Source organism: Rhinoraja longicauda, chromosome 9 (genome assembly GCF_053455715.1).
Source record: "Rhinoraja longicauda isolate Sanriku21f chromosome 9, sRhiLon1.1, whole genome shotgun sequence".
Lineage (NCBI taxonomy): Eukaryota > Metazoa > Chordata > Chondrichthyes > Rajiformes > Arhynchobatidae > Rhinoraja > Rhinoraja longicauda.
Window position 1 is genome coordinate 61,021,661 of NC_135961.1, and position 71,698 is coordinate 61,093,358.

The window sequence follows — 71,698 nt, forward strand, 5'->3', positions numbered from 1 at the left end:
GAATACTTTATCTATCATACATGTCCCACTCCCAATTATCCATTGCTCGCAATTATGTTCAATCATTTAATCTAATTTCAAGTTTTGAGTTTGAGTTTTTTTCTTTTCTTTAGCTCTGTATCTGGTGGCTTCTTCCTTGAGTCAATAAAAGACCTTTGAAACCTTTGAGCCTTTGAGTCAAGATACATTTTGAGTAATCCTTGATTTTTAAAGAGTGCTGAAAGCTATCGATATATATTTTTAATTAAAAGGTTTCTTTCTGAGGTAGGGATTCATAACATAATGGTCTAAGGTTATTGTGTTGCAGAGGTTGGAGGTTCTTGGTCTGGGAGGATACTACATTGAAAGTGCCTTCTATTGAAAATAAGGGTAGCCCAATCTTATTAAAATGAATTTTCATTCCCAGTTTCTGAGTCAAATACCCCGTGCATGCTACAGAACTATACACACAGGGTGTAGGAAGGAACTGCAGATGCTGGTTTACATCAAAGATGGACACAACATGCTGGAGTACCTCAGTGGGACAGGCAACATCTCCGGAGAAAAGGAATGCGTGCGGTTTTGGGTCGAGACCCTTCTTCAGTCTGAAGAAGGGTCTCGACCAGAAACGTCACCCATTCCTTCTCTCCAAAGATGCTGCCTGTCCTGCTGAGGTACTCCAGCATGTTGATTCTATCTTCTATGCAAAGGGTGATGGGAGCAGATGATTAGTGGATAATGGCGCAGAGCAAAGGCGGCAATGAAGGGGTATGATCTGTTCATGGAAGCAACAAAACCCTGCTCATGATCTGTGCTAGCACCTCAGTATTTCAGCCAGTCTGCCGCACCAGAGTGGACAGGAATTTAACTTCTGCCAATGTCAGCAATTATTGTTTTATGTTAGCTAAATCTAACTCTCTTGAAAACATCTGATGAATTGGCCTCCACTGCCTTCTGTGACAGGAGATTCCACAGAGTCACAACTCTGGGTGAAAAAGCTTTTCCTCATCTCTGTCCTAAATGGCCTACCTCTGGTTCTGGACTCCCCCAACATGGGGAACATTTTTTCCTGCATCTAGCCTGTCCAATCCCTTATGAATTTTATTTGTTTCTATATGTGTTTCTGTAAGTCACTGTTAATCCCATAAATCTTAATCTGCTGGATCACCTTACCTTTTCATGACCATGGTTTAGGTTGATCAGTGTAACGTGCCAATTAGGTTGATTGTTGTCAGGTACAGTGAAAGCTATGTTTTGCATGCTATCCAAGCAGATCAGATAATACTATCTGATCTGAAGAAGGGTTTCGACCCGAAATGTTACCCATTCCTTCTCTCCAGAGATGCTGCCTGTCCCGCTGAGTTACTCCAGCATCTTGTGTCTATCTTCGGTTTAAACTAGCATCTGCAGTTCCTTCCAATAAATAATACTCTACATAAATACAATCAAGCTAAACTCAAGGACAATAGGCACAACAAAGGGAAAAATACAGGGAAATTTACTTTCCAGAAGGGCTGCAAGGACAAGAGGGATCCATAGGCAAATGAGCCCAACATCAGTGATGGCAAAGCTACTGGAGGGGATTCTGAGGGACAGGATCAACAGGGCAGCACGGTGGCGTAGCGGTAGAGTTGCTGTCTTACAGTGCCCGAGACCCGGGTTCGATCCTGACTACGGGTGCTTGACTGTATGGAGTTTGTACGTTCTCTCCGTGACCTGCATGGGTTTTCCCCGAGTGCTTTGGTTACCTCCCACACTTGTAGGTTCATTTGCTTCTGTAAAGATTATAAATTGTTCCGAGTGTGCAGGATAGTGCTAATGTACAGGGTGACTCAGTTGGCCAACAGGCCTGTTTCTGCGCTGTATCTCTAAACTAAACTAAACCTGCATTCAGAAAGGACAAGTAGTCATGATTTCTGTCTCCATTCGCGCTGCGCAACAGCTAGGATGATAAAGGCCACTGTGGCACTCCGCATTATTGGATAATATCACATAATGGATTAACCTCATTATTAATAAAGACTTTCATCTTGAAAGTTAATCTCTTTATGCAATGCAGCAATGTCAGCAAGACAAAGGAGCTAGTTATCGACTGCAGCAAACACGATGGAGCACATGTCCTGATCAATATTTAATGGTGCTGGTGGATGTGGAGAGGATGTTTCCACCAGTGGGAGTCCAGGACCAGACGTCACAGCCTCAGAATTAAAGGACATTCCTTTAGGAAGGAGATGAGGTGGAATTTGTTTAGTCAGAGGGTGGTGAATCTGCGGAATTCATTGTCGCTGAAGGCTGCGGAGGCTGTCAAAGGATGTTTTGAAGGCAGAGAAGGATAGGTTGTTGATTAGTAAGGGTGTCAGGGGTAATGGGGAGAAGGCAGAAGAATGGGGTTGAGAGGGATAGATCAGCCATGTTTGAATGGCAGAGTAGCTAATGGGCTGAATGGCCTAATTCTACTCCTATCACATGAACATATATTCAAAATCCCAAGAATCCTTAGTCAGCCCAGAGGTCTATTTAATTGGTGAGCAGTTAGTACTCATTGATAAGATGGGAGGGAGGTTGAAGGTGGATCAATACGGGGCTCTTTTATCCTGAGGCTGAAATCAATGTGAACATTTGCTTAGTGGAGCTCTTTCCTTTACCATGGGTAAGCTGTGAGCTCTGCTTTCAAGTGCACAGTCAGATTTCAGGGCGTTTGTCATTGCTGATTGTCCAAAGGTATTAGGTGTACAAGTCGTTAGAATCTCTTCTCAGCTGCACTTCAATATTTCAAGGCTAAATGCTTACATTGATCAAAGTCTCATTTTTCTGTGGGTTTATTATTAAGAGCCTTTCAGGAGTTGTTAGGTAACCCATCTCAGCAAGGCATTGAGCCCTCAATGCCTCTTGCTGTCTATAGCTACTGGGTTCAAAATTAATTGACAGTGGTCGAGAGCACTAACAGGTTGAGATTTTTAATTATTATTATTATTCATGGGAGTACGACATTGTTGCCATTACGGAAACATGGTTGAAGGAAGGGCAGGACTGGCAGCTCAATATTCCAGGATATAGAATCTTCAGGAGAGACAGAGAGCAGGGAAAAAGGGGAGGGGGTGTTGCAGTATTAATCAAAGAATCTATTTCTGCTGTAAGAAGGGATGACATATTAGCGGGTTCCTCAAATGAGGCTATTTGGGTGGAATTGAGAAATAGAAAAGGGGCATGCACCTTACTGGGTGTATACTACAGACCCCCAAACAGTCAGAGGGAAATAGAAGAACATATTTGTAGGCAAATCTCGGGGGGGTGTGAAAACAACAGGGTAGTAATAGTAGGGGATTTCAACTTCCCGAATATTGATTGGGATAGCCAAAGTGTCAAGGGCTCTGAGGGTGCAGAGTTCCTAAGGGAGGGGGCGGTATTGGACTTAATCTTGGGAAATGAGGCCGGACAGGTGGCTGAAGTGTCAGTGGCAGAGCATTTTGGTGACAGTGATCACAATTCAGTGATATTTAAGGTGGTAATGGAAAAGGATAAAGAGGGACCAGAGGAAAGAGGAAAATTTCTAAATTGGGGCAAGGCCGATTTTAATCTGATAAGGCAGAAGTTGGCCCTGGTGGACTGGGATCAGCTTCTCGTGGGGAGGACCGCATCAGAACAGTGGGAGTCATTCAAAGGAATAATTGAAAAAGTACAGAGGAAGCATGTTCCCCTAAAGTTTAAGGGTGGGACAAACAAGTCCAAAGAACCTTGGATGTCGAACGATATAGTAGGATTGATTCGGAAAAAAAAGGGGGGCTTTTGGAAGGCATAAAGAACTTAAGACACAGACATCATTAGAGGAATACAGAAGGTGTAGGGCGGTTCTTAAAAAAGAAATTAGGAGAGCAAAAAGGGGCCATGAGATAGCACTAGCGGGCAAAATAAAAGAAAATCCCAAAGTGTTCTATAAGTATATCAAGGGTAAGAGGATAACGAGGGTAAGAGTGGGGCCCATCAGGGACCATAATTGGAAAGCTGTGTGTGGAGCCAGAGGATGTAGGAGATGTTTTAAATGTTTTTTTGCATCTGTTTTTACGAGGGAGGAGGGCGATGCGGACTTAGAAATGGAGCAGGAGGGTTGTGATGTTCTTGAGCATATTGCTATTGACAGGGAGGCGGTGCTGGAGGCTCTGGCAGGCTTAAAAGTGGATAAGTCTCCGGGCCCTGACGAGATGTATCCCAGGATGCTGAGAGAGGCAAGGGAGGAGATTGCGGGGGCTCTAGCACAAATTTTCAGAGCCTCTCTTGCAACAGGGGATGTACCGGAGAAGGCAGAGAGGGGACATGATCGAGGTGTACAAGATCATGAGGGGCATAGATAAGGTAGATGGCGGGGAACTTCTTCCACTGGTAGAAGGTTCAACAACGAGGGGACATAGATACAGGGTAAGGGGAGGTTTCGGGGGGATGTGAGAAAGAACTTTTTCACCATGAATGGAAGGACCCTAGGGAAGACAGGGGTACAGAGGGACCTTGGAGTACAGGTACACAAGTCCTTGAAGGCAGCAGGACAGGTGGACAGGGTGGTCAAAAAGGCATATGGGTTACTGGCCTTCATTAGCCGGGGCATCGAATATAAAAGTAGGGGGGTAATGATGGAATTGTACAGAACACTGGTGAGGCCACAGCTGGAGTATTGTGTACAGTTCTGGTCACCACATTATAGAAAGGATGTGATAGCTTTGGAGAGGGTGCAGAGGAGATTCACCAGGACGCTGCCAGGGATGAAGGGCCTCGGCTATGAGGAGAGACTGAGCAGACTGGGGTTGTTTTCCCTGGAGCAGAGAAGGCAGAGAGGGGACATGATCGAGGTGTACAAGATCATGAGGGGCATAGATAAGGTAGATGGCGGGGAACTTCTTCCACTGGTAGAAGGTTCAACAACGAGGGGACATAGATACAGGGTAAGGGGAGGGAGGTTTCGGGGGGATGTGAGAAAGAACTTTTTCACCCAGAGAGTGGTTGGAGTCTGGAACTCACTGCCTGGGGTGGTGGTGGAGGCGGGAACACTCACAACGTTTAAGAGGCATTTGGATGGGCACTTGAAATGCTACAACATTCAGGGCTACGGTCCAAATGCGGGAAAATGGGATTAAAATTAGACTGTGTTTGGTAACGGGCGGCACGGACACGATGGGCCGAAGGGCCTCTTTCTGTGCTGTGGGACTCTATGACTCATGCACAAAGTGTGAGCATTACTGGCAAGATCAAGTGAAAGACCCGGATAGAGTGGATGTGGAGAGGATGTTTCCACAAGTGGGAGAGTCTAGCACCAGAGGTCATAGCCACAAAATAAAAGGACTTCCTTCAGGAAGGAGATGAGGCGGAATTTCTTTCGTCAGAGGGTGGTGAATCTGTGGAATTCATTGTCACAGTAGGCTGCGGAGGCCAAGTCAGTGGATATTTTAAAGGCAAAGATAGATTCTCAATTAGCACGGGTGTCAGGGGTTATGGGGTGATGGCAGGAGAATGGGGTTAGGAGGGAGAGATAGATCAGCCATGATTGAATGGTGGAGTGGACCTGAACTGAATAGCTTGTGGGGCCATTTCATAGAGCAGATATGAAGCAGCCTCATGGGATCCAGGGAAGGTTACACAAGTCAAATGGAGTAAGGACAGCAGGATTTCAGCATGCCCAAAGGTTAGTAGTGTAATCTAAGTAGGTTTTTAACAGCAATCCAACAGAATCGGTCACTGATACTGTTTTTTCCTTTCTAAATGTTATTTAAATACTTAAATTTCAATGCCTCCAGCATCTGTCACAGATGTAGCCATGGTCATAGCTTGTCAGGTGTCACAGGAGATCCTTCTTCCCTGTGGCTATCAAACTGTACGACTCCTCCCCCTTCTGTCATGGGGTGGATTGAATTTGCATGGTGCTTTCTCAGTAAAATGGCTTTTCCCCCTCCTCCCTCCTCATGAGCTGGAAAATCAATTTTTTGCTATTTATTTCTGAGATCCTGGAAAGCAATGTAGTTAAATGGAAGATGTGCGAATGGAAAGCCAGACTCTGAAGAAGGGTCTCGACCCGAAACGTCACCCATTCCTTCTCTCCCGAGATGCTGCCTGACCCGCTGAGTTACTCCAGCATTTTGTGCCTACCTTCGTAAAAAAAACATGACATTGTTACTGAAACACTGGACTATCGAAAGATGGTGCCGGAATCAATCAAGGGTGAGGATTAGCTTGTTTATTTTACAGATATTTGATGAGAGGATATATACAAGAAAATAACTGCAGATGCTGGTACAAATCAAAGGTATTTATTCACAAAATGCTGGAGTAACTCAGCAGGTCAGGCAGCATCTCAGGAGAGAAGGAATGGGTGACGTTTCGGGTCGAGACCCTTCTTCAGACTGAAGAAGGGTCTCGACCCGAAACGTCACCCATTCCTTCTCTCCTTTGATGAGAGGATGTTCTGATTTGCACATTACAATGCAGATTTTAGTTTTAGAGATACAGCATGGAAACAGGCTCTTCAACCTACCAAGTCCGCCCGCGCCAACCAGAGATCACCGCACACTAACATTATCCTACACACACTGGGGACAATTTACAATTTTACCAAGCCTATTAACCTACAAACCTGAGATGGACACGGAAAGCTGGAGTACCTCTGCGGGACAGGCAGCATCTCTAGAGAAGGAATGGGTGACATTTCGGGTCAAGACCCTTCTTCAGACTGAACCTACAAACCTGTACGTCTTTGGAGTGTGGGAGGAAACCAGAGCACCTGCAGAAACCCCACGCATGTCACGTGGAGAACGTACAAACTCTGTACAGACAACACCCGTAGTCAGGATTGAACCCGGGTAATCTGGCAACTGTAAGGCAGCAACTCTACCGCTGCGCTACAGTGAAGCACACGTGGGATTGTTGGATATGTGGAATAATTGGTTACACTTCTGCTGATCAATACTAAGAGGGGATTGTGTAAATAATGGTGTCCCAGCATGGGGCTCCATAGTAACACTGTTCAGCGTCAGAATGAACAAATGAGGCTTTGGTAATACTTTCAATCATTTTATTTTTCATTGAGAAATTTAGCTTGTTTCAGGAACAGACCAATTAATTGTTGCTTCTTCTCAGAAGCACCAGTTTTGCAGATGAGACAAAACATCACAAAGACCAGATAGTCCTGATGCACTAGATCCTCAAAACAATTTCTAATACATAAAGTTGATAACATTGCTCATAATGACCTCAGAACATGCTGCATACAAGTAGTTACACTGGGACAACACTTCAGATCACAACACATTGGAACAGGCATACAATCCACACAACTTAATGGCAAAAGCTTGACACCATTAGAGATAATAATGTTGGATAAAATACCTAGTCAATTGACAATAGTCTCTGGACACCTGACAAAAAGGTACAATTTTTAATTTAAAATGGGCGCGGAAAGAGAAAGTTAGAGTACATAAAGTGACCTTATTATACTACAGCCAGCCCCTAGTATATGAAGTGGACTATGTTACTTCCCATTAATTAATCTCCACCTCAGAATGTTATTCCTTCCCTATAGTTCCTAGATCATTACATGGAATAATTAAAGTTGCGCATTGCAGTGTCTTCAACAAACACTCTTTCATTTAGGACAGATTTTGATTTTTGCAGGCGATTGAGATCGCTTTCGGGTAAGTGTTTGCATTGAGCTTTTCTTTCCTTCAGGATCTGCTGATCACTGCACCAGATCGTGGAAAGGAAGGCTGTCATCAACATCGCAAGGCATCTTCGTACATGGGGGCATTTGTATAATGAGACAGAATTGTACGTGGTTTCCTGAAATATGCAAATACTTTTATTTTAGGATTGGGCAGGGCAAGAGAGAATATTCCCATCTATTTCTTGTTTGATTAGTATGGGTGTCAGGGGTTGTGGGGAGAAGGCAGGAGAATGGGGATAAGAGGGGAAAGATAGATCAGCCATGATTGAATGGCAGAGTAGACTTAATAGGTCTAATTCTTCTCCTATCACTTTTGAAGAAGCATTTAGACAGATACATGGATAGGATAGGTTTAGATATGGCCCAAACACAGGCAGGCGGGACTAGTGTGGATGGGGCATGTTGGTCAGCGTGGGCAAGTTGGGCCGAAGGGCCTGTTTCCACACTATGCCTCTTGCACTAACTACACAGATACATCTCAGGAATGCAAAGAGACATGTTTAAATTCATCTTCACAGGTGCACTTGTGTGCACATTTACAATGGGCCAGGTTACAACTCACTTGATTAATGCAACATTGCCATTTGTGAAACTGGATAGAAAACAAACTTTTCCCTCATTTCATTCCCAAAGCAAAAGTACTTTTCTTAATTACTATTGTTCGAGTACAAAAGTTCTGGCATGAATAACTGGGCATTAGAGAACGTCTGTAGTAGTACTTAAGAATCAAATTTATCATTAATGATAGAACAGGCGTTTGACATTATTTCATAAATGTTTGAAGATGTGTTTTATGGGAGAATTTCCCCACTTGGTAATCTATAGTTTGGCAATATTCCAAGTGGATATTTCAGATTATCAATAGATTTAGAAAAACCAGCACCCATAGCTTTAACTTTGATTTCTGTGTTTAGAGCAAAATGTTTTATATTTCCTAAATTCTATTCCTCAAAAAAATAACTAATTTGCTTTTTTTAAATTCTTAGGTTAAACAGCTATTTTCATTACAAAAAGAAAATCAGCTTTCAACGCTTTATCAGTGTAGAACACAAAACAGATCATGAAATGGAACTTAGATAAGCACAAATAACAGAGAGCAAATCAGTCCCAGCTAGCATTAATATCTGGACGAGGCTGCAATTTTTATCTGAAAGTATAGAAAATACAGAAATTCTCAAAACCAAAATTAAATAGCAACAGCTTTATTGTGTTCATTTGCCAGTTTTACATTTGGAAAGTAAAAGCAAACATCTATTCATGCAGGAGGAATCTCAAGTCAACACTTCCACTTTGAAGCCCGTAGCAGGTCTATAGTTTTAAAAAGTTTGCTTAGGACTCAGCCCCGATGACAGTGTCACATCAGCGGAAAAGAAAACGTCCTTTGTCACATCAAATGCAGCCTCTCGCGTATTTAAAATGAATATGCTACGTCCATAGAAAACAGCTAGTCCATTGCAACACTGAGCTTTAGAATGCTAATGAAACTCTCTGACCCGTATTTATTCCTTGGGACACGATATGAAACACAGTAAGACCCAACACAGTCTAATACATAAAGTGTCTGGCTTTTAAAGATCGAACGTGGGATGGAATGTATTTATTCTGTGAAGTATATAATCTGGAAGCAGACACTTTCATGAACCTGTACCATCTTCTGCATCCTGAACCCTAGTTCAGCTCATTAACTCGACATGTCCACTGGTCAACAGTCTAGAACTGGTTCATTTCATTCAGATACAAGGAAATATCTCATCAATGCCTTCATTTTACTCTATTTTGTAGACTCGACCGACATCATTACATTGACTTTCCCAAGTCTGAAGCACTAGCATAGCCAATTGAATTATTATTTACCGGGGACAAGTCCCCAATAATAATAGCTTGCAATTCAGCATCTGCCTGAACTGGCAAACAGTTAGGCTGTTATAAATTTTGATACATACATACACACATACACACATACTCCCAAGACACATACATGGGAAATTAACATTGGCCTTTCACAAAATATTGAATTCCGGATTTACAAAAACAATCTTCTATATAAAATACTTAGCAAATTCATAGAGTTGCAACCCTTTCACACAGTAAATTGGAAAAGGTTCCATCTTATCAATTATGCATTGTAAGCAGAAATAGCTAGTGACTGCCACTATATTACATAATGAGTTCAAAACATGTCTTTTCCATTGTGTCTGTGAATCTCCAGGGTAAGAAATAAATAATTGCCAAATAGAATGACATATATATTTTTTAAACTAAAGAAAATAACTTAAAAAGCCTTGATCAGCAACACATTATCTTCAAGTGAACGGTGGAGAGGTTAAAAGAGTATTTTAACAGATTCTTAAACCATTCTAAATGTTAGAGAGACACACCACCATTTCACAAGCCTTAATGGAATGACTAACTAAATGCTTTTTAAAATATAAACATAGTCACATCGACCTTTTCAAATAGATCTTCACAATCAACTGCAAAGGACAATGACAAATTATGAAAAAAAACAGCAAAGGGATTAAAATCAATGCTTACAATACCTTCTCAGTTAACACAGAAAGAAAGACACAATTAAAGTTTGCATTCCAAACACTATACTTAAAGGATTTAAAAAAAAATTATATTAAATTATATTTGAAATTTTAATTAAAAAAAAATTTGTGTTGAATTTTCACCAAGAATTATTCAGGGTTACATGGATTTCCGACACTGAATTCACGCCCTATTTGCATATGTTTCTTCACAATCCTTTGCTGCAGTATTGAATTACCACCCAATGGACTTGCGTTAACACAAAATAAACTGTTTATACTTCACTGACATTCAGAACAATTTTCAAGCAAAATGTTAAAAGAGTGTTACCATGCCCTTTGTAGTGCTGTGATGTTTATGGCGAGGACTAGTCTCCATGTCGGGCATTAAATCAGTGGATGGCCACAACAATATATATTGTTAAACTTACAATAACTGGCAGGTTACACAAGAAAACAAATCCCACTTATTAACATTGAAACAGGGATAACCAAGTATGTCACAACCCAGTACACATAATAGCAGGTCACAATTTTGCCACGATTTTTGCCAATCTTTCATTTCAGATCTCCCTCTCCGTGGATGGATTTCTTGATCCGCAGTAACATGGTTGTAAGCCACTGGTCCAGTCTTGATATGGAATCAAATTCCTTCACCTACAGGGTCAAATAGAGACAGAGTCATGCAGTGTGGAAACAGGCCCTTCGGCCCAACTCGCCCATGCCGACCATCTACACTAATCACACCTGTCTACGTTTAGCCCATATATGCCTCTAAACCTACCCTATCCAAGCACCTGTCTAAATGTTTCTTGAATGTTGCGATAGTGATTGATGAATTCACAAGAATATGTGACTGTGAGGCAGCACGGTGGCACAATGGTAGAGTTGCTGCCTTCTGATCCTGACTACCGGTGCTGTCTGCACGGAGTTTGTATGCGACCGCATGGGTTTTCTCCGGGTGCTCCAGTTTTCTCCCACATATCAAAGACGCACAGGATTGTAGGTTAATTAGCTTCTGTAAATTGTCCCTGGTGTATGTTAATGTTGTGGTCGCTCATTGGCGTGGGCTCGGTGATCCGAAGGGCATGTTTCCACACTGTATCTCTAATGTCTAAAAATATCTGAAATGCACACTAGTTCAGTTCACAGATACAGCATGGATCTCTAATTCTGAAGAGATCGGGTGATCGAAGGTCAGTGTGAACGCTGTGGGCCGAAGGGCCTGTTTCCATGCTGTTTCTCCAAGTAAAAATCTGCAAACTGTGTGTACTCACTGCTTCAGTGTAAGCTTCACCGTTCTGTTCCTCGTGGGCTTCAAGCAATTTCTACGACAAAAGACAGTTATAAATGCAGATCACAATGTTCATATTCACAAGTTATAGGAGTATATTTAGGCCATTCGGCCCATCAAGTTTACTCCGCCATTCTCTGCCTTCTAATCCCATTTTCCTGCCTTTTCCCCATAACCCTTGACACCCGTTCTAATCTAGAGTTTGTCTATCTCTGCCTTAAAAATATCCACTGACTTGGCCTCGACAGCCCTCCATGGCAATGAGTTCCACAGATTAACTACCCTCTGACTAGTTCCTCACCTCCTTTCTAAAAGAGCGCTTTTTAATTCTGAGGCTATGACCTCTGGTCCTAGACTCTCCCACCTTTCCACATCCACTCTATCTCTGCCGTTCATTATTCAATGTTTCTTCAGTCTATCTGTGACTATAGGAATGACAGTGCAGAGATTGGGGCACAAGCAGGAGAGCAATGGCTGGGACAGTGGTAAATAGGATATACCACACTGAAACACACTGGTGAACACACAGCCCAGACCATCACACAAACTAACCTCCATTCTATTAACTCCATTTACACCTCATGCTGCCTCGGCAAGGCCAGCAGCATAACCAAGGACCAGTCGCATCCTGACCACTCCCTCTTCTCCCCTCTCCCATCAGGCAAAAGGAATAGAAGTGTGAAAAAGCACACCTCCAGATTCGGGGACAGTTTCTTCCCAGCTGTTATCAGGCAACTGAATCATCCTACCACAAATCAAAGAACAGTGCTGAACTACTAGCTACCTCTTTGATGACCTTCGGACTATCCATGGTCGGACTTTGCTGGCTTTACCTTGCACTAAATAGTGTATCTGTAAACTGTAAATGGCTCGATTGTAATCATGTATTGTCTTTCTGCCGACTGGTTAGCATGCAGCAAAAGCTTTTCCCTGTACCTCGGTACACGTGACAATAAACTAAACTGAAACTGGAAATGCTGGCAAGAATTTAAAAAGGGACCACAGAAGTTTAAAATCAGCATTAGGCGAATGAGAATGAACAGACGCCTGTCTGAAGCGAAAGACTCCTGCCGGAGGTGCCGCTGAGAGGCCGAAGCTGGAGCCTCGAGAGTCGGAAGTGGAGCCTCGCGGGTCGATGAAGCCCGTGGCCATCGGCCCCAGCGTTTGCGGAGCCCGCGGCTGGGGCCTGGGTCTGTGGGGCCCGCGGCTGGGGCCTGGGTCTGTGGGGCCCGTGGCTGGGGCCCGCAGCTGGGGCCTGGGTCTGTGGGGCCCGTGTTCTGGGGCTTGGGTCTGCGGCTGGGGCCTGGGTCTGTGGGGCCCGTGGCTGGGGCCTGGAAGTCACTGAAAGGAAGCATGCAGGTACAGCAGGCAGTGAAGAAAGCCAATGGAATGTTGGCCTTCATAACAAGAGGAGTTGAGTATAGGAGCAAAGAGGTCCTTCTGCAGTTGTACAGGGCCCTAGTGAGACCGCACCTGGAGTACTGTGTGCAGTTTTGGTCTCCAAATTTGAGGAAGGATATTCTTGCTATTGAGGGCGTGCAGCGTAGGTTTACGAGGTTAATTCCCGGAATGGCGGGACTGTCATATGTTGAAAGACTGTAGCGACTAGGCTTGTATACACTGGAATTTAGATGGATGAGAGGGGATCTTATCGAAACGTATAAAATTATTAAGGGGTTGGACACGTTAGAGGCAGGAAACATGTTCCCAATGTTGGGGGAGTCCAGAACCAGGGGCCACAGTTTAAGAATAAGGGGTAGGCCATTTAGAACAGAGAAGAGGAAAAACGTTTTTAGTCAGAGAGTTGTGAATCTGTGGAATTCTCTGCCGCAGAGGGCAGTGGAGGCCAATTCTCTGAATGCATTCAAGAGAGAGCTGGATAGAGCTCTTAAGGATAGCGGAGTCACGGGGTATGGGGAGAAGGCAGGAACGGGGTACTGATTGAGAATGATCAGCCATGATCACATTGAATGGCGGTGCTGGCTCGAAGGGCCGAATGGCCTTCTCCTGCACCTATTTTCTATTGTCTATTGTCTGCGGGGCCCGCGGCTGAGGCCTGGGTCGGTGCCACGGAGGCGGCCGGAAAGGACCCGGGGGCGTTAGTGGAGAGGTCGGTGCGGTGGTCGATGATGGCGACGACGGACTGACACGAGGGAATGAGGACGCCGCTGCCGGGGGAAGGAACAAAGGAGGACCCGGCGTTGCGGGGACCGGCGTGAGGGAGGGGGAAGAACAAGGGGGGACCTGCATTCCTGTCACTTACAGAAACATAGAAAATAGGTGCAGGAGGAGGCCATTCGGCCCTTCGAGCCAGCACCGCCATTCATTGTTAACAGCTCGCAGGTACAGAACCCTGATGTGACCAGGGGGACGACCCGTTTGTTTTGCAACACTGTTCTCGCTTTTTAGTCACGCGCCCTCTCCTATCTAAAAGTGCGTCCTTTTATCCTGAAGCTATGGCCTCTGGTCCTCGGCTCTCCCACTAGTGGAAACATCTTCTCTGCATTCACTCTATCCAGGCCTTTCGCCGCTCTGTTGCTGCAAGAACTGAACTGCTTAGCAAAAACATAAAAAATGAATGCCACCCCAACCCTTTCTTTGAAATCCCAGCAGTGCCACTATTTTCCAACAATTACCTTTAGAAGCTTGCATTCCCGCGAGTCCGAAAATGCTGGAAACATTTCTTCATACTTCTCCAAAGCAAGCTGCAAGAAAACAAGAACTTAACTTCATTCGCAGCTCATTGAAAAGACAAGGGCACGGTACATTGATGTCGTGTCGGTTCAAATTCCGCAGTGAAAGAAAGCCTTGTGTCAGAGTGGGCTTTGAGTACAGTTTAGCGATACAACACGGAAACAGGCCCTTCGGCCCACCGAGTCTGCGCCGACCAGCGATCCCCGCACACTAACACTATCCGACACACACACACACACACACACACACGGGACAATTTACAATTTTTACCGAAGCCAATTAACCTACGAACCTGTACGTCTTTGGAGGACGAGAAGAAACACGAGCTCCTGGAGAAAAACCCACGCAGATCACGGGGAGAACGTACAAATTCCGTTCAGACAGCACCTGTAGTCAGGATCGAACTCGGTTCTCTGGTGTTGTGAGGCAGCAAATTTACCATTGCGCCACCCCTTGTCGGTGAGACCAAGCGCCACATTAGCTGTTGTCAGCTACAACAACTAGTTAATGGGGCAAAGATGACACAAAGTGCTGGAGTATCTTTCTCACCCACCCCCCCCCCCCCCCTTACATTTGTTTGTAGTAGAGGGGAGAAAGCTGGAAGAGAGGTGGGGGGGGGAAGTGTTAGGATAAAAGGTCAACTAATCTACGCTTGGTCACAACGATGTAAAAGGAGGCCACATTGGGAGCCTCTGGGTGCACTAGACAAGGGTAGAGGTGGTGCATGTGAACCTCTGTCTCAGCTGGAAGAGCTGATGGGATCCCTGATGGATCTGAGTGGAGAGGTCTAGGGACAGGTCATTCACCAACAACAACCCTTTCCCCCTCCTCCATCCTATTCCATCTATATCCCTTCCTCTGAATGCAAACTTCACACCCCTTCCCTTCTTGTCTCTCACCCATGTCTTCTTCTCACCTCTGGTCTTTGCCCACCCATCTGCCATCAACCCCCCCCCCCCCCCCCCCCACCCCCCAAACCTGTATACACCTATCTCTAGGAAGAAACTGCAGATGCTGGTTTACACCAAAGTTAGACACAAAATGCTGGAGGCGGCATCTCTGGAGAGAAGGAATAGGTGACATTTTGTGTCGAGACCCTTCTTCACAGACTGAAGAAGGATGTCGACCCAAAGCGTTACCTATTCTCTCCAGAGATACTGCCTGACCCGCTGAGTTACTCCAGCATTTTGAGCCCACTGATCACTTGTCGGGCTTTGTCCCATCCCTCCCACCTCTCTTTTAGCTTTCTCCCTGCATCTGCAATCAGTCTGAAGAAAGATCCCGACCCAAAACGTCACCTATCCATGTCCTCCAGAGATGCTGCCTGACTCGCTGAGTTACTCCAGCACTTTGTCTTTTGTTTTTTTTTTGTAAACCAGCATCTGCAGTTGCTTGCGTCTACATTTATCCCTGTCAGGTCGAGTTACGTTTTGAAGCAAGGGTGCACCTAGTCTTTGTTGTTTAACAATGAAGTCGTACCCACCTTAGCATTCAACTCATCAACAATAAAATGGCACAGTGCTGCTTTGAAGAAATATTCCTTCGCACTATATTTCAGCAATGGATTGTCCATAGTGTTGGTCCCAACCTATGAGACACAAAAAGACCTTCAACTCAACACTTCCAGATGCAGCAGAAAGCAATTAAGTAATTTACACACATGGTAATAATATTATCTTTAATTTAATTTCGAGATATAGTGCAGAAACAGGCCCTTCGGCCCACCGAGTCCACGCCAACCAGCACACTAACACTATCCGACACACACTAGGGACAATTCACAATTATACCAAGCCAATTAGTGCAACGCAGGTTTACTAGGTTAATTCCCAAAATGGCGGGACTGTCATATGTTGAAAGACTGGAGCGACTAGGCTTGTATACACTGGAATTTAGAAGGATGAGAGGGGATCTTATCGAAACGTATAAGATTATTGAGAGGTTGGACACGTTAGAGGCAGGAAACATGTTCCCAATGTTGGGGGAGTCCAGAACCAGGGGCCACAGTTTAAGAATAAGGGGTAGGCTATTTAGAACAGAGATGAGGAAAAACTTTTTCAGTCAGAGAGTTGTGAATCTGTGGAATTCTCTGCCTCAGTGGGCAGTGGAGGCCAATTCTCTGAATACATTCAAGAGTGAGCTAGATAGAGCTCTTAAGGATAGCGGAGTCAGGGGGCATGGGGACAAAGCAGGAACGGGGTACTGATTGAGAATGATCAGCCATGATCACATTGAATGGCGGTGCTGGCTCGAAGGGCCGAATGGCCTCCTCCTGCACCTATTGTCTATTGTCATAATTAGCCCACAAACCTGTTACGTCTTTGGAATGTGGGAGGAAACCCGAGCACCCACAGAAAACCCACGCAGGGGAGAATGTACAAACTCCGTACAGACAGCACCCCGAGTCAGGATCGAACCCGGGTCTCTGGCGCTGCAAAGGCAGAAACTCTACCGCTGCGCCACCCTGCCACCCTTGTTGTTGTTAAACTAATGCTCGAATACAAGATATCATTGCACTCTGTATCCAATTGAAACAATGGCGAAGGTCTGGTGGAAGCTGAAAAAATTCCAGCATGAAAAAGCAACATTCAAGTAAACGCTAGACCAAGCCACAAAACTGCAGCAGGATTTCACATCCACGATTACAGACTCAAAATGGATCTAGAGAGCACCGTTCTCCCGGCCGGTGAGTGGTCCCAACATGCCTTACAAGATTAAGATATAAGCAGCTGCACGCCATCCCAATTAGACACGATAAAAACAGACGAGGAGAAAAAAACAAATACATTCACCAGGACAAGTGCAGAACAAGTCAAATCCTTTGTAGACACAAAATGCTGGAGTAACTCAGCGGAACAGGCAGCATCTCTGGATAGAAGGAATGGGTGACGTTTCGGGTCGAGACCCTTGTTCGGTCTGAAGCGACCCGAAACATCACCCATTCCTTCTCTCCAGAGATGCTGCCTGTCCCGCTGTGTTACTCCAGCAGTTTGCGTCTACCTTGTCTCCACTATGAAACCTGCCCCCTTGATCCTGCCCCCACTGCCCTTCTGAAGGATGTCATTGCAATAGCTGGTCCCAGCATCCTCTCTATTATCAACAGTTCTCTGGCCACTGGCACTGTTCCAACCAGTTTCAAGCACGCGGTGGTCCAGCCCCTACTGAAAAAACCTAACCTAGACCCCACCTTGCCTAGCAACTACAGACCCATTTCCAAACTGCCATTCCTGTCAAAAGTCCTTGAAAAGGCAATCCTTAACCAATTAGTGCCCTACCTGCACCAAAACACCATCCTGGAAAGTTTCCAGTCAGGTTTCAGAGCCCACCACAGCACAGAGTCTGCCTTGTTGAAGGTACACAACGACCTGCTTCTCGCCATCGACACCGGCGACTGTGCAATCCTGCTCCTTCTCGACCTCAGCGCAGCATTCGATACAGTGGACCACACCATCCTTATTGACCGTCTCCGGTACGCGGTTGGCATTGATGGCACTGCCCTGAGCTGGTTCGCTTCGTACCTCAAAGATAGGAGTTTCGCCATCAACATAGGCAGTTATTCCTCTGCTCCAGCTAGCCTCTCCTGCGGAGTTCCACAAGGCTCCATCCTAGGCCCCATTCTCTTCTCTCTATACATGCTCCCCCTTGGCCAAATCATTCAAAGGCACGGCATTTCTTTCCACTGCTATGCCGATGACACTCAGCTTTACCTCCCCCTGAAACCCAACAACCAGTCAAATTTAAACAGCCTCTCACACTGCCTTGAGGACATAAAATGTTGGATGGCACAGAACTTCCTCCAATTAAATGAGAGCAAGTCTGAGGTCATCCTATTCGGCCCCCCCGACTCCATCAAATTGATAACAGGCAGTCTTGGAAGCCTATCCTGCCTAGTCAAACCGCATGTCAAAAACCTCGGCATGATATTTGACTCTGCATTAAAATTTGATAAGCAAGTCAACGCTGTGGTAAAAGCTAGCTTCTTCCAACTTCGAACCATAGCTAAAATCAAACCTTTCCTCAAATTCGACGACACAGAAAAAATCATTCACGCTTTCATTTCCTCCCGCCTAGACTACTGCAACTCCCTATACACTGGGATCAGCCAATCTTCCCTGTCCCGCCTGCAACTGGTCCAAAACGCCGCAGCGAGACTCCTGACGGGTACCCGTAAAAGGGACCACATCACCCCGATTCTGGCCTCTCTCCACTGGCTCCCTGTACGGTACAGAATCAACTTCAAGCTCCTCCTATTCACGTATAAAGCCCTAAATGGACACTCCCCCCCCACATCAAAAATCTTCTAACCCCCCTCTCTAACTCCAGGTCCCTCAGATCGGCCGACTTGGGGCTATTCACTATCCCGCGGTCTAGGCTTAAACTCAGGGGTGACCGCGCTTTTGCGGTTGCAGCTCCTAGACTGTGGAACAGCATCCCTCTCCCGATCAGAACTGCCCCCTCCATCGACTCCTTTAAGTCCAGGCTCAAAACATATTTCTACTCCCTAGCGTTTGAGGCTCATTGAGGAGGCGCTGTGAACTGTTTGCGTGCTACTGTATGTTTTCATTTTTTTTTCTATTGGAACCTAATCAAATGTACAGCACTTTGGTCAACGTGGGTTGTTTTTAAATGTGCTATACAAATAAAATTGACTTGACTTGACTTGACTTTGATTTAAACCAGCATCTGCAGTTCTTTCCTACAAATCAAATCCTTTTGTGTGACTGACCTGCTCATAAATTTCTATTGCCTTCGGATACTGCTCTAGTTGTGCTGCGTAGGAAGCCACTTTCAATAGACACTTGTTCGCTGAACTGAAATGAGAAAAGCCAAGTCAGTTGTGCTTTTTAACACAATACCGAGAGAATTCATTTATTCGCCGCTGGTAAAAGTGATGTTAAATACCTGTTTGATTCTTCTCCTTTGTAATAATCTGCAGCTTGTTCATAATGCGCCACAGCCTGGGAAATTCAAACAAACGTGAAACAAAGTTCAAAGTGCCGCAGACCCACTCTTTGGATGGTCTTCGACGGATTCGGAGGACTTCTGTCGACCGACTGTTAACCGACAGACCTGCACGTCTTTGGGGTGTGGGAGGAGACTGGAGCAACCGGAGGAAACCCATGTGGCCAGAGGGAGAACGCGTAAACTCCCTCACAGGCAGCACCCGAGGACAGGATCGAACCAGCCTCTCTGGCGCTGTGAGGCAGCAGCACTACCAACTGTAGCACTGTGCCGCCCTCAGGGGTCTGAAAACCATGGCCTCCAAATAGTTCAGGAACAGCTTCTTCCCAACAAACATCAAGCTCCTGAACACTACAAAACATCAAATAAACTAGAAACTACAAACTGTCTTGGTTGCACGGTGGGGTTTTGTTTTACACTAAAAAAAAATTTTTTTTTTAAATTGTTTTAATATTGTTACTAAACTTTTTGTGCTATCTATATCTACTGCACATAAGGTATTTATTCTCAACCCGAAACGTCACCCATTCCTTCTCTCCTGAGATGCTGCCTGACCTGCTGAGTTACTCCAGCATTTTGTGAATAAATACCTTCGATTTGTACCAGCATCTGCAGTTATTTTCTTATATTATATCTTATCTACTGCAAATAAGAACATTAATCGTTCCATTTTGTTTCGTGTTGGTTTGTGATTGTGTGTGTGTAATTGCTTATTTTTATTGCTCTTATTGTTGGACTGTGGGTGACGAAATCTCGTCCAAAAGACTTGTTTTTTTGGATGACAATAAAGGTTATTCTGATTCTGATTTTCAGTACATATGACAATTAAACCCTTGATTCTTGATGAGGAAAGACACAAAGTGCTGGAGTAGCTCCAGCTAGTCAGGTAGCATCTGTGGAGAATATGGATCGGTGACATTTGGGGTCGGGGCCCTTCTTCAGACCTTGATTCTCGAGCCTCGTCGCTTGAGAGACTCTAGGGGTCCATATTGGGGACCCTCAACATTGATAGCAAAGACGAACATGACGGATATTCTGTAGGAGCCTACTTTCTGTCTCCTCCCACCCCTATCTCCAGTTTATGACAATGTACTGCAACTGTCTGTTCGAACTTCTACCATCGGGCAGACGATACAAGGCCTTCTACGCCCGCACCTCCAGACTCAGGAACAGCTTCATCCCCAGGGCCATAGCTGCTATGAACCCGTCCTGCTGAGCCGGATGGTCACATCGCACAGTGATCCGGCACAGATCTACTTGCACTTTATTCTGTTTAAAACTGTTACAATTTGTTTCATTGGGTTGTTTACATTAATACTGACTAGCTAATTAAATTATTGCATCGTATGGGAGGCGCATTCCCAATCTTGTTGTACCCCTGTACAATGACAATAAAGATATATTGTATTGTATTGTATTGTTAGCTAGGGGAAGGTGACAACGTGACGTACAAAGTCAAATTTAATCAGGACAGTCAAACTAGTTGGAGAATTAGGATGGGGAGGGGATGGAGAAAGAGGGAAGGCAAGGGTTACTTGAAGTTAGAGAAGTCAATATTCATACTACTGGGTTGTAAGCTGCCCAAACAGAATACGAGGTGCTGTTCCTCCAGTTTGCGTTGGGTCTCAATGGAGGAGGCCCAGGATATGGACATGCACCTTGGCACTCTCATCCTTTTCTGATCGTACCAAGTTACTACCAACTTTATACTGTACAGAGAGTTGTAGTGAAGAGCACAGTGCTTATACGGACACAGGCTCGGTCGAACACAATACCTTCTCAATGTCTACCAGCTCAGATTCATAAATTTCCGCGATAGTAATGTGGTGTTTTGCTGCAATTGTAAATCGCCCCTGTAGAATAATAAAAAAGAATTTGCTCATGCATTTGATTTGTGCTTTCAGGTAAACTTTCTATATAAACATACACAATAACAATAGGTGCAGGAGGAGGCCATTCGGCCCTTCGAGCCAGCACCGCCATTCAATGTGATCATGGCTGATCATTCTCAATCAGTACCCCGTTCCTGCCTTGTTCCCATATCCCCTGACTCCGCTATCCTTAAGAGCTCTATCTAGCTCTCTCTTGAATGCATTCAGAGAATTGGCCTCCACTGCCTTCTGAGGCAGAGAATTCCACAGATTCACAACTCTCTGACTGAAAAAGTTTTTCCTCATCTCAGTTCTAAATGGCCTACCCCTTATTCTTAAACTGTGGCCCCTTGTTCTGGACTCCTCAAGATTGGGAACATGTTCCCTGCCTCTAACGTATCCAACCCCTTAATAATCTTATACGTTTCGATAAGATCTCCTCTCATCCTTCTAAATTCCAGTGTATACAAGCCTAGTCGCTCCAGTCTTTCAACATACGACAGTCCCGCCATTCCGGGAATTAACCTAGCAAACCTACGCTGCATGCCCTCAATAGCAATAGCCCACATAGTCTGCTTCCATGCATAGTGCAGTTGTATTAAAATAATTGCAATCACAGAAATAGATTAATGAAGCGTCTTACCATATCTGTGTAGATATCAATAGCAGCATTTAAGCAGTTGATAGCCTCTGTTGGAAAAACAATAAAGCTACGTCAGTAAAGCAATTGCCACCGTTAAACTGTTCAATCCATAGACTTCATCTCAGTCACTTTTACATCCAAAATCCTACAGGCTTGCTGAGGAGTGTTGCATTGGTAGGAATGCATCACAGTATCACTCAAATCAATTGGGCTGCATATAAATATATAATCCCCACAAAAAATATATAATCCACACTTCAGATGAAGTGGACAAATACGAGACCATTTGGCAAAAGAATCAGATTATTAACATTCTGCAATCTGCCCTAAAGTAAAAAAGGGATTCTATGATTTTAAATGTAGACACAAGGAGCTGAAGATGCTGGTTTACAAAAGACAGTACAGTGTTTTAGTTTAGTTTAGTGTAGAGATACAGCGCGGAAACAGGCCCTTCGGCCCATCGAGTCCGTGCCGACCAGCGATCCCCGCACACTAACACTATCCTACACCCCTCTAGGGACAATTTTTACATTTACCAAGCCAATTAACCTACAAACCTGTACATCTTTGGAGTGTGGGAGGAAATCGAAGATCTCGGAGAAAACTCACACAGGTCACGGGGAGAACGTACAAACTCCGTACAGGCAACACCCGTAGTCGGGATCGAACCCGGGTCTGCATTCGCTGCAAGGCAGCAACTCTATCGCTGTGCCACCGTGACAGCCCAGTGCTGGAGTAACTCAGCGGGTCAGGCAGCATCTCTGGAGAAGGATCCCGGCCCGAAGCGTCACCTATCCATGTTCTCCAGAGATGCTGCCTGTGTTCTTTTTACCCCCTACACAATCAAGGTCAGATTTCAGGAGTCTGAAGTAGGGTCCTGACCCAAAATATTCTCTCCACAGATGCCGCCTGACCCGCTGAGCTGTTCCAGCACTTTTTGTTTTGCTTATGATTCCAGCATTTCCAATTCCTAATGTCTCCATAAAATCAGTAATTCTCATTGCAGATCCTGCACCTGAGGCTCCTTGAATTTACTACCATGTTGGTATTGAATTGAATAAACGTTATTAGCCAAGTATGTATACATACAACGAACTTGCCTTGGTGCTTTGCTCGCACGTAGCAGCACGATATACAGTGGACAATTAAAAATGAAACAGAATTTAAACGTGTGAAGAATGAAGTAAAATACCAGAGCAAAAGGAGGCTACAGACTTTTGGTTGTTGAGTGGAGCTACTGCTCATGGAAAAAAAGCTGTTTTTATGTCTGGCTGTGGCTGCTTTGACAGTCTGGAGTCGCCTTCCAGAGGGAAGTGCTTCAAGGAGTTTGTGGCCAGGGTGAGAGGGGTCAGAGATAATCTTACCCACTCGCTTCTTGTTCCTTGCAGTGTACAGTTCGTCGATGGAGGAGGGGGGGGGGGGGGAGGAGATTGCAGCCAACAACCTTCTCGGCTGATCAAACGATCCATTGCAGTCTCTGGATGTCATGCTTGGTAGCCGAGCCAAACCAGACCATGATGGAGAAGGTGCGGACAGACTCTACGATAGCAGTATAAAACTGGACCATCATTGCCTGTGGCAGATTGTGTTTCCTCAGTTGCCGCAGGAAGTGCATCCTCTGTTGGGCCCTTTTCACTGTGGAGTCGATGGTGGCCCCCCATTTAAGGTCCCTGGAGATAATGGTTCCAAGGAACTTAAATGACTACACAGGTGTGACTGTGGTGTTGTTGATGGTGAGTGGGGGGGAGGGGAGGGAGAGCTCTCCTAAAGTCTCCAATTAATTTCACTATCTTAAGAGCATTGAGCTCCGGGTTGTTGCGATGGCACCAGGACGCCAGCTGTGTCACTTCCCGTCTGTAGGCAGATTCCTCCCCCATCCTGGATCGATCCAATCAGGGTTGTGTCGTCCGCAAACTTGAGAAGCTTGACAAGAGGAGTCTGTGGAGGTGCAGTTGTACACAGTGACCCGTGCACGCACGGATGCTCGAGTACCAAATGTGCGCCAAAACAAAATAATACCGCACAGATTTTCTGTGACCATTGTTCCCAACATATCATGCCCGAAGAATCAGAGGAGCTTGCAACGACAATAAAGTGGAGACACCACTTGCTATTGTTCCTCTCTTGCTACCTTTGCATATTTCTCTGCAGTCGTTCATTTCTCTGTGCCAGGGTTCAGAGGAATACGACGGGGGGGGGAAAAGAGGGTTTCGACCCAAAGACGTACAGGTATGTAGGTTAATTGACTGGGTAAATGTAAAAATTGTCCCTAGTGTGAGTAGGATAGTGTTAGTGTGCGGGGATCACTGGGCGGTGCGGACTTGGTGGGCCGAAAAGGCCTGTTTCCGCGCTGTATCTGAAATAATAAAATATAATATGACCCAAAACGGCACCCATGCCTCACCAACAACCACCCTGTCAACCACCCCCCAACTCATCAGGCTCCCATAGGATACCATATATTACCTCCAGATAGACACAAAATGCTGAAATAACTCAGAGGGAAGGATGATTTCAACCCAGATTGCATGACCTGCCGATTTACTCCAGCATTTTGTGCCTATCTTTATTGTAAACCTGCATCTGCAGTTACTTCCAACATAATATTGACTCCAATTGATTCACCGATTTCTCTGCGTTAAAAGGGAACAGTGCTGTCCCACGATACATTTTAAGGATAGACACAGAAAGCTGGAGTAACTCAGCGAGACAGGCAGTATCTCTGGAGAGAAGGAATGGGTGACGTTTCCAGTCGAGGCCCATCTTCAGGCTGGTTAGGGATAAAGGAAATGAGAGACATTGACGATGATGTAGAGAGATAAAGAATGCTGTCCCGCTGAGTTACACCAGCTTTTTCTGTTCCTTCCTACACAATATATTTTAAGGAGTCTTTTGCTGTTGCAATAACTCAAAAGTGACAACAGCTTTAAAAGGACTGAATCTTGCCTCACAGATTTGAACACATGCAGGAGGGCTATGGGCCAAAATGGGACTAAACCCAGTATGCCAACTTGGTGACAAATCCACAGTGTTCAACTTGGTTTGTGTAACGTCCTCTGTAAGACCCTGTTGTGGCTAGCACAATGAATATACGCCCGACATCTTGTAAAAAGATTTTATTACTGATCCTTCACCAGGAAACTTCTAGAAGGTCACCTGACCTCAGTCACAAGGCACAAGCCCATTGGCCCTAGAAGGTCACCTGACCTCAGTCACAAGGCACAAGCCCATTGGCCAGCTTCTGCTCTTGGCCTCAAGGGGGCACTGGCATTTACATTACATATACATCACATCTCCCCCTTTACTTTAATTACATCACATCTCCCCCTTTACTTTACTTACATCACAGTTGGCATGGACAAGGTGGGCCGAAGGGCCTGCTTCCATGCCGTCTAACTCTATGGCACCATATACCATATGACTCCATATACCACACCATACAAACAGGCCTCTTGGCCTACCTTGTCCATGCTGCATGCCTCTATGGCTCCACTGACAAAGTGCCAAGGCCTCAGGCTAAAGGCTTTTCATACAACAGGAGCAGATTCAAACTAATCAAACGTCAAGCTCGGCCGCGGGACGTTTCAGTGCCCGGTGCAGCTCGGCCGCGGGACGTTTCAGTGCCCGGTGCGGCTTGGCCGCTGAACTTAACATCGCCAGCGCGGCTCGGCCGCGGGTCGTTTCAGTGCCCGGTGCGGCTCGGCCGCGGGACGTTTCAGTGCCCGGCGCGGCTCGGCCGCTGGACTTAACATCGCCCGGTGCGGCCGCGGGACGTTTCAGTGCCCGGTGCGGCTCGGCCACTGGACTTAACATCGCCCGGTGCGGCCGCGGGACGTTTCGGTGCCCGGGGCGGCTCGGCCGCAGGGCCTTCCATCCCCTTGCGGGGGCTGTGCGTGTCGTTTGCCTCGGTAGGGGTCGAGCTGCCTGTCCGTGGGTGCGGGGGGAAGAGAGGGGAAGTTTTGTTGCCTCCATCACAGTGAGGGGGTGTTTGGAGCCACTGTGATGGATGTTTGTGTTGGGGTCGGGTGTCCTGTGTTCTTTTCTTTTTTGCTGTGTCTTGTGACTGCTGAAATTTCGTTCGGTATTTATACCGAATGACAATAAAGTGTTGTTATATTGTTATGTTATGTTATAAAGCGAGCTGCAGCCACAGTGGCCGTTCAGCCCACTGTTTACTGGGGCTTCTGTTCTGGGCCAGCCAGCATCATGAGCGAAATTCAAATCTGCTCAAGACCCCTGCTTCATGCAGGATTGCTATTCTGGCGACAACAGGGAGTGGCGGCTTCACTGAATGTCAAAGTGTCCAGATGATGGCTTCCCATGGTATAGGAAGGAACTACAGATGCTGGTCTACACCAAAGATAGACCACAAAAAGCTGGAGTAGCTCAGCGGGTCAGGCTGCATCTCTGGAGGAAAGTAGGTGACGTTTCAGGTCAAAACCTTTCTTCAGACAGTTTGTTTTGCTTCAGTCTGAAGAAGGGTTCCGACCCGAAACGTCACCTATTCCTTTTCTCAAGAGATGTGGCCTGACCTGATTCTTGATTAGTACAGGTATCAGGGGTTTTGGGAAGAAGGCAAGAGAATGGGGTTGAGAGGGGTAGATAGATCAGCCACGATTGAATGGCGGAGTAGGCGTGATGGGCCGAATGGCCTAAATCTGCTCCTATCACTTATCAACTGCTGAGTTATTCCAGCATTTTGTGTCCATCTCTGATAGAGTTGTGAATCTGTGGAATTCTCTGCCTCAGAAGGCAGTGGAGGCCAATTCTCTGAATGCATTCAAGAGAGAGCTGGATAGAGCTCTTACGGATAGCGGAGTCAGGGGGTATGGGGAGAAGGCAGGAACGGGGTACTGATTGAGAATGATCAGCCATGATCACATTGAATGGCAGTGCTGGCTCGAAGGGCCGAATGGCCTTCTCCTGCACCTATTGTCTATTGTCTGATGGTTACTCATTGTCAGCAAGATACCTCTCCTCAGGGCTCAAGTAGGGCACCTCTCCATGGGGTTCAATCAAGCCAGTGTCACTGGCAAGGGGCTGGACTGAACTGAACAGAGATCTAGAAGGCAATTGAAAGCCTGTCCGCTTCTGTGCTGAGTAAAACAGCGACATGGGTGCTTTTTCCACCCCCAAGTAAACCATCGCCAGATCCACCACCAACCCTCCCGACTTAACCAAATTAATTAAAATCAAGCTGGAGTTTTGCATGTTTTTGTTATTGTCTTTTAATGCTGGAAAGGCTGTGGGTTTACATTTATTAATATATAAAGAGATAGAGCTCTAGGGGATAGTGGAATCAAGGGATATGGGGAGAAGGCAGGCACGGGGTATTGATTGGGGACGATCAGCCATGATCACAATGAATGGCGGCGCTGGCTCGAAGGGCCGAATGGCCTCCTCCTGCACCTATTGTCTATTCTAATATCAGAAATGGAGTAATATTCCTCTTGCAACCCAAGCTATGCAAATACTCCAAAGTGTTTCATCAGTTAGACGGGTGAAAATCCCTTACCTTGTGGGTCTGCTTTCTTGTACGCGTTCCCTGCATCCACGAAACTGGTGGCGGCGTCGTGTTTGCTTTGTAGCTGCATGTGCAGCCTGGCCGACTGGCAAAATGCATTCCCCGCAGCTATTCAACAGGAAAGGAAGCAATGAGACCAGCTGTACAACAACAACAACACATGGCACAGGGCAGCGATACTGAAACCCAACCCACACTGTTCCCCTTGCTCAGCACGGCTGACGCAAATCAGTAAATTATAAATTACTTCAGGCAGTTCCAGCCCCAGGCAAGTCGATCGGTCAACGTCACCGATGTACAGTCTGCGCTGATAGAGAAGACGTAGAACCTAGATGTGTTCAGGAAGGAACTGCAGGTGCTGGTTTAAATTCGAAGGTAGACACAAAATGCTGGAGCAACTCAGCGGGACAGGCAGCATCTCTGGAGAGAAGGATCTCCACCCGAAACGTCACCCATTCCTTCTCTCCAGAGATACTGCCTGTCCCTCTGAGTTACTCCAGAGGGACAATGTTTGTGCCAAACATGATGCCAAGTTAAAATGATCTCATCTCATAAGTGATAGGAGCAGACCATTCGGCCCATCAAGCCTACTACGCCATTCAATCATGGCTGATCTATCTCTCTTCCGAACCCCATTCTCCTACCTTCTCCCCATAACCCGTACTAATGAAGAATCTATCTACATCTGCATGTACGTCACCTATATACCTCTATGCCCTGAACATGTGCCTATTAAATAGAAATACATGTTTTGTTATTGCCTTTGGGCAATGCTGGAAAGACGGTGGTTTATATTAAGATCAGAATTTGAGTCATATTTCCCTTGCAACTCAAGCTACATAAATACTGCAAAAGTTTCATAAGCCATTTAGACAGCCGAAGGGTCTGTTCGACTCTGAATGAAGGGGGCATTACAGAAATAAGATCAAGCACCATCACCAATAGACATGCAATGCATTTATTTGACATTCTTAGACAGCGTTTACATCCCAATTAAAACAATAATAGGAGGAACATCACCTGAAAAGTTAAGAGCTCATCTGTTAATATATTAATTAATTTTTTTACAGTAATAATTCTTTGGAGCGTAGAAGGTTGAGGGGGGACTTGATAGAGGTTTTTAAAATTTTGAGAGGGACGGACAGAGTTGACGTGGTTAGGCTTTTCCCTTTGAGAGTGGGGAAGATTCCAACAAGGGGACATAGCTTCAGAATTGAGGGACAAAAGTTTAGGGGTAACATGAGGGGTAACATCTTTACTCAGAGGGTGGTGGCTGTATGGAATGGGCTTCCGGTGGAAGTGGTGGAGGCTGGCTCGATTTTATTATTTAAGAGTAAATTGGATAGGTATATGGATAAGAGGGGATTGGAGGGTTATGGTCTGAGTGCAGGTAGATGAGACTAGGTCAGGGAGAGTGGTCGGCGTGGACTGGAAGGGCCGAACGGGCCTGTTTCCGTGCTGTAGTTGTTATATGGTTATATGGTTATATGGTTAATAACTTTCAGCTTATGTTGCCTAACAAAATGGCTATTCATATTTCTATCCAAATACCATGGAGCTTCCTGCTTCTCTCTAATTATATTGGTTAATAGAACTCTGTCTCAAAGATTAGTATAATTTAGTTAAAGTTAAAATTTTACAAACTGAAATCATTGCATAATTGGATATATGAATAATGTTTTTTTTGCCAAAAATGTTCAGAGGACATCGAACAGAACAGCACAGGAATAGGCTCTTTGGCCCACAATGTCTGTTCCGAACATGATGCCAAGTTTAACCTAATCTTTTCTGCCTGCACATGATCCATATCCCACCATGCCCATCTAAAAGCCTCTTAAACGCCACTATTGTACCTGCCTCCACCACCACCCCTGGCGCAATATTTCAGGCATCAAGCACTCTGCAAAAAAAAAAAAACCAACTTGCCTTTAAACTTTGTCCCACTCATCTTAAACCTTTCCTCTACCTCTTTCCCTTTCCTCTACACAGCTACCAGCCTTGGAGGGCATCTACAACACACGATGCCTCAGAAAAGCCGCCAGCATTCACAAAGACTCCTCACACCCCTGCAACAGTCTGTTCGAACTTCTACCATCTGGCAGACGCTACAAGACCTTCTACGCCCGCACCTCCAGACTCAGGAACAGCTTCATCCCCAGGGCCATAGCTGCCATGAACCGGTCCTGCTGAGCCGGATGGTCACATCGCACAGTGAACCGGCACAATTAATACTGATTAGCTAATTCATTTATTGCATCGTATGGGAGGCGCATTCCCAATCTCGTTGTATCCCTGTACAATAACAATAAAGATATATTGTATTGTAGTCTTTTGCATTTCTACCCTACTCCAAAGACGTACAGGTTTGGTAGATTTAATTGGCTTTTGGTAAAATTGTAAATTGTCCCAAGTGCGTAGGATCGTTGGTCGGGCCTGTTTCCGTACTGTATCTCCAAAGTGAAGTACATTTTATACTTCTATCAGGTCTCCCCTCAGCCTTCAACGCTCCAGAGAATACAATCGCTGTTTGTCCAGTCTCTTCTTATAGCTATTCCCTTTAATCCAGGCAGCTGGTCCTCCCCCTTACCTAACCTAACTCCATTGAGATAATAATCTGATAGGAATACAAATCCGAGGGGTAACTTTTTCATACAAAGGGTGGTGGGTATATGGAACAAGCTGCCAGAGGAGGTAGTTGAGGCTGGGACTATCCCAACATTTTAGAAACTGTTAGACAGGTACATGGATAGGACAAGTTTGGAGGGATGTGGACCAAGAACAGGCAGGTGGGACTAGTGCAGCTGGGATGTGTTGGCCAGTGTGGTAAAGTTGGGCCGAAGGTCCTGAACATTACACATGAACCAGAAATGTGCAGAAGGTACAGGGGAATGGGAAAAGCAGTAGGGATGCAATTAACAATTTGCACAATAACTTTGTCTACTTGGGCAAATAGGAAGAAAAACGGCAGATTACATTTCATTGCTGTAAAAATTTTAAGCAATGCGGCAACAGAACAAATGAGGGAAAGGATGATTACAGGGAGACGAGAGAGTGATGATATCAAGCATGTCATTTTCAATGTGCAGTCAATATCCATAAAAAGGATGGAAAAGTGAAATCTGATCTGTAGAAGTTATTCTGTGTATAAGACTTTTTAAGATAATTATAGCTCTTAGGGCTAATGGAATCAAGGAATATGTGGAAAAGGCAGGAACCGGGTACTGGTTTTGGATGATCAGCCATGATCACATTGAATGGCGATGCTGGCTCGAAGGGCCGAATGGTCTACTCCTGCACCTATTTTCTATGTTTCTATGTTAGATAATGTGTCCACCTACCAACACAAAGGTATCACAAAACGGTGGAGTAACTCAGCAGATCAGGCAGCATCTAGGAGAGAGGGAATGGGTGACGTTTCGGGTCGAGACCCTTCTTCAGACTGAACAAGAAGGGTCTCGACCCGAAACATCACCCATTCCCTCTCTCCTAGATGCTGCCTGAACTGCTGAGTTACTCCAGCATTTTGTGATACCTTCGATTTGTACCAGCATCTGCAGTTATTTTCCTACACCACCTACCAACACGGTATGTGTATGTATATATATATATATATATATATATATATATATATATATATGAAACATTTTGCATTTCTGTACGCAATCTTTCTGTCTTGAAAACATATTTAAAACATTTATGGTATTTGCTTATTATTTGCTTAGTCAGATTTCCCTGAGTCAGATCTTCTGTGACACAGGCTGCCCCTGTATATGTATTTATGTATGTATGTGTGTATATATATATATATATACATACATAAATACATATACAGGGGCAGCCTGTGTCACAGAAGATCTGACTCAGGGAAATCTGACTAAGCAAATAATAAGCAAATACCATAAATGTTTTAAATATTTCTTCAAGACAGAAAGATTACGTACAGAAATGCAAAATGTTTCAGGTGTTATGGAATAGGGGTAAGAGCTGGTTAATTCAAAAGACAACCATCTGCAAAAATAAAGCTCTTTACTTGGAACCGTCCTGCATTAATCTAACAGGTACCAATGTCTGTAAAAAGCACAGGCTACCATTCACATCAGGAGGCCACTTAAGAGATTTGCTTTGGAAACTGACAGGGCAATCTCTTCTATTAAGTCATAAGTCATGCGATAGGCCATTCGGCCCATCATGTCTACTCCACCATTCAATCAGGGCTGGTCTATCCCTCCCTCCTAGCCCCATTCTCCTGCCTTCTCCCCATAACCTCTGACACCTGTACTAATCAAGAAACTATCTATCACTGCCTTAAAAATATCCACTGACTTGGCCTCCACAGCCTTCTATGGCAAAGAATTCCACAGATTCACTACCCTCTGACTAAAGAAATTTCTCCTGACATTGACATTTTCTATTGACATTTGTAAAATACTTTATCAAAAATCTTAATGTCCATTGATACGTTAAGGCCATTGGATGTGGGGGCATTTTGTTTCTGTACCACTGTTATTGAGAGATAACAGGCAATGATGAGTCAGAGCATAGGAGGGAGAGGGATAATCTGGTTGAGTCATGCCAGGACAATATTACTTTCAACATTGGCAAGACCGAAGAACAGATTGTTGACTTAGAGAAGGGAACGCCAAGAGACCATGTACCCGTGTTAAGAGGCAGATTGGTGATGGAGAGAGCTAATAGCTGCAAGTTCCAGGGTGTACACATCTCTGATGATCTATACTGGCCCCGCACATTGACGCGGTTATAAAGAAAGTCCAGCAATGCCTCGGCTACCTCAAGAGGTTTGAGGAGATTCAGGATACCACCAAGTACTCTGTCAAACCTCTACAGGTATATTGCGGAGAGCATACTGGCCGGTTGTGACACAGACTGGTCTGGAAACTGAATTCCCAAGGAGGTTAACCTACGACGAGCATTTGTCGGCACTGGGCCTGTACTCACTGGGGTTTAGAAGAATGCAGGGGGACCTCATTGAAACGTACAAAATAGTGAAACGCTTGGACAGAGTGGATGTGGAGAGGATGTTTCCACGAGTGGGAGAGTCTAGGACGAGGGGGGTCATAGTCTCAGAATTAAGAGGTTAATTTAGGAAGGAGATGAGAAGGAATTTCTTTAGTCAGAGGGTGGTGAATCTGTGGAATTCTTTGCCACAGAAGGCTGTAGAGGTCAAGTCTGTGGATATTTTAAGGCAGAGATAGATTCTTGATTAGTACGGGTGTCAGAGGTTATGGGGAGAAGGCAGGAGAATGGGGTTAGGAGGGAGAGATAGATCAACCATGATTGAATGGCAGAGTAGACTTGATGGGCCAAATGGCCTAATTCTTCTCCTATCACTTATGACCGTATAACATGAGAGGCTGTAAAAAGTGATGGGCATTGCACAAAAGGGACCAACGGGAAATACTGCCTCTGGAAAGCAGCTAATATCATCCCCACACCACCCCTGGCCACGCTCTCTTCTCACTGCGACCATCGGGAAGGTGGTACAGGAACACGAGAATGGTACCTCCAGGTTCAACACCAGCTTCTTCTCATTAACCATCAGACACGTGAACTGCCTTGCACGGCCCCGGCTTCAGCACCACACACACCACTGCCGACTACTATCCTGCTGCAATTTTGACAATCATCTTCACTATCCACAAGACCACCCACCCATTTTTGTGTCACCTGCAAGGTTGCTAAACATGTCATGAACGTACTCATCCAATTAGTGTGCAAGTGCTCCTCAGCTTATGATGGGGTTCCGTTCCGAGAAACCCATCAGAAACCGAAAATATTGTAAGTCGAAATGCATTTAACACACGTGGTCACGTGGCCGGAAGCGAGCGGCGGCTCGCTGGCGTTTGCACCATCGCAACGTCGAACTATCGCAACGTCGAAGCATCGTAAGCCGGGGAGCACCTGTATATAGATGGCAAACAGCAATGGGCCCAGCACCGAACCCTGAGGCACACCACTAGTCACAGGATCCACTGATTGAGACAAATGCAGCTGGTCACGCAGCAGGAATCTCAACAGGCAAGCGCAAACAGATTTTTGGATCTGCATGCTTTTATGAGTGAAATAAAACTACTTTATTACTGGAAAAATAGATTAAATAAAGTAGCAGCCTCTTTCTGCACTCTGCGTCCATCTCTTTTACTTCACCTTTTGTACCTGTGTTAGGCTTGATTGTATTCATATATAGTTTTATCTGATTTAATTGGACAGCACGCAAACAAAAGCTTTTCGCTGTACCTTAGTAGTACACGTGATAATAATAAACCTAAGCTTTATTTTTTATTTTTTTTAATTACCTGAACGTTGGCATATTGATTCAAGATATCTTTATTTGTCATCCAAAAAAACTTGTTTTTTGGATGACAGTTCACATGTTTGATGGTTAATGAGAAGAAGCTGGTGTTGAACCTGAAGGTACCATTCTCGTGTTCCTGTACCACCTTCCCGAAATTTAGTCACCCACAGTCCAACAATAAAAGCGATAAAATAAGCAAATTACATAACCCCAACCAACACACAAAAAAAAAAGAAACTTCCATCACAGTGAGTCTCCTCCAGTCCCCTCCTCACTGTGATGGAAGGCCAGAATGTCTTTTCCCTTCCCCTGCTGTCCTCTCCCGTGGTCAGGCTGGTGTCGTGAACCACCCGTACTACTAAAGATCTGGTCACCAAATGGAATAAACTAAAGCACGAGGCACACAAGCAATCCTTATTGTCATAAGGTCATAATGTCATAGGAGCAGAATTAGACCATTCGGCCCATCTAGTCTACTCCGCCATTCAATCATGGCTGATCTATCTCACCCTCCTAACCCCATTCTCCTGCTTTCTTCCCATAACCCCGTACTAATCAATATTGTGTGCTTATCATCTGGAAGGGATGCCCATCCTGCTCTTTTCCTTGATTACAAGGTGCCTGAACTATTATCTACCTTCCTTTGAACTTTGGACTACCTTTATCTTGCACTAAACTTTATTCCCCTTGTCATGTATCTGTACACTGTGGACAGCACGATTGTAATCACGCGCTGTCTTTCCGCTGACTGGTTAGCACGCAACAAAAGCTCTTCAATGTACCTCGGTACACATGATAATTAACTACACTCAAGGTTGGTGGTAAATATCTTGCAAGAATTTCACACGAAAGTAACTGGGAAGGCCATGTGCCCTGCCCCCCCCCCCCCCCCCCCCGGCCTGTTTTGCTATTCAATATGACCATGGTTGATCGATGCTGACCTGTTGTTCAGAGCCAGTTTCCCATAATCCTTTCGTTCCAGGCTTGTATACACTGGAATTTAGAAGGATGAGAGGAGATCTTATCGAAACGTACAAGATTATTAAAGGGTTGGACACGTTAGAGGCAGGAAACATGTTCCCAATGTTGGGGGAGTCCAGAACAAGGGGCCACAGTTTAAGAATAAGGGGTAGGCCATTTAGAACTGAGATGAGGAAAAACTTTTTCAGTCAGAGTGTTGTGAATCTGTGGAATTCTCTGCCTCAGAAGGCAGTGGAGGCCAATTCTCTGAATGCATTCAAGAGAGCGCTAGATAGAGCTCTTAAGGATAGCGGAGTCAGGGGGTATGGGGAGAAGGCAGGAACGGGGTACTGATTGAGAATGATCAGCCATGATCACATTGAATGGCGGTGCTGGCTCGAACGGCCGAATGGCCTCCTCCTGCACCTATTGTCTATTGTCAAACCCAAACTCAACAGATTTAAGGAACAGTGGATAATGGTTTACAAAAAAAAAGGCAAAGACAAAGAGACACAAAGTGTTGGAGTATCGATAGTGGGTCAGGCAGCATCGCTGGAGAACACAAATAGGTGACTCAAAATGTCGCCTATCCATGTTCTCCAGGGATGCTGCCCGACCCACTGAGTTACTCCAGCATTTTGACTCCCAATAAATTGATCTTGGTGCAGTTCTCAGCAGCCGGAAGGGTTAGACATCATCTTTAGCAGAAGCAACTTAATCATCCCAAATGTGAGGCACATAAAAATAGACATTTGTAGATTGTTTGAGTGGGGTGGTGGGGGAAATGCTATAAACCAGAGGCGATCTCCCAGTTGCTAAACACTTTAATTCTCCTTCCCATTCTCACACAGACCTTTCTGTCCTAGGTCTCCTCCGTGGTCAGTGTGAGGCTAAATGCAAATTGGAGGAACAGCATCTCATATTTCGCTTGGGCAGCTTACAGCCCAGTGGCATGAACCTTGATTTCTCTTACTTCAGGTAGCCCCGGCATTCTTTCTCTCCATCCCTCTCCCAGTGGCACTGGCTTCTCGTTTTCCCGAACAAACAGCTAACAACAAACAGCCTGATTCCTTTACCATCGTAACTTTTTTGCATATCTTTCATTCATTGTTCTTTATCTCTCCACATCACCGTCCATATATCTCATTTCCCTTGCTCTGAACCAGTCTGAAGGGTCTCGACCCAAAACATCCCCCATTCCTTCTTTCCAGAGAAGCTGCCTGTCCCGCTGAGTTACTCCAGCTTTTTGTGTTTAACTTTGCTATAAACTAATATTCCATTCAGAAAAGTAGTAAAAATAAAATGCTAAAAAACAAATCGAGTATTTTAAGTTTGCCTTAAAAGAATGTCACAATGAGGAAACAACAAACCAGGTTATTATCATCTTTGCTTTAAGCTGCAGCTCAATTATCAGGTAATATATAATAAAAATGAACTGCACATGTTGGTTTACACCAAAGATAGACACAAAATGCTGGAGTAACAGCGGGTCAGAAAGTATCTCTGGAGAAAATGGATAGGGTGACATTTCTGTGCCTGTGTTCGGGATGGGTCAGTGTCTGAAAAAGGATCTTGACCCGAAACGTCACCTATTTATTTTCTCCGGAGATGCTGCCTGCCCTGCTGAGATACTCTGCCCTGTCTATCTTCAAGTATCAGCGAGCTGCCAGCATAGCTGATGTCAAGAGACTGCAGAAAAGTATCACCTAATTAGGATCAATACTTAAATCAAAAATATTGAGTGCAGCTCGTCTATGTTTAGCATTGGATTTTGGACACGGATGTCAAAAGTCAGTGACAATATTGTGCCTCTGGTCAAGATTCATGTCGTATTCACTGGAATAGGCCCTTAGCCCACAATGTTTGTGCTGAACATGATGTCAGGTTAAACTAATCTTGCCTGCACATATTCCTTCATATCCGTGTACCTACCGAAAAGCTTCTTAAATACCACTGTCACATTCGCCTCCACCACTGCCCCATTTCAGGTACCCACCATCCTCTGTGTAAGAACTTCATAAGATCATAAGTGACAGGAGCACAACAGGCCATTCGGCCCATCAAGTCTACTCCCCCATTCAATCATGGCTGATCTATCACTCCCTCCTAACCCCATTCTCCTGCCTTCTCCCCATAACCTCAGACACCCGTACTAATCAAGAATCTATCTATCTCTGCCTTAAATATATCCACAGATGGTCTCCATGGCCTCTGTGGCAAAGAATTCCACAGATTCACCACCCTCTGACTGAAGAAATCCCTCCTTCCAAAAAGAACGTCCTTCTAATTTAACTTGGCCTTCACATCTTCTTTAAACTTTGCCCATCTCACCTTCAAACTACGCCCTCATTGCTCGGTTTTGGGACATTTGACAATAAGACTCTCTTGACTCTAGTCAGAGATCATAGAGTGATACAGTGTGGAAACAGGCCCTTCGGCCCAATTCGCCCACAACGGCCAACAATGTCCAAGCTACACTAGTCCCACTTGCTTGCGCTTGGTCCATATCCCTCCAAATTTGTCCTATCCATGTACCTGTCTAACTGTTTCTTAAACAATGGATAGTCCCAGCCTCAACTACCTCCTCTGGCAGCTTGTTCCATACACCCACCACCCTTTGTGTGAAAATGTTACCCCCTCAGATTCCTATTAAATCTTTTCCCCTTCACCTTGAACCTATGTCCTCTGGTCCTCGATTCCCCTACTCTGGGCAACAGACTCTGTGCATCTGCCCGATCAATTCCTCTCATGATTTTGTATACCTCTGTAAGATCATCCCTCATCATCCTGCGCTCCATGGAATAGAGTCCCAGCCTACTCAACCTCTCCATATAGCTCACACCCTCTAGTCCTGGCAACATCCTCGTAAATCTTTTCTGAACCCTTTCAAGCTTGACAATATCTTTCCTGTAACATGGTGCCCAGAACGGAACACATTATTCTAAATGCGGTCTCACCAATGTCTTACACAACTGCAACATGACCTCCGAACATCTATACTCAATACTCTGACTGATGAAGGCCAAAGTGCCAAAAGCCTTTTTGACCAACTTATCTATCTGCAACTCGACCTTCAAGGAACCATGCACCTGTACTCCTAGATCCCTCTGCTCTACAACACTACCCAATGGCCTACCATTTACTGTGCTTTTGTTCAACGTCCCAAAATGCAACACCTCACACTTCTCTGTATTAAATTCCACCAACCATTCCTCAGCCCACCTGGCCAATCGATCCAGATCCTGCTGCAACTTTTCACAACCATCTTCACCATCTGCCAAACCACTCACTTTTGTATCATCAGCAAACTTGCTAATCTTGCCCTGTATGTTCTCATCCAAATCATTGATGTACATAATAAACAGTAACGGGCCCAGCACCCAATCCTGAGGCACAGGCCTCCAGTCCGAGAAGCAACCTTCCACCATCACCCTTTGCTTCCTTCCATGGAGCCAATTTGCTATTCATTCAGCTATCTCTCCTTGGATCCGATGTAATCTAACCTTCCAGAGCAGCCTACCATGCGGAACCTTGTCGAATACCTTACTGAAATCCATATGCACATCTACAGCTCTGCCCTCAACCTTTTTGGTCACGTCTTCAAAAAAAATCAAGATTTGTGAGACACGACTTCCCACGTGCAAAACCATGCTGAATATCCCTAACCAGCCCCTGCCCATCCAAATGCCTGTATATTCTATCCCTCACCTGACATTTCATAAGTTCTAGGAGCAGAATTAGGCCATTTGACCCATCTTGACTACTCCGCCATTCAAACATGGCTGATCTATCTTTCCCTCTCAACCCCATTCCCCTGTCTTTGCCCCATAACCCCGGACACCATTTCAACCCTGGGAAAAAGATTCTGACCGTCTACCCTATCTAAGCCTCTCATCATTTTATACCCTTTTATCAGGTCTCCCCTCGTCTTCTGATGCTTCAGGGAAAACAATCCAAGTTTGTCCAGCCTAAAATCTATGAAATGTCAAATGAGGAATAGGTTATACAGGCATTTGGATGGGCAAGGGCTGATTAGGGACAGTCAGCATGGTTTTGTACGTGGGATGTCGTGTCTCACAAATCTGATTGATTTTCATTGTTATTCTGCTTTTCCTGAAATTCCCAACAGAATTGTATTATTACCCAATTCAACACGCTATTCTACAATATAAATCCATTTTCTATTCCTGCAGTTTGCCTGGTTTTGAAACACAAATTAGACCCAATTAATATATGATTGTGGACACAAATGCTGATCTAACTCAGCGGTACTGGCAGCATCTCTGGAGAGAAGGAATGGGTGATGTTTTGGGGTCGAGACCCTTCTTCGACATAAACCAGCATCTGCAGTTCCTACGTTAAGGCAGAGATAGATATATTCCTGATTAGTACAGGTGTCAGAGGTTATGGGGAGAAGGCAGGAGAATGGGGTTAGGAGGGAGAGATAGATCAGCCATGATTGAATGGCAGAGTAGCCTTGATGGGCCGAATGATCATACTGCTTTGAACGAAAACTACTTCAATTAGATCAATAATTTTATTTTTTTTTAAAGGTAAGACGTATTTGAATATTTAACCAGGATAGTAACTAGACATTTCCTTCCAAACACTCAAAAAAGCTACCAACGTCATTCTTAATCCTCTAATCTTTTCCATCCATATCCTGGGGTTTAAAACAATTTTAACTGAAGATTTATTTTCACGCAAATCAAAAGTAAATCCATGTTATCTTTATTTAATCTATTCCACTGTCTCCCTGAAAGAACCAAAATGCTATAAAATGCCTGCTTCATAATAAATCAACCTTCGACATGCAGGATAGTTTAGATAAGTTTAATTTAATGCCACGTGTACCAGGATACAGTGAAAAGCTTTTTTTGTTGCCTGCTATCCAGTCAGCAGAAAGACTATGCAAGATTACAATCAAGCCGTCCACAGTGTAGATACGGGATAAAGGGAATAACATTTAGTGCAAGGTAAAGTCCAGTAAAATCTTATTAAAAATTGTCAGAGGGCCTCCACTGAGGTAGATGGCAGGTCAGGACTTCTCTCATGTTGTTGAGAAGATGGCTCACTTGTCTGGTCACAAGTTCAAAATACTGGACAAGGGATGACTTGAAGTTCACACTGTAATCAACAATAATCTCCAACAATGGAGAGGGTACAGAGGAGATTTACTAGAATGTTGCCTGGGTTTCAGCACTTAAGCTAAAGAGAGAGGTTGAACAGGTTGGGTCTTTATTCTTTGGAGCGTAGAAGGTTGAGGGGGGACTTGATAGAGGTTTTTAAAATTTTAAGAGGGACGGACAGAGTTGACGTGGGTAGGCTTTTCCCTTTGAGAGTGGGGAAGATTCCAACAAGGGGACATAACTTCAGAATTAAGGGACAAAAGTTTAGGGGTAACATGAGGGGTAACTTCTTTACTCAGAGGGTGGTGGCTGTGTGGAATGAGCTTCCGGTGGAAGTGGTGGAGGCAGGCTCGATTTTATTATTTAAGAGTAAATTGGATAGGTATATGGATGGGAGGGGATTGGAGGGTTATGGTCTGAGAGCAGGTAGATGAGACTAGGTCAGAGAAAGTGGTCGGCGTGGACTGGTAGGGCCGAACGGGCCTGTTTCCGTGCTGTAATTGTTATATGGTTATATGGTTTATAATGTAGAGAGTCAGAATACATTGAGAGGTGAACCATGAAAATGGAAGACGAGTGTTGCTCAAGTTACTTATAAAATGTACGAAGCAATTGGGTGCACTTTGACTACACTTTTGGCAGCTGTCAATGTGAATGAGCATCGTTCGAGTACACAGCAAAGACACGGGTTTTGTATGCAGCCTGACTCGAAGGCAGCAACATTTAATTGTCTGGCTGATCTGGAGAAGACCCACTGCAAAATGAAATCACTTCTGCAAACACATTCTTCGAAAGGTGAAGTCTGCTGAGCGTACTTGACTCTGAAGATGGGTCTCGACCCATTCCTTCTCTCCAGAGATGCTGCCTGTCCCGCTGAGTTACTCCAGCTTTTTGTGTCTGTCTACTATCATTTTTTTTTTTTTTTTTTTTAAATGGCTGGAGCTTTGTGTTATTGCACGAAAATGCAGATCACAGGAAAGATTTCTTCAGTGACCTCTTTGGATTACTCACGGGTGGCAAAGTGGCTCAGCTGGTTCAGGTCCAGCTGGTGTTTCACAGCGCCAGAGACCCGGGTTCGATCCCGACCTCGGGTGCTGTCTGCGTGGAGTTTGCACGTTCTCCCTGTGACCACTCCGGTTTCCACCCACATCTCAAAGACGTGCGGGTTTGTAGGTTAACTGGCCTCTCTGTATATTGTCCCCAGCATATAGGGAGTGGATGAGAAACTGGAATAACATAGAACCAGGGTGAATGAGTGGTCAGCGTGGACTCAGTGAGCGAAAGGGGCTGTTTCCATGCTCTACCTCCAAATTAAACTGAAGATATGGGGAAACCCAGGATCAAAATGAAAATGTACACAAACGCACAATCATTGCCATTTTAAGTGAAAAGGTGCTGCTCCAGTCTGAAGAAGGGTCTCGACCAGAAACTTCTATCCAGAGATGCTGCCAGTCCCACTGAGTTAGTCCAGCATTTTGTGTCTATCTTGTTGAAGAACGTGGAATTTAATTTAACCTTACTGAATCAACATGAATAGTAAACGCAGTTTTTTTGCTCAATTATCACCTTTATTTTCTAGATTTGATCAGTTAGCTCAATCAGTGAACCACAACCCAGATTTGAATATGCAACTCACCAGTCCAGTTTTTAGCCATCTTGAACATGTTTGCAGCCCTCGCAAACATTTCGCATGCTTCTTCTACTCTGGAGTTTCCTCTGAAATGAAATGTATGTTAAAAAAAATAACCACAAGTCCGTCGATTGTTTCCCGATCCCACCTTCCTTCTATACCATTAATTTCTCACCCAAGACCTCCACTTGCGCAATCCAACATACAGCAGGCGTTTTAGTAGGCAAAACCCGCCGTTCGCTATGCCTCTCGCAGTGTAATCAGTGTTGTGGGGGAACAGTACGTGTGATGATACCATAAAAATGCAGAATATATCTCATCTATCAATTCACAGATTTTTGTTATTTTTCTTTTTAAATGTTTCTGTAAGTTTCTGCCTACTAAAATGGCGCCATGACATACTACGGTTTTTAGGGTCGAGTGGTCTATCTTGCTCTGCTCTCTTATCTTTGGTTTGTACGTTCTCCCTGTGTTGCCGTGTGGGTTTTCTCCGGGTGCTCTGGTTTCCTCCCACATTCCAAAGAGGTGCAGTCCAATTAGGTTAATTGGCTTCTGTAAATTGTCCCTGGCACGTAGTGCACGGGGTGATCGCTGGTCGGCGCGGACCCGGTTGGCCGAAGAACATGTTTCCACACTATAACTCTAAAGTCTAAAAATATCGGAAATGCACACTAGTTGAGTTTAGTTTAGAGATACGGCATGGAAACAGGCCCCTCGGCCCACCGGCTCCACACCAATCATCAATCATCCGTTCACGCTAACCCTATGTTTTCCCACTTTCGCAGTACCTCTGGTTGAGCTGCCTACCAGGCGCACCTTAATAATCAATGTCAATGTGTCATTCAATAAAGATCTTTATTTACTTCCCTTTTCCATTTTGTTTGGACATTTTTCCATCACATACAAAAAGCATTATTTTATTTCTAACACTACAGCTGGAAAGCAAAGACTTAAGAATCATTGATGGGAGCTTATACGTTACTAAAATGCAACTCAAGTTCAGATTAAGACGAGGAGGCATCAATGGTCTGAATTAATACAATCTGTGTTTCAGTTACCTCAATGCTCAGTGCAGAAAAGCCCAGGGTTGTGCCTGTTATGGTTCGTGAATCTCGGGTGATTTCTTTCTACATTTGGTATTTTGTTGTTACTTGGGTAGGAAAGGAACTGCAGATGCTGGGTTACACCAAAGATAGACACAAAAGGTCCAAAGAGACTCTTCCGCAGCCAACAATGGACCATTGTGGGCTCAACCTTTCCATGGTCATCGGTGCTGGCTCGGATTGAACCTTTTGCATACCTCATTTCTCTCTCCCCCGACTCTCAGTCTGAAGAAAGGTCTCCGCCCGAAACGTCACCTATTCCTTCTCTCCAGAGATGCTGCCTGACCCGCTGAGTTACTCCAGCATTGTGTGTCTGATCTTTTGTTTTTAAACTTGTCTTTTCTCACCAGCAAGAACATTGTGATAAAAATCCTTAATCAGAGTGTTAAGTTAGGTTAAACATTGATGTAAATGTAATATGCAATCTTAAGGCTCCACAGCATATATCTAACGCAAAGACTGGATGCTAATGGGACAAGTACACAGTTTCTCAATTTTCCATGCTGATAACAACATTTTACATACCAGCTCATGGATTTGAGTTTATCAGGAAGCAAATGGCAGTGAAAGATCCCAGATGAAGCAACAAAATTATGGCTTAAATTCAAGCAAACTTTTGAGGCATAAATTATGAATAAAGTATTTTACCTGTCCCTGTTAATTCTCCAATGACAAAAGTCAAAATTCATCCAATTAGTAACCAGGATCAACAGACAGAAAAGTCCAAAGTATAATTCTTGGAGAAAAAAAGACAAAGTGCTGCAATAACTCAGTACATCAGACAGCATCTCTGGAAAACATGGATTGGTGACATTTCGGGTCAGGAGCCTCTGAAGAAGAGTCTCAACTCGAAACTTCACCGATCCACGTTCTCCAGAGATGATGCATGACCAGCTGAGTTACTCCAACACTTTTGTGTCTTTTTTTTGTAAGCCAGTATCTCCAGTTCCTTGTGTAATTCCTGGCTTGGTTCAATTAAATCCCTCTGCTGAGATATTGGAAGGATCACTAGAATTGGGTTAAACAAGGGTGATAATCTCATACATTCATAGGTTGGAGGGGCAGAAGTAGGCCATTCGGCCCATCAAGTCTAGTCCGCCATTCAATCACGGCTGATCTATCTTTTCCTCTCAACCCCATTCTCCTGCCTTCTTCCCATATCCCCCCTGACACCGTTGCTAATCAAGAATCTATCAATCTCCACCTTAAAAATATCTATTGAGTTGGCCTCCACAGCCTGTGGCAATGAATTCCACAGATTCACCGCCTTCTTTAGTCAAAGAAATTCCTCAAAGGTAAACACAAAATGCTGGAGTATCTCAGCGGGACAGACAGCATCTCTGGAGAGAAAGGATGGGTGACCTTTCCTTCTCATCTCCTTTCTAAGAGAGTGGAAGTTTTGTTGTCTCCATCACAGTGAGAGGGTGTTTGGAGTCACTGTGATGGACGTTTGTGTTGGGGTCATGTGTCTTGTGTTCTTTTTTTGTATGACTGCTATGTAGTTTTGTTCGGTACCTCGGTACCGAATGACAAATAAAGCTCTGTTATAAAGGTACGCCCTTTTATTCTGAGGCTATGGCCTCTGGTCCTCGACTGTCCCATTAGTGGAAACATCTGCTTCACATCCACTCTACCCAGGCCCTTCACTATTCGGAGTCCTTGTCACTGCCTATAATTCAGTGAAACCCCTTTCCCATGGAAAGGTGTGTTTGTGTAATTATCAGGTGAGCAAAGGACTGGAATGGTTCGCGGTGGCCACAGCAGCCAAAAACTTTGCTGACGTTCACCCATAAAGATCACAGATAAACAACCACTTAGCTGAAGAACTAGATAATACTTGGCAATGATACCACAGGAATGCTGCAAAGGAGGAGAAAAGAATGGCTTTTAGCCAATTTGTTCTGAACGCATACTCAGGTTTTTACTATTAAACGGTACACTGCTAGTTCTCCAAATGGATTTATGTGGATTAATTACAGTCATTTTTTTTTAAACACACACACACACAATGGAGGAAATATTCCTTCATTTTCTGCATATCCACGTGCCCATCAATAACCATAAGCCTCTTAAACGCAAAGGGTGGAGACACACGCAATAGTGGCATTTAAGAGACTTTTTCCATAGGCACGTACATGGATATTATGTAGGGATATGGATCACGAATAGGCAGATGAAATTAGCTTATCTTGGCATCAAGGACATTGTGGGCTGAAGGGCCTGTTCCTGTGCTGTACTGTACCATGCTCAGCAAAACAATTAATCTCCCTTCCTTACTAAGTCATTACAGTTTTACAATTAAATCTCAAAATATGATTTGGTTCTGGTTGATTGCTGCACAAACAGTATAGATGCAAGTCATTATGATTGGTTCTTTCTCCAGTCAAACATCAATAATAATCTTTCAAAGAATAAAGTTATTTCTTAAATTCAATACCCCTGGAGAATCCATCTATTTATTTTTGTGCGATTATGGCTGCCCATTCATGATCTATGATCCCAAATCCATGTAAATACTGTAAACGTGACAGTCAAGGGCCAATATCACTGACTGGTCAGTAGCTTCTATCTCAGCCTGATACATGTTTCCTTTTTGCTCTAAGCAAACGAGCCTTCTTCTTGTTCAACAACTTAAAGGGGCAAAAAAAACAAAACAACCCCCCAGAGGGAATAGATAATTTCCCAATTAATTTACACGCAGCAGCACTCTACACTTGCAATGCATGCACACAAAGGACAAACATCTATTATGCCCCCCCCCCCTCCCTCTTTTCATCCCAACCCTTAAATTATTCTGGCATTCAAGATTTACAAGAAAAAAGATGGCAGACTAAACACTGCAGTGTTTTCAAAGAAGATTGCATCTGCAGAATTACTCAGTGTAATCAGATTTTGCATCTCTCTCTCTCTCTCTCTCTCTCCCTCTGCCACACAGGGAATAAACATGCAATGCATTGTTTTGTGCTGCCATTTATGCAAAATGATGATTGCCCCCATCACCACCACCACCAACCACCCTGATAAATGCAATGCAATGCAAAATAAAAGCAAGCTTGCAAAAATACCAGCTCTCCACCCTCCCCAAGCAAGGCTGGGTTTGCAGTGTAAATACACCCCCACCCTCACCCCTGTTTATTGCTCAGCAGCATCTCTTACCCAAACAAGCCTCCTAGAAATGAATGCGACGACTTCACCTTCTTCTCAGCATCAGCCATCAGCTGCATAGCTTCTTTCTCTTTGCCAGAATTGTCCATTTTTTTTGCAATTATTGCTTATTTGTTGTTGCTTTTGCTTCAATGCAGGAGGAGGGGGGTGCATGTATTGATGGCACGACCTTGCAGCCAGAGCAGCAGCAGCAGCAGTCCCCTCTCTCCCTCTGTCCCCTCTGCCTCTGCTGCACCTGTCTTGACTGCGACCCACTCCACCCACGGGTCGGGTTGAGCAGAGCAGAGCAGAGCCTCCGCAAAGCACGCCGGTCTTTGTAGTCCTCCTCGCCGCGGGCTCCAGCGGCTCCGACCGCGACTGAACTACAACTCCCAGACGATCCCGCGCCAAGACCAGTCCACATTGCTCCCAAATACCAGCTAATTGGGGACAGATTGGGTTGAATGCAAACAGCAACAAATACTAATGTAATGCTTGGGATTATTGCCAAGTCTACTGCACACGCAAAAATTTGCATCCCCCCCAGAAGCAGACTAGCCAGGTAGCAGTGTTATCAAGCTGGAAAAGGGTGCAGAGAAGATTGCAGAGAAGAGAAATTGGAATTTACAGAGAAATTGGAATGACACTGGAATTTAGAAGGATGAGAGGGGATCTTATCGAAACGTATAAGATTATTAAGGGGTTGGATACGTTAGAGGCAGGAAACATGTTCCCAATGTTGGGGGAGTCCAGAACAAGGGGCCACAGTTTAAGAATAAGGGGTAGGCCATTTAGAACGGAGATGAGGAAAAACCTTTTCAGTCAGAGTTGTGAATCTGTGGAATTCTCTGCCTCAGAAGGCAGTGGAGGCCAATTCTCTGAATGCATTCAAGAGAGAGCTAGATAGAGCTCTTAAGGATAGCGGAGTCAGGGGGTATGGGGAGAAGGCAGGAATGGGGTACTGATTGGGAATGATCAGCCATGATCACATTGAATGGTGGTGCTGGCTTGAAGGGCCTAATGGCCTACTCCTCCACCTATTGTCAGTCTGAAGAAGTGTCTCGACCCAAAATTCCTTCTATCCCAGAGAAGCTGCCTGTCCCGCTGAGTTACTCCAGTATTTTGCATCTGTCTTAGATTTATAAGGATGTTGCCAGGACTTGAGGGTCTGAGCGAAAGGGAGAGGTTGAGTAGGCTGGGACTCTATTCCTTGGAGAGCAGAAGGATGAGGGGGTGATCTTATAGAGGTGTATAAGATTATGAGAGCAATCAATCGGTTAGATGCACAGAGTCTCTTGGCCAGAGTAGGCAAATCGAGGACCAGAGAACATAGGTTCAAGGTGAAGGGGGAAAGATTTAATAGGAATCTGATGGGTAACCTTTTTGCACAAAGGGTGGTGGATGTATGGAACGAGCTGCCAGAGGGAGTTGTTGAGGTAGCGACCATCTCAACATTTCAAAAACAGTCAGACAGGCACATGGGTAGGACAGGTTTGGAGGGATATGGACCAAGCGCAGGCAGGTGGGACTAGTGTGGGCAAGTTGGGCCGAAAGGCCTGTTTCCAAGCTGTATCACTCTATGACTGAATCAACTGGCTCTTGACAGTGTTTATGTTTGTTACGTTCTGAGGCGTTCTTTAATTTCCAAATTTAAAGAACACTGCGATACAAACCAAAACCCTAAACTTACTTAGCTACAAAAACATTAGTTACAAAAATACTTACTAGGATACTCACTAACTATACTACACTTGACAAGAACTTGGAAACAATGCGGGTAAGTTGAGAATCAATGACCGAGAGCACAAGACGAACTGGCACAGGACAAAGGGAGGCGTGGACTATATATACATGAGGTAAGGGCACACAGGTGGAAACAATCAAGGCGGGGCTGACAATTACAATGGCAGGAAGTCAAGGGACCTGAAATGAGATAAGAGGTAAGTTTCACCTTAAAACAGGAAGTGAGCGCGAGACTTGACATGAGTGATTTTAACTTGACGAACCGCACTAAGGACAAGACGTGGACATGACGTGACATGACGTGACATGGGAATCTAAACACAGAACATGACACAAGACTAACAGATATGACGGGACATTACAGTCCTTTAGGACCTACTCCTGACGGTCCAGGCTGGTCAGGATGAGTCTTGTCAAAGTCCTTGATCAAAGTCTTGTCCAAAATGAAGCTGGCAGGAATCCAGCACCTCTCCTCAGGACCATAGCCTTCCCAGTCAACCAGAAACTGGCGACCGCGACCTCTCTTGCGGACTGCAAGAAGTGCCTTAACTGTGTAGACCGGACCACCGTCGACGAGCCGGGGGGGTGGAGGGGGCTTGGAGGCGGGCACAAGTGCACTTTCCTTGACCGGTTTTATTTTGCTGACGTGGAATGTTGGGTGAACCCTTAATGACCTGGGGAGTTGTAGACGGACCGAAACAGGGTTAATGACTTTCGAAATGGTAAATGGACCCACGAACCTTGGAGCCAGCTTTCTGGCGTCGACGTGAAGTGGCAAGTCCTTTGTAGACAGCCATATCTTCTGGCCTGGGCGATAATGCGGAGCGGATCTGCGGTGGCGGTCGGCTGCCGCTTTCATCCGGGACTGACCCCGGAGTAGAACCGTCTGAGCTCCATCCCAGATTCGGCGACAGCGTCGGATCATGGCGTGGGCAGAAGGCACCGTCACCTCACCCTCATAAGCCGAGAACAAGGGGGGCTGATAGCCGTAGGCACACTGGAAGGGAGTGAGTCCCGTGGCAGCCGTAGGAAGCGTGTTGCGTGCGTACTCGACCCAGATGAGATGGTCGCTCCAAGTGGTCTGATTCTGCGCGACCAGACAGCGCAAGCAGGTCTCGAGCTCCTGGTTCATCCGCTCAGTCTGGCCATTGGATTGCGGATGGTAACCAGAAGACAGGCTGACGGTGGCACCTATGAGGGAACAAAACTCACTCCAAAACTTGGACACAAACTGAGGGCCTCGATCCGAGACAATGTCTGTAGGGAAACCATGGATACGGAAAACGTGAGACATCATTACCTCTGCCGTCTCTTTGGCAGAGGGGAGCTTGGCCACAGCGATAAAATGTACCATCTTTGAAAATCGGTCTACCACCGTCAGGACAGTTGTGTTACCTTTGGAGGCCGGCAACCCAGTAACAAAGTCAATGGAGATGTGGGACCAGGGCCTCTGAGGGACTGAAAGTGGGTGCAGCAGGCCCGCTTGGGCTTGTCTGGAGGGCTTGCTCCTTGCACAGACAGGGCAGGTGGCCACATATTCAGCTACATCCTTCTCAAGTGAAGGCCACCAAAAACGCTGTTTAACCACAAAAACAGTTCTCTTGGCACCTGGATGGCATGTGAGCAGGGACGTGTGAGCCCAGTGGATTACCTGGGGGCGTAATGTCACAGGAACAGACAAACGGTTAGTAGGACAGCCACTCGGTGCTGGAGTCTCATCATTAGCCTGCTTCACATCTGTTTCGATCTGCCAAGACACCGCTCCTACCACACGGTTAAGTGGCAGGATGGGTTCGGGTTCTCTGGTATCAGGTTCAGGGTCATAAAGTCGGGACAGGGCGTCTGGTTTTGTGTTCTGGGAACCGGGCCTGTAAGACAGAGAAAAGTTGAACCTACTAAAAAACAGAGTCCATCTGGCCTGACGTGAGTCGAGTCTCTTGGCTTTACGGATGTATTCCAGGTTCTTGTGATCTGTCCATACCAGAAAAGGCTGCTCGGCCCCCTCCAGCCAGTGCCTCCACTCCCCCAATGCGGCTCTGACCGCCAGCAGTTCTTTGTTTCCGACATCGTAATTCTTTTCTGCTGGGGTCAACTTACGTGACAGGTAGGCGCAGGGATGAATCCGGTTGTCCTTCTCCGCTCTCTGGGAAAGTACCGCCCCAATCCCCTCGTTGGAGGCATCCACCTCCATAATGAACTGTCTCTGGGGATCTGGGATGGTCAGAACAGGAGCGTTGGTGAACAATGTTTTGAGGCACTGGAAGGCGGCTTCGGCCTGAGGATTCCACTGGAACTGGGTCTTGGAAGACGTGAGAGAGTGCAGAGGAGCAGCAACAGCACTGAAGTCTCTAATAAAACATCTGTAAAAGTTTGCAAATCCGAGAAACTGTTGCACCTTCTTTCTGTTAGTGGGGGTGGGCCAATTGGCCACCGCACTGACCTTATCAGGGTCCATCTGGATGTGGTCGGCCGATATAATGTAGCCCAGAAAGGACATTGTGTTTGCGTGGAAGTCGCACTTCTCGGCCTTCACATACAGACGGTTAGCTAGGAGCTTCTGCAACACACACTTGACATGACGCTCATGAGACTGTATGTCTGGAGAGAAGATAAGAATGTCATCAAGGTAGACAAAAACACACTCATTGAGAAATTCCCTGAGGACCTCGTTCATAAAAGCTTGGAAGACTGCGGGGGCATTGGTTAACCCGAACGGCATCACCAAATACTCGTAGTGCCCGTTAGGGGTGTTAAACACAGTTTTCCACTCATCCCCCTCTCTGATTCTCACTAGGTGGTATGCATTCCTTAAGTCTAGTTTAGTGAATACTTTGGCTTTGTGCAACAGTTCAAAAGCAGAAGACATCAAAGGAAGTGGGTAACGATTCTTGATCGTAATCTCGTTTAGGGGGCTGTAATCTATGCAGGGACGAAGTGACCCATCTTTCTTGCCCACAAAGAAAAACCCCGCACCTGCTGCCGAGGAGGACGGGCGAATAATGCCCGTCCTCAGGGAGGACTCAATGTACTCATCCATCGCCTTCCTCTCGGGGCCGGATATGGTGTACAGTCGCCCCTTGGGAATAGGGCCCCCCGGCAGCAGGTTGATAGCGCAGTCGAAAGGTCGATGAGGAGGTAGGGTGGTGGCCCTGGACTTGTTGAACACCTCCTTCAGTTCATGGTAACAGGGTGGAACCTTCGACAGATCGGGATAGTCATCATCATCATTAGAAATCTTTATTTCTTCAGATTTAAGAACAGTTATTCCCAAAACCGCCCCGATCTTCCCGTAACTCACCCCTTTGTTCACTGGTTCAACAAGACATGATTGTGTGCACTCAACCCCCCATCGTCTGATCTTACGAGATCGCCAATCAATCTGAGGATTGTGTTTCTGCAGCCAGGGGAAACCAAAGACCAAGGGATGTTGAGCTGAGTCAAACAAGTGAAAAGACATTATCTCCACATGGTTAGCATTGAACATGACTTTGACAGGTTCTGTACGATGAGTTATCTCAAACAACTGACGTCCATCTAAAGCGCTCGCCACAATAGGTTGCAACAAGGGCACAGATTTAACCTTACACGATCGAGCTAGAGTCCAGTCCATGAGACTCTCGTTGGCTCCGGAGTCGATCAAGTCGACATTGGGAGCTCCGGCAGCGGCAGCGTGTTCGCCCGCCCCGAATCGCAGGGCTTGGGTCGGCCCGCTGAGGACCTTTCACCGTCCGGCGCGGCCTGGAATAGGCCGCGGGATTTTCACCGCCCAGCGGGGGCTTCAATGTCGGGAGCCCCGACCGCCCCGACGTGGCAACGACAACAGCCTGACCTCGGGACAAGACGGCAGGGGAAGAGAAAATACATTGTGGCCTTCCATCACAGTGAGGAGGGACTGCAGGAGACTCACTGTGATGGATGTTTCTTTTTGTTTGGTGTTGGTTTGTGATTGTATGTGTTATTGCATTTTTATTGATTATTCTTATTGGTCTTATTGTTCAACTGCGGGTCATGTTTCATTTCACTACACATTTATGTGTGTGTGACAAATAAATGACTATTGACTATTGATATTGAGTCACAATTTGCTGATTCAGAGTGAGGGTTGCCTGTGTCAGAGGTCGAGGAGGTAAGTCCGAAACGGGGAATTGACTCACCAGTGTCCTCCTTTTCACTGGTGAGCCACCCCCTTTTACCGAGCAGTCAGCCAGACGGTGTCCTTGTTGACCGCAGTAAAAGCAGGCTCCGTTCTTCAGGCGGCGCTGTCGCCGCTCCGGAGTCAGCCTGGTCCGTCCTAGCTGCATGGGTCCCTCCGACGGCTGAGAGGGCGCTGTTTTCTAGCAGACCTGAAATATTAACTCTTTTTTTCTTTCCATAGTTGCTGTCTGAACTGCTGAGTAATTTACTGGGCAAGCATTAGCTACACCTTGAATAATTGTTATTACTGCCCCTCCCATTGAAAAAGCCAGTGATTCAACGATTCACTGATACGTTATTGTCACATGTTCCTCGGTACAGTGAAATACTTTGTGCGTATCTATATACTAAAACTCTCGTTTATTTGTTCATTTGTGATCGAACTACAGCCAAAACGGTACCCGATAGCTTGACAATTTTAGGCCCACCTTACTCACCGTCATCGCTTTAATGGTAAAGCACGTAGTTTTATTGAAATCGGTGTTATATTTTTAACGTTATTCACATTTTAAAGTTTAAATCTATCTCCTGGGGAGGGAGGAGGGAGGGAGGTGGGGGGGAGGGAGGGAGGGGGGAGGAAGGTGGATAAGGGGGGGTTGAGGCGGATGGAGAGGGGGAAGGGGAAGTGGGGAGGGGAGGGGGAGGGAGGAACGGGAGTGAGGGGGGTAGGAGAGGGTGCTGCACCAATGCAGGAGAGGTTTGGGCCCAACGGGTCCACTTGGTCTAGTAACCTGCTAAAACCGTACAGCAGTCCTCACCTAGGCAGTACGCTAAGTGTCGCTGCATTTTGATGCTGACAAAGTTGCAAAAGTTTACCGAAGAGTCGTATCTGCTGCCTGCCGCAACACGTGGCAGCAGCACCATTATTATCTGAATGGTGGCCGATTAGGAGAAGGGGAGATGCAACGAGACCTGGGTGTCATGGTACACCAGTCATTGAAAGTAGGCATGCAGGTGCAGCAGGCAGTGAAGAAAGCGAATGGTATGTTGGCATTCATAGCGAGGGGATTTGAGTATAGGACCAGGGAGGTTCTGCTGCAGTTGTACAGGGCATTGGTGAGACCACTCCTGGAGTATTGCGTACAGTTTTGGTCTCCTAATCTGAGGAAAGACATTCTTGCCATAGAGAAGGTTCACCAGATTGATTCCTGGGATGGCAGCACTTTCATATGAAGAAAGACTGGATAGACTCGGCTTGTGCTCGCTGGAATTTAGAAGATTGAGGGGGGATCTTATAGAAACTTACAAAATTCTTAAGGGGTTGGACAGGCTAGATGCAGGAAGATTGTTCCCAATGTTGGGGAAGTCCAGAACAAGGGGTTACAGTTTAAGGATAAAGGGGAAGTCTTTTAGGACCGAGATGAGAAAGTTTTTTTTCACACAGAGTGGTGAATCTGTGGAATTCTCTGCCACAGAAGGTAGTTGATGCCAGTTCATTGGCTATATTTAAGAGGGAGTTAGATGTGGCCCTTGTGGCTAAAGGGATCAGGGGGTATGGAGAGAAGGCAGGTACAGGATACTGAGTTGGATGATCAGCCATGATCATATTGAATGGCGGTGCAGGCTCGAAGGGCCGAATGGCCTACTCCTGCACCTATTTTCTATCTTTCTATGTTTCTAGGACTCTCCAACGGCCTTCCTCAATCTCCGTCAGCTCTCCTCAGGATTGAAAGATACAGCATGGAAACAGGCCCTTCAGCCCACCAAGTCCACACCGACCATCAATCACCCATTCACACCACATCTATGTTATCCCACTTTCACATCCATTACGTGTATTGACAAAAGGCAGCACGGTGGCACAGCGGTAGAGTTGCTGCCTTACAGCGCCAGAGTCTGAAGTTCGATCCTGACCACGGGTGGTGTCTGTACGGAGTTTGTACTGCCTCTGCGTGATCGCGTGGGTTTTCTCCGTGTGCTCCGGTTTCTTCCCATACTCCAAAGACGTACAGGTTTACAGGTTAATTGTCCTCTGTGAATTGCGCCTAGTGTGTCGGATGCATAAACAACATTGGGTTAACATGGAACTAGAGCACGAGAGATCGTTAGTCGGCATGGACTCTTTGGGCCGTAGGGCTTTTCTCCACGCTGCATCTCTAGACTAAACTAAACCAAACTAAACCAAACTAAACTAAACTAAACTAAACTAATCTAAACTAAACACTACCTACACACTCAGGGCAAATCACAGAGGCCAATTAACCTATAAACTTGCACGTCTATGGGAGAAACCCGGTTGAAACCCACGCGGTCACAAGGAGATCATGCAAACTCCACACAGGCAGCATCCGAGGTCAGAATCGAACCCGAACAGAATCTACTAGTGATGACATGTCTCTGTTTAGAGTACTGGCACCACTAAAAAGTCAACAACTAGATTTTCAAATTTTAATTTGATTTTATACTTTATACTAGTTGTTAGTTCATTAAATTACAAGATGCTTGGTCACAAACTCAATAGACAATAGGTGCAGGAGTAGGCCATTTGGCCCTTCGAACCAGCACCGCCATTCAATGTGATCATGGCTGATCATTCTCAATCAGTACCCCGTTCCTGCCTTCTCCCCGTACCCCCTGACTCCGCTATCCTTAAGAGCTCTATCCAGCTCTCTCTTGAATGCATTCAGAGAATTGGCCTCCACTGCCTTCTGAGGCAGAGAATTCCACAGATTCACAACTCTCTGACTGAAAAAGTTTTTCCTCATCTCCGTTCTAAATGGCCCACCCCTTATTCTTAAACTGTGGCCCCTTGTTCTGGACTCCCCCAACATTGGGAACATGTTTCCTGCCTCTAATGTGTCCAACCCCTTAATAATCTTTTACGTTTCGATAAGATCTCCTCTCATCCTTCTAAATTCCAGTGTATACAAGCCTAGTCGCTCCAGTCTTTCAACATATGACAGTCCCGCCATTCTGGGAATTAACCTAGTAAAACTACGCTGCATGCCCTCAATAGCAAAACTCAAAACAGAAGAAGGAGGCGCACTGATGTAAAAAAAAATGTTGATCTATGTCTATATACTTAAACTCTTGTTTGTTTGTTTGTTTGTTCCTGAACTACAGCCAAAACGGTACACGATAGCGCGACAATTTTAGGCCCACCTTACTCACCGTCGTCCCTTTGGTGCGAATGGAAGAAGTTTAGTTGTAATCGGTGTTATATTTTTAAAGTTATTCACATTTTTAAGTTTAATTCTATCTCCTAGGAAGGGAGGGGGTGGAGGTAGGGGGGTGGAAGAGGGAAGGGGGAAGGAGGGAGGTTAAGGGGGGTTGAGTGGGATGGAGTGGGGGGGAGGGGAAGGGGAGGGGGTAAGGGGAGGGGGGAGGGAAGGGGGAGGAGAGAGGAGGGGGAGGAGGGAGGGAGAGGGGGGGGAAGTGGGGAGAAGGGAGGGGGTGAGGGTCAGGGGGAGGGGGGATAGGAGAGGGGGAGGAGAGGGTGCTGCATCAATGCAGGAGAGGTTTGGGCTTAACGGGTCCACTTGGTCTAGTACAACTTAGTTTTTCAGAGTTACATCCACTTGCATCTTTATGTCTACAAGTGAAGCATTGGAAAAAGCAATCACCACATGATGGCATTCTCAAGCCTTTGATCTGCCTGTTTAATCAAAATCACATCAGTTTGAAATTTATTTTCATGTCATGCTGGAGTTTTAAACATTACTTTTAATGTACATCTTTGTGTGATTTAAGTGTGTCAGAAACTGTTCTTAAGTTGCTGTTGTGACATAACCACGACTCTGGAAATAATGAACAAAATAATACTCTGTGGTTAGACACAAAGTGCTGGAGTAACTCAGCGGGTCAGCCAGCATCTCTGGAGAACAAGGATGGGTGACGTTTCAGGTCGGAAACCCTTCTTCAGACTGCTGTCTTTAGAGTTAGCTTTTTTTAGTTTTAGTGTTACAGAATAGAAACAGGCCCTTCGGCCCACCGAGTCCACGCCGACCATCGATCACCGGTTCACACAAGTACAATGTTACCCCACTTTCTCAATATTGTATTGTAGCTCCCATGAAAGTTACAATTGCTTCAAATATTTGTGCCTGGCATATCTGCCTTTCTTATCTATTCAGAGGTTAGTGGTTGAAGCAGGTACATTAGTGGCATTTAAACGACTTTTGGATAGGCATATGAATGTGTAGGGATTACAGTGTCATATAGTCATAGAGTGATACAGTGTGGCAACAGGCCCTTCGACCCAACTTGCCCACACCGGCCAACATGCCCCAGCTACACTAGTCCCACCTGCCTGCATTTGGTCCATGTCCTTCCAATCTTGTCCTATCCAGGTACCTGTCTAACTGTTTCTTAAACATTGGGATAGTCGTAGCCTCAACTACCTCTTCTGACACCTTGTTCCATACACCCACCACCCTTTGTGTGAAAAAGGTTACCCCTCAGATTCCTATTAAAGGTATATGTGTTATGTACAGGTAGATAAATGATGGACTTGGCATCTGGTTCAGCATAAATATTATGGGCCAAAGGGCCTAATCTTGTGCTGTTAATTTCTATGTTCTAAGATTACCTCTCATCCCTCTGCGCTTCAAGAAGTAACGTTTCAGCCTGTCAAACCTCTGTCGGTAGCTCAGGCCCTTGAGCCCTGGCAACATCTCTGTAAATCTTCACTGTGTTTGTTCCAGGTTAATGGCATCTTTCCTGTAGCAGTCCCGCCCCAAACGGAACACGATGCTCCAAGTGCAGCCTCACCAACGTCGTGTCTGACTTTAGTTTAATTCAATTTAGAGATGAAGCATGGAAACAGGCCCTTCGGCCCACTGAGTCCACACCGACCAGTGATCCCCGCACATTGTATACTAGGATTGTATACACTGGAATTTAGAAGGATGAGAGGGGATCTTATCCAAACGTATAAGATTATTAAGGGGTTGGACACGTTAGAGGCAGGAAACCTGTTCCCAATGTTGGGGGAGTCCAGAACAAGGGGCCACAGTTTAAGAATAAGGGGTAGGCCATTTAGAACGGAGATGAGGAAAAACATTTTTCAGTCAGAGAGTTGTGAATCTGTGGAATTCTCTGCCTCAGAAGGCAGTGGAGGCCAATTCTCTGAATGCATTCAAGAGAGAGCTAGATAGAGCTCTTAAGGATAGCGGAGTCAGGGGGTATGGGGAGAAGGCAGGAACGGGGTACTGATTGAGAATGATCAGCCATGATCACATTGAATGGCGGTGCTGGCTCGAAGGGCCAAATGGCCTACTCCTGCACCTATTGTCTATTGTCTATTAACACTCTCTTACTTACACACCCTAGGGCAGTGCACCGTGCTGATCAACACTTGCACCTTGGCAAATCAACCTACGCACCTGTATATCTTTGGAGTGTGGGAGGAAACCGAAGATCTTGGAGAAAGCCCACATGCTCAGAGAGGAGAACGTACATACTCCGTACAGACAATCCAACATAACAATCCAACTTCGACACTCAGTGGCCTGACAGACGAAGGCCAACATGCCACATTTATCTAATTTCAGATAATCCTTGCATTCCCTCCCCCCGCCCCCCACCAACTCTAGTCATCCCACTAGTCCCACTGTATCCCTTCTCTTGGACTACCTTTGATCGGACTTCACTGGCTTTATCTTGCACTAAACATTGTTCACATTATTCCCTTTAGCATGTATCTATATATAGTAAATGGCTCGATTGCAATCATGTGCTGACTTTCTGCTGACTGGTTAGCACGCAACAAAAACTTTTCACCGTGCCTCGGTGCACGTGGCAATAAACTAAACTCAACCTCGTTATTACCTCTTCCCCAGCCAATAATGGGCTCCACCGTTCCTTGGTCACCTGTTGGTCCTACTTTGTTCTGGCCTTTTCTCTTTACTTTCAAGTCTGAAGAAGGGTCCCAACCCCGAAACATCACCCATCCTTTTTCTCCAGAGCTGCTGCCTGACGCACTAAGTTACCCCAGCACTTTCTGTCTATCTTCATTCCAAATTGTTGTTTCCTGTTGATCTCTTGTGTATTTTGGAAGCAGGATCTGACCTGTTATAGAGTCAGAGAGTGATACAGTGTGGAAAGAGGCCCTGCAGCCCAACTTGCCCACACCAACCAACAAAGGGCGGCACGGTAGCGCAGCGGTAGAGTTGCTGCTTTACAGCGAATGCAGCGCCGGAGACTCAGGTTCGATCCTGACTACGGGTGCTGTACTGTAAGGAGTTTGTACGTTCTCCCCGTGACCTGCGTGGGTTTTCTCCGAGATCTTCGGTTTCCTCCCACACTCCAAAGACGTACAGGTATGTAGGTTAATTGGCTGGGTAAATGTTTAAAATTGTCCCTAGTGGGTGTAGGATAGTGTTAATGTACGGGGATCACTGGGCGGCACGGACTTGGAGGGCCGAAAAGGCCTGTTTCCGGCTGTATATATATGATATGATATGATATGTCCCAGCTACACCAGTCCCACCTACCCGCATTTGGCTCATATCCCTCCAGACCTGATCTATCTAGGTACCTGTCTAACTGTTTCTTAAACGTTGGGATAGTCGCAGCCTCAACTACGTCCTCTGGCAGCTCGTTTCCTACCCCCACGACCTTTTGTGTGAAAAAGTTACCTTTCAGATTCCTATTAAATTTTTCCCCCTTCACCTTACACCTATGCCCTCTAGTCCTCGATTCGCCTACTCTGGGCAAGAGACTCTGTGCATCTACCCGATCTATTCCTCTCATGTTTTTATACACCTCTATGAGATCACCCCTCATCGTCCTGCGCTCCAAGGAATAGAGGCCCAGCCCACTCAACCTCTCCCCATAGCTCACACCCTATAGTGCTGGCTCCATCCTCGTAAAGTTCAGGCAGATTTGCTCCCTGATTCGTGCTAGAGAGTAAGAAGCTGTACTTTGTCGAATTAAAGACTCTAATATTTCCAGGCTGGACTTTTCCAAACCTGTCCTTTGGAGGGACAGTATGATTTTTAAGCACCTAAAGAGGTTACACTGAGCACAGTGTTGTTTGAAAGAACAGATAATAACAATGAAAGGCTTGGATAGAGTGGATGTGGAAAGGATGTTCTAACTAATGGGAGAGTCTAGGACTAGAGGCCATAGCCTCAGAATTAAAGGACATACTGGCAGAAAGATGAGGAGGAAAATCTTTAGTGAGAGGGTGGTGAATCTGCGGAATTCATTGCCACAGACGTCTGTGGAGGCCAAGTCAATGGATATTTTTAAGGTGGAGATTGACGGATTCTTGATTAGTAAGGGTGTCGGTGGTTATGGGGAGATGGCTGGAGAATGGGGTTGAGAGGGAAAGATAGATCAGCCATGATTGAATGGCGGGGTAGACTCGATGGGCCGAATGGCCTATTTCTGCTCCAAGAACTTCTGAACTTATGAACCTTCTTGTACTCATGGCATCTCACGTGACTTATCCTTTATTCCATGCATCATTTAGGTTTATCTTTGAAATATCTTGTTCATACTCTTAAGTATTTTCACAGATAATAGAGATATGAATGACTGTTTATAATTTTGCTTTTGAAATCTATTCTAAACTTCCCCCAGAGTCACACTGAATGTTAATTGCAATTTGAAATATATTTTAAACCTTGTTTCCATGGTGCTAGCATACAAGGTCTGATTACATTTTCACAGACATTCTCTTGGTGTGTTGCCTTCAGTCATCCAAAACCCCATTGCTCCCTAAGGCATTTGTATTTGTTTGTGGTCTGTGCAGATCCTTTGGTATTTAAAGGTATCACAAAATGCTGGAATAACTCAGCAGGTCAGGCAGCATCTCTGGAGAGAAGGAATGGGTGACGTTTCAGGTTGAGACCCTTCTTCAGACTTTGGTATTTAAACCTCATCTCAAAACTGAAGTAGATCTTTCCTTTTGATATTCGGGTTTTGGCTAAAATGATTCATTATTTCAGTTATCACCAAGTGGTGGACTGCTGCCTCGGTGCAAGTGACCTGACTTCGGTCCTGAGGGGGAGAGGGAAAGTGCGCAAGAGAGAGAGAAAGCCAGAGATCAAGAGAGAAAGAGAGATCAAGAGAGAGAGAGAAAGAGAGAGAGAAAGAGAGATCAAAAGAGAAAGAGAGAGAGAAAGAGAGAGAGGAGAGAAAGAGAAAGAAAGAGAGAGAAAGAGAACGAGAAAGGGAGAGAAAGGGAGGGAGAGGGGGGAGAGGGAGAGGGGGCGAGGGGGGATGGGGAGAGGGGGTGAGAGGGAGAGAGGAAGAGGGGAGGGAGGTGGAGAGGGGAAGAGGGGGAGAGGGAGGGGGAGAGAGAGAGAGAGGGGGGAGGGGGAAGAGAGAGAGCAAGAGAGAGAGGGGAGGGAGAGAGGGGGAGCGGGAAAGAGGGGGAGAGGGAGGGAGGTAGGGAGAGGGGGAGGGGGGGAGAGATAGAGAGTGAGAACAAGTGTAAGCGAGAAAGTGAGGGAGAGACAGAGAGAACGAGAGAACAAGTGAGAGAGAAAGAACGAGTGAGAAAGAGAGAGGGAGAGAAGGAACGAGAGAGAGTACAAGAGAAAGCCAGAGATCTCATCTGCGTGTACAAGATCCATATCCCTCTATTCCCTGCATTTGCATGCATCTATCCAGAAGCCACGTAAATGCCACTATTACATCTGCTTCCACCACCACCTCTGGCAACCAATGTGTTCCAGGCCCCACACCACCCTCTGTGTAAAAACACTTGGCCCGCACATCTCCATTCAACTTGCCCCCTCTCACCTTATAGCTATGCCCTCTAGTGATGGACATCTCCACCCTGGGAGCAAGGTTCTGTCCACCCTATCTACGCCTCTCATTAGTTTAACTTGGCATTGTGTTTGTGATGGACGTACTGGTGAGTAAGGCAAGGCAGCGCCTTTACCACCTCAGACAGTTGAGGAAATTCGAGTCTCTCTGAGGATCCTTCAGTGCTTCTACTCTGGGGCTGTAGAAAGCATCTTGTCCGGCAACATCACAATCTGGTTTGGGAACAGCTCTGCCCAGGACAGGAATGCTCTGCGGAGAGTAGTGCATTCGGCTGAACGCACTATGGGAACTACACTCGCCCCCCTGCAGGACCTATACATCAGGAGGTGCAGATCCAGAGCCAGCAACATTATGGGGGACCCCTACCACCCCAGCAACGGACTGTTCCAGCTGCCACGATCAGGCAAGCGCCTCCGCTGTCACGCTGTGAAAACAGAGAGGATGAGACGGAGTTTCTTCCCACAGGCCATCAGGACTGTTAACTCTCATATCACCAGGGACTAATTTAATTTACTGTATTAATTTATTGTTTGTGTTAAAAAAAAAAAATTCTCTATTCTGTTATGTAGTTTTAGCACAATCCACAGGCGTTGCCACTTTCATTTCATGGCACATCTTGTATATGTATGTGACAAATAAACGTGACTTGACTTGACTGTGGGTCAAAGAAGCTGTCCCTGTGTTCCACTGCTCGAAGTACATGAGCAATGTCTTCCATTCACCACAAGAGGGCGAAGGGTATCATTAAACAATATTAAAGAGCAACCAGATTTACAAGAAATGGCAATGGTATTGTTGGGAAGTTATCATCATGCAAACGTTAGTAAAACGAGTTGTTATTGCTCTCATGCTGTTGATGTGATATAGTTCCACTTCCCATTTTTCTTCAATGAAACTTAATTCCTTGTCTATTTGTTAATTGAAAACATGAACACTTTCAGTAATTTAGTTTAGTTTAGTTTAAGAAGATAGACACAAAATGCTGGAGTAACTCAGCGGGCCAGGCTGCATCTCTGGGGAGAAGAAATGGGTGACTTGTCTGGTGTGGGACTCTTCTACAGACTGAAAGGCAGGGGAGAGGGGGACTAGAGATATGGAAGTGCAAGGTGTGCGAAAACGACAGATCAAAGTAGACGTTGTTCGAGGAAATGCAGAGTGGTTCATTGTTGGTTGCGGGGAAGGTGAGAACAAGGCACACAAACAGTAAAATTAATCAGAACAGTGAAACTAGTCGGAGAACTAGGGATGGGGAAGGAAAAGAGAGTGAGACGTCCATCGACCAGGTCCCAACTATGACAATAGGCAACAGACAATAGGTGCAGGAGTAGGCCATTCGGCCCTTCGAGACAGCACCGCCTTTGACTGTGATCATGGCTGATCATTTACAATCAGTCCCCAGTTCCTGCCTTCTCCCCATACCACCTGACTCCCCCTGACTATCTTTAAGAGCTCTACCTAACTCTCTCTAAGCATCCCGAGAATCGGTCTCCACTGCCTTCTGAGGCAGAGAATTCCACAGATTTGCAACTCTGAGTGAAAAGGTTTTTCCCGTGACCTGCGTGGGTTTTCTCCGAGATCTCCGGTTTCCTCCCACCCTCCAAACACCCACAGGTTTGTAGGTTAATTGGCTTGGTTTAAATGTAAAATTGTTCCTGGTACATGTTGGGGAGTGTTAATGTGCGGGGATCACTGGGCAGTTGGCCGAACAGCCTGTTTCCTCGCTGTACACCTCAACTAAACTAAAACTATCCATTCCCTCCACAAATGCGTTCTCCCCGTGACTTGCGTGGACAATCTCCCTCCTAGGATAAATAAAGTTCTATCGTCTCTTATTGTAAATCTGAATCAATAGACAATAGACAATAGACAATAGACAATAGGTGCAGGAGGAGGCCATTCGGCCCTTTGAGCCAGCACCGCCATTCAATGTGATCATGGCTGATCATTCTCAATCAGTACCCCGTTCCCGCCTTCTCCCCATACCCCCTGACTCCGCTATCCTTAAGAGCTCTATCCAGCTCTCTCTTGAATGCATTCAGAGAATTGGCCTCCACTGCCTTCTGAGGCAGAGAATTCCACAGATTCACAACTCTCTGACTGAAAAAGTTTTTCCTCATCTCCGTTCTAAATGGCCTACCTCTTATTCTTAAACTGTGGCCCCTTGTTCTGGACTCCCCCAACATTGGGAACATGTTTCCTGCCTCTAACGTGTCCAACCCCTTAATAATCTTATACGTTTCGATAAGATCTCCTCTCATCCTTCTAAATTCCAGTGTATACAAGCCTAGTCGCTCCAGTCTTTCAACATATGAAAGTCCCGCCATTCCGGGAATTAACCTAGTATTCCGGGAATTAACCTAGTATTCCAGGAATTAATCAATTGTTGTGAGAACTTCATTGTGAACTGAACCATATGAAACGACAAGCTGAGAAACTGGCATCTTCCTGCAAGGAGTTAATTGTCAAAGGTTTCAGGTGACCAAAGTGCGTGTCTTGGCTCGCTGCCAGGACAGAGAGCAAAGGACTGAGATAAGAAATCATTACACTGCAACAAGTGACAAATAAACAAAAGTAATTGCTCTAAACTTTGAACATGCCAAGAATAACAAGGGTGTGTCCAAAAGTGAACTGCACCTAAAAATTGTGGTTAGAAATAATGTGAATAATATCATGCCTTTGCCCCTCATTTTAGTTGGTCTGAAATATCAAGAGTGGAGTGTTTAATTGTCATTTGTACCGAAACAGAGCAATCGAATTCAGCTTCTCTCTCTTTTTCGGTATCAAAAATAATTTGTTCAAATACGATACAATTTATAATACTTATATATTAATAATTTATAATACTTATAAATTAAAACCGTGGTCACACACCCACCGCCAAAGTACAAAATCACCACATTATTGAAGACACTAAATTTTCAAATAACTATAATACAATCTTTATTGAGGATTCATTTCTTCTCATCGACTGGGTTCTGGAGTGAACTCAGGTACCTGCCAAACTGGATTTGCAAACTGTATTGACTGAAATGCTTTTGCAGTCAGTGCCTTCCCGGGACGTCTGTAAAAACAATACTCAACAGATAAAGTGATAAACAAACAACGAGGAACAGGAGTTTAGAAGGATGAGAGGGGATCTGATAGAAACAGATAAAATGATAAAAGGTCTGGACAAGCTAGATGCAGGAAAAATGTTCCCAATGTTGGGCGAATCCAGAACCGGGGGCCACAGTCTTAGAATAAAGAGGAGGCCATTTGAAACTGAGGTGAGAAGTAACTTTTTCACCCAGAGAGTTGTGAATTTGTGGAATTCTCTGCCGCAGAGGGCAGTGGAAGCCAAATCACTGGGTGGATTTAACAGAGAGTTAGATAGAGCTCAAGAGGCTAGTGGAATCAAGGGATATGAGGAGAAGGCAGTCACAGGTTATTGATTGGGAACGATCAGCCATGATCACAATGAATGGTGGTGCTGGCTTGAAGGGCCAAATGGCCTCCTCCTGCACCTATTTTCTATGTTTCTAACTGCAGACGCTGGCTCAAACCGAAGACAGACACAAAAGGCTGGAGTAACTCAGCGGGTCAGGCAGCGTCTCTGGAGAAAAGGAATAGGTGACGTTTCGGGATGAGACCCTTCTTTCAGGCGATAATAAAAACCTTCAATAAATAGATGAAAATAACAATATAAATGGGTAGGTTTTATTCCAATGGAAAGGGGGAAAGAAAACCTGTGGGTTTAAAATTTTACTGAATCCTTGACTTTGCTGCAGAGCACTTGAAGTTTCAAGTTCCTGCCTTGATGGTAGATGTGAGAGAGCTGGACTTGATTTTTTTTTTGAAATTTCAAACCCATAAAAACCTAATAAATACCCTGAAGATTTGCCGAGGAAAAGTCATTTATCTTTCCCAGTTGTAAAATTCTGCTTTCGCAATGTCAACTGCACAAAATGAACATTTAAATTCAATTTGCTTTAAGATTGGCTCTTATGATTATTAATATTTATAAATACTCAAATATCCAAATTCATTAACTCATGGAAATTCTGGTCCATGGCATGATACGGGTAAATTTGAATAAACCATATAACCATATAACAACTACAGCACGGAAGCAGGCCCGTTCGGCCCTACCAGTCCACGCCGACCACTCTCTCTGACCTAGTCTCATCTACCTGCTCTCAGACCATAACCCTCCAATCCCCTCTCATCCATATACCTATCCAATTTACTCTTAAATAATAAAATCGAGCCTGCCTCCACCACTTCCACTGGAAGCCCATTCCATACAGCCACCACCCTCTGAGTAAAGAAGTTACCCCTCATGTTACCTCTAAACTTTTGTCCCTCAATTCTAAAGTTATGTCCCCTTGTTGGAATCTTCTCCACTCTCAAGGGGAAAAGCCTACCCACGTCAACTCTGTCTGTCCCTCTTAAAATTTTAAAAACCTCTATCAAGTCCCCCCTCAACCTTCTACGCTCCAAAGAATAAAGACCCAACCTGTTCAACCTCTCTCTGTAGCTTAAGTGCTGAAACCCAGGCAACAAACTAACAGAATTTTGAATATGTACGTTATTATTTCTGGTTTCCATTTAAATAATCTATTATGGAGACCAGGTATATCTTGAGGATTATTTCCATAACCGAAGATAGTCAAATTTGTAAAATACCACTTAAAAAACAGGAACACCTAATCCCCAACTCTAAAGAGACCGCACACAAAGTGCTGGAGTAACTCAGCGGGTCAGGCAATATCTCTGGGGAACATGGATAGGTGACATTTCAGATTGGGACCCTACTCCAATCTGAAGAAAGGTCCTGAACTGAATTGTCACCTATCCGTGTTCCCCCAGAGATGCTGTCCGACCTGCTGAGTTACTCCAGCACCTTGTGTCTGGTTTTGTAAACCAGCATCTGCAGGTCCTCGTATCCATGGTTAAATAAACCAGGCATATAATGGAAAAATTCAGCCCAGGAAATAACCCAGATCCATGTGTTTATATCACCCGAGATGCAGGGTCAGGAACCTGACTCTAATGCAAGAGGTTTGGAAAAAAGACATGATTCATGCCAGGGTCTTTCAAAACCAATGTGCATTCATTCTTGTCTGCAGGTTCGTGTTAATCTGAACTAACTAGTCGCTGTCTGGGCGTGGCGAGGCTTGGCACGACACATAGTTTTCCCAGCATACACATTAACTTCAGTTAGAAACCCCTTGGGCAAAACACTGGTTGCTATATTCTGCGTACATACAGGAGCATTTGATAAATTGGTGTGTTTACCCTGAGACACAAGGCTGACAACTGACAGCTGAGAAAGTTGCATTCATGTGCTTAAACAAGCCTAGAACACAAGACTTGTTCAAACAGCAGTAACGCTCTGGGGCAAACTACACTAAAGACAGACACAAAAAGCTGGAGTAACTCAGCGGGACAGGCAGCATCTCTGGAGAGAAGGAATGGGTGACGTTTCGGGTCCAGACCCTTCTTCAGACAAACTTCTTCGGGGGACAAACTACACTATATCTCTTCAATATATTATGGAGACCAGGTATATCTTGAGGGTTATTTCCATAACCAAAAATAGTTAAATTTGTAAAATGGCACTTAAAAAACAGAACATCTAATCCCCAACTCTAAATAAACAGCACACAAACTGCTGGGGTAACTCAGCGGGTCAGACAATGCACTATATATTAGAGATGTTTCCAAATACACAGGACAAGATGTTAACAATCCAAAGTGCCAAATGTCAACTTGCTCCCGGTGGTGATGGGAGGCTTATGCACTCTCCTATGCTCCTCCGATGTTGAGAGAGGCTAGGCAGACACGTCATTGGGGTTATCAAGTGGGCATCTACTTTCATCGACGTTTCGCTGATTGGACCCACAACAGTTTGGCCCCCGAACAGAAACAAGCCAACAGTCTGAAGAAGGATCCCGATTCGAAACATCATCTGTCCATTTCATCCACAGATGCTGCCTAACCCAGAGTTCCTCCAGTACTTGTGTTTTCTCAAGATTCCAGCATCTGCAGTTCCCTGCGTCATCTACAGAAGCATTCAGAAAGTATTCAGACCCCTTCATTTTATCCACATTTTGTTACGTTGCAGCCTTATTTTAAAATGGATTAAATTCTTTTTTTTTTATCATCAATCTACACACAATACCCCATAATAAAAAAGCGAAAACAGGTGTTTAGAAATTTTTGCAAACTAATTAAAAAGAAATAACTGAAATATTACATTTACATAAGTATTCAGACCCTTTACTCAGTACTTTGTTGAGGCACCTTTGGCAGCGATTACAGCCTCAAGTCTTCTTGGATACGACACTACAAGCTTGGCACACCCGTATTTGGGTAATTTCTCCCATTCTTCTCTGCAGATCCTCTCAACCTCTGTCAGGTTGGATGGGGAGCGTCGATGCACAGCTATTTTCAGGTCCCTCCAGAGATGTTCGATTGGGTTCAAGTCCTGGCTCTGGCTGGGCCACTCAAGGACATTCACAGACTTGTCACGAAGCCACTCCTGCGTTGTCTTGGCTGTGTGCTTAGGGTCATTGTCCTGTTGGAAGGTGAACCTCCGCCCCAGTCTGAGGTCCAGAACGCTCTGGAGCAGGTTTTCATCAAGGATCTCTCTGTACTTTGTTCTGTTCATCTTTCCCTCGATCCTGACTAGCCTCCCAGTTCCTGCCGCTGAAAAACATGCCCACAGCATGATGCTGCTACCACCATGCTTAACCGTAGGTATGGTATTGGCCAGGTGATGAGCGGTGCCGCTTGGCATTCAGGCCAAAGAGTTCAATCTTGATTTCATCAGACCAGAGGATCTTGTTTCTCAAAGTCTAAGAGTCCTTTTGGCAAACTCCAAGTGGGCTGTCATGTGCCTTTTACTGAGGAGTGGCTTCCGTCAGGCCACTCTACCATAAAGGCCTGATTGGTGGAGTGCTGCAGATATAGTTGTCCTTCTAGGAGGTTCTTCCATCTTCACAGAGGAACTCTGGATCTCTGTCAGAGTGACCATCGGGTTCTTGGTCACCTCCCTTACCAAGGCCAGTCTCCCCCGATTGCTCAGTTTGGCCGGGCGGCCAGCTCTATGAAGAGTCCTGGTGGTTCCAAAGTTCTTCCATTTAAGAATGGCAGAGGCCACAGTGCTTTTCGGGACCTGCAATCCTGCAGAAATTGTTTTATGCCCTTCCCCAGACCTGTGTCTCGACACAATCCTGTCTCAGAGGTCTAGGGACAATTCTTTTGTCTGCATGGCTCGGTTTTTGCTCTGTCACGCACTGTCAACTGTGGGACCTTATATAGACAGGTGTGTGCCTTTCCAAATCATGTCCAATCAATTTAATTTATCACTGGTGAACTCCAATCAAGTGGTAGAAACATCTCAAGGATGGTGGCGCTGCCCTAGCAGCTGCGGCTTACCTGCAGTCCGTTTGTCTTTGTGTTTTTGTTGGGGGATTTTGTCTTAATTGTAAATGTGATGTCGTGTTTTTGTGGTTGTGTACTATGTGTGTGTGTGGGGGGGAGGGAGGAACTGTAAAATTGTATATTTGTCCCTTCCGAACGGAGACCCGACCTTTGTTTTCTAGGTCGGGTCTCCATTCCTGCTGCGGCCTACCATCGGCCAAACTCCTGGAGCTGGCGGCCTCCAGGGCTCTCGTTCGCAGAGCCCACGGACCAGACTCACCATCAGCGGAGCCGGCCGTTCTCGGAGGCTGCGGGAGCGGCTGCGACTCGCCTTAGGCTCGGGCCGCGTGGATGCCGACATCGGGAGCTCCGGCAGCGGCAGCGTGTTCGCCCGCCCCGGATCGCGGGGCTTGGGTCGGCCCGCCGCGGATATTTCACCGTCCGGCGCGGCCTGAAATAGGCCACGGAATTTTCTCTGCTCGGCGGGGGCTTCAATGTCGGGAGCCCCGACCGCCCCGACTTGCAGTGGGGCTTGGGTCGGCCCGTTGCGGACATTTCACCGTCCGGCGCAGCCTGGAACATGGCAACGACAACATCCTGACCGCAGGAGAAGACGGCAGGGGAAGAGAAAAGACATTCTGGCCTTCCATCACAGTGAGGAGGGGACTGGAGGAGACTCACTATGATGGATGTTTCTTTTTGGGGGGTTTTGTGTTGGTTGGGGTTGTGTAATTTGCTTATTTTATTGCTCTTATTGTTGGACTGTGGGTGACAAATAAAGATATCTTGAATCTTGAATCTTGAAACAGGATGAACATAAGCTTAATTTTCAGTGTCATAGCAAAGGGTCTGAATACTTATGTAAAGGTGATATTTCAGTTATTTCTTTTTAATTACTTTGCAAAAATGTCTAAATACCTGTTTTTGCATCTTCATTCTGGGGTATTGTGTGTAGATTGATGATAAAAAAAATGAATTTAATCTATTTTAAAATAAGGCTGTAACGTAACAAAATGTGGAAAAAGTGAAGGGGTCTGAATACTTTCTGAATGCACTGTACATAGACAAAGAACAGCAGAGCACAGAAACAGGCCCTTCGACCCACAATGTTGGTGCCGAACACAATGACTAGTTAAACTGATCTCATCTAGCTGTATATGATCCATATCCCTCTATTTCCTGCATTTCCATGTGCCTATCTAATTGTCTCTTAAACACCACATCGTATGTGCCTCCACTACTACCCCTGGCAATGTGTTCCAGGCCCCAATCCCCCGTGTGAAACAACTTGCAGGTACAGCAGGCAGTGAAGAAAGCTAATGGAATGTTGACCTTTATGACAAGAGGAGTTGAGTATAGGAGCAACGAGGTCCTTTTGCAGTTGTACAGGGCCCTAGTGAGACCGCACCTGGAGTACTGTGTGCAGTTTTGGTCTCCAAATTTGAGGAAGGATATTCTTGCTATTGAGGCCGTGCAGCGTAGGTTCACTAGGTTAATTCCCGGAATGGCGAGACTGTCGTATATTGAAAGACTGGAGTGACAAGGCTTGTAAACACTGGAATTTAGAAGGATGAGGGGATCTTATTGAAACATATAAGATTATTAAGGGATTGGACGCATTAGAGGCAGGAAACATGTTCCCAATGTTGGGGGAGTCCAGAACCAGGGGCCACAGTTTAAGAATAAGGGGCAGGCCATTTAAAACTCTTTTTCAGTCAGAGAGTTGTAAATCGGTGGAATTCTCTGCCTCAGAAGGTAGTGGACGCCAATTTTCTGGATGCTTTCAAGAGAGAGCTAGATAGAGCTCTTAAAGATAGCGGAGTCAGGGGGTATGGGGAGAAGGCCGGAGCGGGGTACTGATTGTGAATGATCAGCCATGGTCACAATGAATGGCGGTGCTGGCTCGAAGGGGCTGAATGGCCTCCTCCTGCACCTATTGTCTCGCACAACTCCATGAAACGTTCCAAAGTAACTTCCTGAGCTGCTCTCTTTTGCATGCATTTGACCAAAATCTCTCCGAATCTTTCCGATGCATATAGCTGCCCAAACATCTTGATTAGAGCACATGCAAGTTCTCAAAACACATGTGAGTTCTACATTCATTTAGAACAAAAAGTCGAGTTTAATTGGTCTGAAGAAGCATTCACACCTTAAATGTCGTCTAACCCGTTTTCCAGTATGCTGCCCGACCTGCCGAGTTACTGCAGCACTTTGTGTCTATTTTCAAGTTTAATTACCCCAGCTTGCATCATCTAACCAGGCAATTGAAGGTATTTATTCACAAAATGCTGGAGTAACTCAGCAGGTCAGGCAGCATCTCGGGAGAGAAGGAATGGGTGCCGTTTCGGGTCGAGATGCTGCCTGACCTGCTGAGTTACTCCAGCATTTTGTGAATAAATACCTTTGATTTGTACCAGCATCTGCAGTTATTGTCCTTTACATAACCAGGCAACTGAATCGTCATAAGGAATAGGAGTGGAATTATGCCATTCGGCTCATCAAGTCTAGTTCGCCATTCAATCACGGCTGATCTATCTCTCACTCTGAAGCCCATTCTCCTGCCTTCTCCCCATAACCTCCGACACCTGTATTAATCAAGAATCTATCTATCTCTGCCTTAAAAATATCCACTGACGGCATCCACAGCCTTCTATGAATCCCACAGATTCACCACCCTCTGACTAAAAAAATGTCTCCTCATCTCCTTCGTAAAAGAACGTCCTTTAATTCTGAGGCTATGACCTCTGGTCCTAGACTCTCCCACTAGTGGAAACATCCTCTCCACATCCACTCTACCGGCCTTTCGCTATTCTGTATATTTCAATGAGGCCCCCCCTCATTTTTCTAAACTCCAGTAAGTACAGGTCCAGTGCCGATACCACAGCCGATACCGACACCTACTCAACGTTCTCAGTCCTTTCACAATTCTACCGCAGAGAGCAGAGGCCAAGCTGGCCAACCGCAAGTCACAGCGCCAGGCAGACGAGGGCTCTGCCGAAGCCGGCTGCCTGCCCCTTTTCTGGGGTCACATCCGCACCCGGGTGGTGCTTGAGAGGGACTACGCGCTGTCCACGGGTGCCCTGGGGGATGGGGATTGTAACATAGTTATTTGATAGTCAGCTATTTGATATTTAAGAAATATTTTGCTTTGTACTATGGTGGTGGGTTTGTTTGTATTTTTTGTAAATAGTTAATTAAAAAAAATTGGGGGTTTAAAAAAAAGCAGTGCTGATCTACCTTTGATGATCCTTGGACCATCCTTGATCGGACTTTGCTGGCTTTACCTTACACTAAACGTTATTCCCTTATGTATCTATACACTGTAAATGGATCGATTGTAATCATGTATTGCCTTTTCGGTGACTGGTTAGCATGCAACAAAAAGCTTTTCACTGTACCTCGGTACACATGACAATAAAGTAAACTTAAGGTGGAAGAATCCTATCTGTCCACTGTACAACTAACGCGCTATAGGTTTTGTGGTTCCCAGTGCCAAACGGCAGTGGGGTGCCGCAAGACTCGGTGCTAGGACCACAGCTATTTACAATATACATTAATGACTTGGATGAAGGGATTAAAAGTACCATTAGCAAATTTGCAGATGATACAAAGCTGGATGGTAGTGTGAACTGTGAGGAAGATGTTATGAGGTTGCAGGGTGACTTGGACAGGTTGTGTGAGTGGGCGGATGCATGGCAGATGCAGTTTAATGTGGATAAGTGTGAGGTTATCCACTTTGGTGGTAAGAAAAGGAAGGCAGATTATTATCTGAATGGTGTCACGTTAGGAAAAGGGGACGTACAACGAGATCAGGGTGTCCTGGAGCATCAGTCACTGAAAGGAAGCATGCAGGTACAGCAGGCAGTGAAGAAAGCCAATGGAATGTTGGCCTTCATAACAAGAGGAGTTGAGTATAGGAGCAAAGAGGTCCTTCTGCAGTTGTACAGGGCCCTAGTGAGACCTCACCTGGAGTACTGTGTGCAGTTTTGGTCTCCAAATTTGAGGAAGGATATTCTTGCTATTGAGGGCGTGCAGCGTAGGTTTACTAGGTTAATTCCTGGGACTGTCATATGTTGAAAGACTGGAGCGACTATGCCTGTATGCACTGGAATTTAGAAGGATGAGAGGGGATCTTATCGAAACGTATAAGATTATTA

At 45.4% G+C, this 71,698-nt stretch overlaps 1 protein-coding gene across 1 annotated transcript; it reads right to left on the reverse strand.

Annotated features, from left to right (window-relative positions):
- Nucleotides 1–8,864: 8,864 nt before the first annotated feature.
- Nucleotides 8,865–45,776, reverse strand: LOC144596799 (beta-soluble NSF attachment protein). The gene is made up of 11 exons (XM_078405611.1): nt 45,489–45,776; nt 41,236–41,315; nt 27,189–27,305; nt 21,674–21,720; nt 20,935–21,012; nt 19,100–19,155; nt 18,924–19,008; nt 15,681–15,785; nt 14,140–14,208; nt 11,487–11,537; nt 8,865–10,866 (listed from the first exon to the last, which is right to left on the reverse strand). Exons 1-11 carry the CDS (start codon nt 45,584–45,586, stop codon nt 10,768–10,770), a joined length of 885 nt encoding a protein of 294 aa, XP_078261737.1. The 5' UTR covers nt 45,587–45,776; the 3' UTR covers nt 8,865–10,767.
- Nucleotides 45,777–71,698: the final 25,922 nt, after the last annotated feature.

Coding starts and splice junctions, on each gene's coding strand:
- LOC144596799 (XM_078405611.1), bottom strand. CDS start 45,586: ATGGACAATTCTGGCAAAGAGAAAGAAGCTATGCAGCTGATGGCTGAT. Junction 19,156..20,934: donor AGCTGGTAGACATTGAGAAG/GTATTGTGTTCG, acceptor TGAATTTCCCAG/GCTGTGGCGCATTATGAACA. Junction 10,867..11,486: donor GTGAAGCTTACACTGAAGCA/GTGAGTACACAC, acceptor TTGACCCTGTAG/GTGAAGGAATTTGATTCCAT.